This window comes from Mixophyes fleayi, chromosome 11 (genome assembly GCF_038048845.1).
Source record: "Mixophyes fleayi isolate aMixFle1 chromosome 11, aMixFle1.hap1, whole genome shotgun sequence".
Taxonomy (NCBI): Eukaryota; Metazoa; Chordata; class Amphibia; order Anura; family Limnodynastidae; genus Mixophyes; species Mixophyes fleayi.
In genome coordinates this window covers 8,387,344-8,459,432 of record NC_134412.1, presented here as the reverse complement: position 1 = coordinate 8,459,432, position 72,089 = coordinate 8,387,344, and the positions used below count along the sequence as shown (strand labels likewise).

The 72,089-nt window shown below is 35.8% G+C and overlaps 1 protein-coding gene across 1 annotated transcript; it reads right to left on the bottom strand.

Annotated features, from left to right (window-relative positions):
• Positions 1-31,538: 31,538 nt before the first annotated feature.
• LOC142107448 (uncharacterized) lies at positions 31,539-52,829 on the bottom strand. The gene is made up of 22 exons (XM_075190883.1): positions 52,773-52,829; positions 49,604-49,729; positions 48,990-49,149; positions 48,068-48,166; positions 47,017-47,141; positions 46,419-46,700; positions 46,163-46,288; positions 45,543-45,708; positions 44,971-45,069; positions 44,152-44,276; positions 43,295-43,420; positions 42,682-42,841; positions 42,108-42,206; positions 40,645-40,769; positions 40,054-40,335; positions 39,799-39,924; positions 39,187-39,346; positions 34,075-34,173; positions 33,226-33,350; positions 32,631-32,912; positions 32,389-32,514; positions 31,539-31,727 (listed from the first exon to the last, which is right to left on the bottom strand). The coding sequence occupies exons 1-22, from the start codon at positions 52,827-52,829 to the stop codon at positions 31,539-31,541; spliced, it is 3,264 nt and encodes a 1,087-aa protein (XP_075046984.1).
• Positions 52,830-72,089: the final 19,260 nt, after the last annotated feature.

Below are 72,089 nucleotides of genomic sequence, written 5' to 3'. Positions count from 1 at the left end.
AGTCTTTTGAATGTTCTTAGTGAAAATTGAAAACTTCTTATAGATCTTCTATTTCCATCACTCCATATCATCACCTATATACCTGGAAATATATTTTCTTTGTTTCCAAATATCAAAATATTTGTTTCAGTATTCTTGTCTTTTTAGGACGGAATGCGCTTACAAGAAAAATTATCTTTTAAAACAATCATATTATGACTACAGTTCTCTGCTGTGTGCCTCATATTAATAACTGTATTTAAGACTTCAAAATAGGAATCCATGATTGCTCTGAAACATAGTGCTAATCCTCAAAAGAATGGTATGCTCACCAGCGCATATGGTCCCAAATATACTGAGCTATTGCCATCCACACTCGGCCACTGAATGTCTTCATAATTTAATAAAACAAAAGTTAGATTTCCATCTGTGCACAGAACAGCCTGAAATGTGTTGACCTAAAAGTACACAACAGGATAGGTCATTTAGATGTCTGCATTTAAATGTAAGATAAGTTGCACCACACATTCATAAACACAAATGAACACAATATATGTTAGAAGATAGCCAGTGTAGCAGATTGCCCACCTTGTTGGTTGTGGATCCAAAATAAGCAACACTGTCCCATGTTGCCACAAACACCCACTGAGCTGTGAAGTTCAGATGATGGAAGTAAGCTCTGATATCAGATGTTGCCCGATACAGAAGTGCAGGATCTGTGCTCTGGCGGAAATATATGTCACCTGCTATCTGATTATTTATGTCTGCCCAAAAGAGAGCTAAGAATGGGTTTCCAAAAGCCACAGGCAGTTCTTGAGGTACAAATTGCCCGATTGGCAAACGGAATGACAGTAAACCATTATTGTTCACCTGTTAGGGACAAGATAAGGCAAAAGATTATGAACAAAAAATCTTAAGATAAAGCTTCATAAGTTAAATGTGTTCTCTAAATAAAGTTGGAACATTTTCTTAATAGGTACATAATTGTTAAACTCAAAATTGAATCTATGTCTGGGATGAAAACTGTTGTTTTATTTGTCTGGACAAAAAAAAAACAGATTCTCTGCATAGTATTAGGAATCAAGTTGGGTCATTGCATAATGCTGTAGCTTTCTTCTGTTTGTATGTCAATAAATTGGATATAAGTATGTTTGAAATCAGTGGGATACAGATACCTACATAGAGGGAAGAGTAGTTACTCCCAAAAAGTGGGATTGCTGTAGAAAGTCTTATTATTGACGAAGATCCATCATCAGATTTAGGATTGATAGTGTCAATTGCTGATCCATATGGGTAGAGCAGGTCTGAGGCAAACAAAAGCACTGTGTTATTATTACTTATAAATTCAACATCAAGAAAGATTTCTTAATAACACTGTTGATATTATAGCATATTCTACTACACATTACGTTGAGATACATTACATAGAGATGTTAGGTGTAGTAAAATCTACTCAACGTAGCATATATAAGACAAGCGAAACTTTGCAGCATTTATTGTTTCCATTTTTTAATTAGTCTATGAATACTTTCACATTGGTCATTAATCTCAGTATGGGAAACCTCATACTGTACAAGGTAAGTGATGATAGATTTTCTTTGACTTCCTAGCAGAAAAAGATGTGTCGGTTATTCTTATCCTAGACATACTCAGTTTGGGTATGGATTCCCTTACAGACTATTCATTTAAGAGACCTTTGGCATAGGAATCTTTTACAGATGTGTCCTAAAATCAGTGATAATAAGCTTCTGTAATGTTGACCTACTTTCTTGCTTATCACAATCACTGAGGGATAGGAAGTCACATTACTGAAAGTTGTAGATTTACATTAAATCAAAATATCTAATCAGCAATTAGCTTTTGCCTTTTTAGAGAATACAAGTTAATGAAAAACAATGTCTGACTGGTGGGTAAGTTTTTAATGCAGATTTGCACCTCTGATTACTCTAGTAAGTAATGCTCACTCCTTATAATAAGCTGTATACACAATAAACACATATGATCAATTTGGTTTCAGATTTTTTTACGTTTTCATGCAATACCAGAAGAAGAAATAAAATGAGGGGCAGTAGAATTGAAGCGACTTGTGTAGACTGGCACTTGTGTGGTTGTGGGTATCACAGGAATGTCTGTAGCATTATCTACAAATGACAGCATCAAATATCAACATTTCTCAGTTAGTTTTCTCTTTGTCAGGTTACTGTTGCTGGTTTATTTCAGCAGAGTTTTATTTGACTATGATTGTGGATGCAGTACGTTTAAATGACAAATGAAATACTCATAAAGTCAACTATACAAAATTAGAGTCTTATCGATCATGAACAAAATATGTATCTGTAAAAAGTTCCATTGATTTTCTGTATTTGAACCCGTCATCTATACTAGAAAGCTCTTTCACTAAACAAGTCCAATATGTGAAATATGTGCATGTGTCCTTCATACCTTATTACTACAAGCTGTAGAAAGTGTACTGAGAACACTGACTGAAGAAAACAGCATTCAACACTCTCTGATGATAAAAAAAAGTGTTTTGACAAACGAACAGATTTGATAAGTACTCTGTCCTATCTAAACAATATAATGTCTCGTATGGAAAACACATTGGGCCTGAGTCATTAAGGAGAGTAAGGCAAAAAAAGGAGTAAATGTTCTCCAGGACAAACCATGTTACAATGCAAGGGGTGCAAATAAGTTTATTATTTTGCAAATAACTTAAATACTGGCTGTTTTTTCATGTAGCACACTAATACTTGATAGCTTTAGTTTTACACTGAAATCTAAAGTTGATCTAGGACATGCCCTATCCCATCTATAAAGCTGTCCCCACATCTTAAATGTACCTCCCCCTCCAATGCAACAGGGTTTTGCCCAGTTGCAAAGTTACTCCTTTTTTATGTTTTGCTCTCCTTATTGACTCAGGCCCATTGTTAACAACTAGAGTGTATCAGCGCAATTTGCTTTTTTGCAAGCAGAATTTACAAAATAAATTAAACTGCAGATATTATTGTTTTAAGTCAAAAGTGCAGCTGAATTGCACATAACAGATTTTCTGGTGTCATAGATCCTAATTATAAGCCTATTACCTATCTATCAAGCTGCAATGATCTCTGTGTTTAACAGATTGGAGAACTAATTTATAAAAATGCATGAAATCATTGTCATGTGATATCACATGGAACGTCTTTGTGTATCCAATTTTTTCCAATGCACACAGCACAACTTATTGTTATTGTTTTTAACTTTTTGTATCACAGGGCAAGAAAAATATCTAAGTCTGTCTGGATATTATAAAAGGTTTGGGCGTCTATTTATGACCCAAGAACAGTAGCCATCAATAAGTATCGCTGCATATCTCAATGGTACATAAAGAAACAGATGCAATTTACCAGGGCTGCTCTTGGAACCCCAGCATTGACCCCCCTCCTCAAATTAGTTTTTTCCCTCTTCCCCGGCAACCAAGCACTACCGACAAATTGAGAATGCGAAAGTTTTGCTTTTCAAAGATTAATAAATTAACAAATGCTGCTGTCCAAATGGCGACAGCGTTAAGCTACGATAATTAGGTTAATGCCGCAGAAATCTGTAATATCTCTGACGTTAGCCCCTTGATAAATTACAAAGAGCTGTGAAAGAGCCTTTTTACTGGATGTACACCAGCATGTGCTGTCTTCAGCGCTTCTTAAATAGACCCCTTGTTGGGGAAAGCAGTAGGAATCCTGGAAATTAATTGTTTTTGGTAAAAGCTATACAAACCAGCACAATAAAGTTGTCTGAAATACCCTGTAATTGCTTTAATTATGGCTAAAAACATACATGTATTTTATGCAACAGTATTATAAAGTGATTTACCATTTCCCAATAGATAATGAGAACCTGTATTCAGTGGAGATGATAATCCAGTTGTCATAGAGGGAGAGGAATTTGTTGGTGAAACATTTGCAGGAATTTGAGCTACAATGTTTCCAATGCACACTAGAAAATGAAACAGAACTCATTAAATATTTGCTTGTTTTAATAATTATAGCAATATAATAATTATAGCAATATAATAATTATAGCAATACCTGTGAATTATACAATAGCAGATGGCAATTACTGATAACACTATTTCATCATTCGTTTACCTGATCTTAAAAGTAGCAGAATGAAACAATCCTGAAGTTATATTAAGTGTCAAATTAATATAAAATAAACATACTGCTTTCCCTTCATCTTTTCAACATGGAAAATGAAGGATACAGGTTTAAAATAAATTCTTATGTAAAACTTGGTTTTAAGTTATTGTTAATTGTTTTCAGACTTTCCCCCAAATTCCTGACACTGTCCTAAAATTCGGTACTTTAGCAAATAAGTAAATTTGTCATCCTCTGTCCATTTTTATTTATTTGTGATTTTCCTTTCAAAATAAAGGGGATTGATTGGTTTTATAGCAACAACAAGATTTTTTTTTTTATGTATCTAGTGTTTTTTTTTACTAATATTTGGATATATTAAGTGAATACCATTTCTATATTTACAGTGTCTACTGCCAGAAAATCTCATGTTTAATCTGAAATTTATTTAAACTTTTCTTCTAGGCAAGATATGTTTAATGATATTATAGTTTCACCATTTTTTCTGTAATATATTCTGGTAATTAATTTTGAATATGGTGATAGATTTTTTTATTACTTAAATTTGGGTACAAAAAGTATATAAAAGTACATGAATATAAGCTGCCAATTAATATGTACAAATATAATCAACACCAGTACAAATATTGTTGAAGAATTGGAGAAGGTAGATTAGTGATGGATGAAGCCGAAGTCAAGGGCTTGGAGAAGAAAGAATAGTGGGGGATGAATTTGAGGTCGGAGGATTGCAGAAAGTAGACCAGTAATGGACGAAGACAAAGTCAAGGGATTAGAAAAGATAGGATAGTGATGGATGAAGATAAAGTCATGTGATTGGAGAAAGTAGAAGAGTGAGAGACGAAGCTGACGTTGAAGGATTGGAAAAGGTATAATCTCAATATACAGTCAAACAAAACAAGTCTTCTTCAAAGCTCAAGCTGAGAAATCCAAAACAAAACTTTCTTCCTGCAAAGCTTTGGTAGAACTAAAGGACTTTATAGGTAAGCTGCTATCTGAATTTTTTATACATTACTATAACTTATTTATTTTTTAAGAAATTGTTGTCATGGAATACATATGATTTAGCTAGAACAAGACTTACCTAAAAAATAAGCCCAAAGTATGGTCTGGAGATCCATATCCAGATGAGCCTCCACCCGTTTGAAAAGGTATTATTTTACCTATTGAAGACAATATACGTATTACATCACATATAAATGCATATAAAGGACTTTTAACCTCACATTAAAATGCATTTTCCATTGAGCTTATGTCATTGACTTAGGAGGATGTTTAAAAATGGCAAAATAAATATCACAATTCTTAATAAAATATGCCGCTAGTCCACTAGAGAAGACATCCCAGAAAAGATTGACCCTGGAACAAACATCAGGGTATCAATAGAGTGAAATAAAGGTGCTTAGCAATTTAGAAAACAGAATTATACTCTGAAACCATTTGTTTATAGTGAATATGGTCTACATTGTTTAAAGCTGTTTTCCAGGTTTGTTTTGCTACACAATGGGTATATCTAGCTATCAGGTTGAATTAGTGAACCAGAGCTGGCATTTTAAATGTATGTTTGAATAGTAATGACAATGACAAAAATGCTAAGAATCATTCGTAGAATATTTTTGCTTCCCTTTACAGGTATTTCCTTTGACAGGAGGGGACAAAAGTAGAGAAAAGTCAACAAATTTTTAAAAAAGAATAACAGTGAAAGGTCAAAAAAGTGAAGTAGTCAAGTAGAATTCTTAGAAATACATGCTTTACTGTCCTTTAGTTTATAAATCTCTGAAACATTTAAATTATAATTCCTTTGCCTTAATATTAAATATAGTTTCTGATGAGTCACACCATACCATTTTACTAACGTAAACACTTCCTCATATAATAATAGCAGCCTGATGATGTCTGACTCTTGATTATTAATATATACTGTACACAATGACATTCTGACTTAGACTTCACACTTTGTTTTGTGCTACAGTACATAGTGACTAAACAAACTTGCAAGTATGTATGTGAAAGTTAAGATAAAACAAATAGCCTTGGAATTCAATGATCTAGTAGTTGACTGATCTGTAAGTGAAAGAATTTTTTAACTTAATCCTCTACCATGGAGGTTTAAATGAAGAAAATGCTGTTCAGTACAACTAGGGGAGGAACACTGCATTGCTGGGTAGTGGTCCAGTGATGTTGCTGTAGTCTTCTGGTCTCTCTCTCTCTCTGTTCTGAAAAGAACAAAGAGGGAGTATCTTCAAAGTATATGCAGTGCCCTGTGCCTTTGTATACTCAGGTGAAGCTCTCCTCTTCTAAGGGTAGAGAGGGAGCCTCAGGGAGTACTGTAGCATCTGGTTATGTCCAGAGACCATGGAGGGGGGGTGCCTACATCAATATACCCTCTCACCGCCATTCCCCATAGGTGGTTCACCTCTGGTTGTTTTGTCATTCTGTAGAGTAAAGCCCTACACAATGGCATTTTCATAAAAAGTTTACATTTTTACTAATATTGACTGCTTAAATCTATTAACAAGACCACTCAAACTTACTCATGTCAAAACTCAATTGGATTTTTATTTGTCTGTTTGAGCCAACCAAATTGCTCAATAAGATTGCTCTAGCTATAGTAGATATTTGCTGGTTGTTTCCAATTATTTTTTTTAATGAGAAATAGGCAAAATAGCAAGCAAACATTTTTCAAAATGTTGCATTTCAGAACATCGACAAAATTGTAACCGACATTTCTCCCACTCGCGACCAGCAAAGAAACAGAGCAAAGTCATAAAATGAAGAGAGTAGGATAACTTTCATATTGCCAGGGAGAAAACAGGCTGTGAAAAATAGCTATTGCTTGGGAGCAGTCTGGTCCATCCATAGTTTTTTCCCATATAGATTATTATTCATCACTTTGGACTACTTCGGACCATGAAAGGGAGAAAAATTATATATATGAGCTTAATATATATATAAATTATGCTCATAGCTGGGGCTGGTTGCCACTAATGCCCTGTCATATTGGGACACAGACCCAGCCTGTCCAGCATTTGGCTGAATTCTCTGAGGGGACCAGCCCTTCAAAAAAATGTGACCCAATTTGTAGGAAAAAACAGAGCCATACTGATAGCGCTGGGGCTCAACCAACAAATCTGCGTGGTTGTTTTTGAGGTAATATAGTGTAAAAGTAAAAAAAAAAAAATCACATTTATATATGTCTCAGTACTGTGACCATGGCAGCCATAAACTGCTTTTAGCAAAAATGTTTTAAGTAATCTTTAAACAAAAACATGTTTTTATTTTAAACAAAGAAAGAACCTAGAAATAGTCCAGACCTGACAAATTCCAAAGAATCCTGAAATGTTTGAATTATTTCTTATTTATAACATGTAAACCTTCTTAGCTTCAACGCTATCGTAATCCCAGCCTCACCAAACCTATAAATGTTTATAGTTGATCACAATGTCAATTTCTTTAAAGAAAACAATTATAATATCAGAAAAGTTTTATATAACCATAAGAATCCTTTTAATATAATTATTTTTGACCTCCAAGCTGACATCACTTTTCTTTGGTCATTCAATTTTCTCTCACTTTACTTCAGTAATTAAGGCAGAGGAGTCTTTCCTTCTGTCACCCTCATAGGGTTACCCTCCTATAGTTTTCCACTATATCACCAAATGTTGGCTAACAATTTTGTGAGTTTCAACAAATCTTTCAATATCCCACATTATGCTGTGAATTGAATTGTATCAGTGATTAAAAACTAATATGCACCACTCATCCTATCAGAATAGAGAGAAGTACTGTAAAATAGTAAGAATGCAATTAAACATTTCAAATATTCATTTTTAATGGATTGGATGTAATAAAATAAAATGTAACAAAACATAATTGTTTCCTTTTTTCTTTAAATATGACATCATAACTTATATGATATGAAATTCATTTCTGCAAGAATGAAAAACTGAACATGTCTTGAAAAAGAAATATATTTTCAGTCTGTAAAGAAAACACAGGTTTACTGTAATGAAGCGTACGATCTTACAAATCTGGCAATGCCAGATTTAAACTGCACGCAGCACAATTAGTTTTTTATTAGGGAACATTTAAAGTAGTTCTAAAGTAATGTATTACTGATAGTATTTAGTGGTTGTTTTACTGCTAAATTAGTCAGACTAGCTCCTTAATATAACATAACATATCTTTAAGTTTTCAGATAGCTTAAGCACTGAAATTTTTTTAAGAATTACTTACTCGTATTACTGGTATTGCTGTAGTCCTTTCACTCCACCTGCTTCAGGTCTGAATGTCAGAAATTTATAAACATCTTACAGTTTACTTTTTGCATTTCTGTTTCCTTGTTGGATAGTACATACAATAAATCACGTGAGATAATGTGAAGGTGTTGCACTTCTCTAAAAAAATAATTCTCAAAGTTTGCACAACTTGGAAACACCTTTATTAGTAGTTAGGTCAAACAGAGCTTTGGCTATTCAAAAATCATTATCATCATGATTTATATAGCTCCATCATAGCAAGTTTAGGCATGTTTACTTTAGAAAAAAGGCGTATAAAAGGAGATAAGATTACTATGTACAAATACATTAAGGGTAAATACAGAGAACTTTCATGGGACCTTTTAACACCAAGGCCTGAACACAGGAGACACGGTCACCCCCTAAGGTTAGAGGAGAGGAAATTTCACAAACAGAAAAGGAAAGAGTTCTTTTCAGTAAGGGCAGTCAAGATAAGGAATTAACTGCCAGGGAAAATTGTGATGGCAGATTCAATTCATTAGTTTATAAAGGGTTAGACAAATTTTTAGTGTTAAAGGGTATCCCGGTTTACGGCCTTTTAAACTCTTGAGGGTAAGTTTCAAAATAGAACTTTTTGGAGGATTTTGCCAGAACATCAGTTTCAGGTGAATTAACTTTGATCTTAAAATTTGTCTCTATTACTGAATTATACCAAAATGCACTGAGGCCTATGTAAATAATTTACCCACCATGGCTTCTGCATTTTAGACAAATTTACTGGTGACAACTGATCACCAAGTAGTGAGTTAGATACACACTGTCATAGTGCAGTAAAGGGCTGGCCCTATTCAAAGCTTGATAAAATATGGTCGCTAATATATTGCCTCATAAAGTATATGGATAATTTATTTAACTAATGTAACTGATAGGAATGTACTCAATATCTCCCCTTCATGGCCATCTATTGTACCAATCTGGCTTCATTTGGAATACATTGTGTTTGTAGCGGTCAGTAATTGAATTAGACCCTTAGGCTGGGTACACACTACAGTGTTTTCAGCTGATTATCGGGCCAATAAGACCGGTTGGTCAAATATCCCATTAGTGTGTACGCTACAATGATGAACAATTATCATGCCAAAGCCCATCGTATCGTTGAATGAGATTTTGTTCCAAATCTGCAGTGTGTATGCACCCATAACAGCAGTGTCCATAGATCTCTCTGGAGTGGGGAGAGTACTAAACTTTTTAACAATGGTTATGACAGATGAAGAGCACAGATCTGAAGGTAAATGGTCTAAAACGTGTATAGTGTGTACATATGGATCGACGTGCTGATCGGGACTTTTTTTCACCCTGTTGTTGGTAAAATCTTTCTAAGATGTTGTGACGTTAGAATTTTCCTGTAGTGTGTACCTATCCTTAGGCAATGTTAGACAAACAATACCATGTCATGTATGTCTCCTGTTTCCATGTTACCTATAAACAGTTATAGCATTCTCCTTAGGCAATACTAATGTAAACTGACCATCTAGTCAATTCTCTCTTTCACACCCTGATTAGTACTCAGTCACCCTGTAGTGAATGTAGCATCTGAGTCTTTGAAAATAAGTTCTTTCTGTTAGTTATGTCTGTTCTGCTTTATTTATCAGAACTCTCAGTGTCAGCAAGTCACATTTGTTATAATCAAAACCGTAGACCAAGTGGCTCCCTCTTTTTGCTATGAGACCTGGACTTAACACAGTGCATTCAAAATGGTGATATGAGGCAGAAATACATTGATACTAAGGTATTAAAAACTATACCTGGGAATGGACATTAGGTATTCTTGTGAAGGTCTCAACACTGATAAACCGCTGCTTGCAATTCCTTTGGTGGTGATTGTATCTTTGCTGTTATATTTAAGATTTGAACTTTATTTGTCCCTCTGGACATTGGAATTGTTTTAACATTATTTATTTATACTTTATTAACACATTTGCTTTTAGTTCACTTAGAGTTGAAATGGGTAGAATATCTTTGCTGCATCAGTAGGTATGAGCAAACTAATGGTATTTTCTGAAAATTCAAAGTCTTCTGAAAACCTCAAGGTATAATTTGTGAGCACTGCATTAATAAATACTGGTATTGATGTTGGAATGTGACCAGCCCCAAAAGTGCCAAAATAGGTTCATTAAAGTGGTGAAAATAGCCTCAGTGGTGAAGGGGTTAAGGGCGCTCTCATGACAAATTCATGAATAAAATAAGATATATTTCTGTTTTCTAAATTGCTAAGCAGCTTTATTTCACTCTATTGATACCCTGATGTTTGTTCCAGGGGGACTCTTCTTAGCTTTGACGCTATTGAAAGCCCAGCCTCACCCCACCTACGTATGTTTATAGATATTCACAATGTCAGATTCTTTATATAACAAAATTACAATATCAGGAAAGTTTTATATACACACAACTAACTTTTTAACATTATTATTTCTGACCTCCAGGCTGACACCATCCTCACTTTGCTTTGATCATTTCACTTCCTCCCACTTTACTGCAGTAACTAAAGCAGATGAGGCTTCCTTCTGTCACCCTCATGTGTTACAAGCAGCCAATTTCATCCCACTCTAACATCTTATCAATGACCATCTCTCACCTCTTTAAATTTCTCTTACTCACCTATGACATTTATCTCCACCCACCTACTCTTAAAAAGCCTTCGCTTAATCCAAATATTCATTCCAGAAACTGCCTCATCTCTAAACTCCTAATATTTTAAAAAAATATTCAAACACATATTCTATAACTATCTATTTTTCATTTACTTACCTCCCTATAGTTTGCCGCTATATTATGCTATATATTATATATTATATTTTACTAAACTGTTATGCGGCACTTATCTTATCAGAATAGGGAGAAACGCTGTAAAATAGTAAGAATGCTATAAAACATTTTTTTAAAAATAATATACATTTTAAAGGTAATGTATGGAGATGGAGATGAAGCAATAAAAATAAGTTAAACGAAGAAACAAATAATATAATTCATAAGACTACCCAAATATAGATCAAGGGGTCCACAATTTGTGCTTTTTACTTTTTTATGTGTTAAGCCATTCTTTTAAAATGTATTAAAATATGTTCTTTAAATTTGACATATAAAATTATAAAATATGAAATTAATTTCCATAAGAATAAAAAACTGAACATGTCTAGAAAAAGAAATATATTTTCATTCTGGACAGAAAAATAGGTTTACTGTAATGAAGTAGATCAAAAAGATAGAAAAGAAGTTTGTCCATAGGTGCACTGTAGCTTCTAATATGTATATGAGTGTTTAAGTAAAATATAACTTTTATTTTTGTATTAAAATAAGCGAAATATGTAAAACCAATTAAAAAACAATGCTGTCTGCGTATATAACCTTCAAAATGTGTGGACTTGCGCTTAGGTAGAAATGATGTCACCATCAACCTTAATCATATGTTGTTCGGTGACATTTATATCTCAAAGCACAGTGAAGCCTCCCTTCATTTGGTTTACTCTCAAATGGAATCAGCTGATTATTGCACAAATTTACACTGCGATAGAAACACTATCTCTTTAGCCCATATATTGGGGTTGTAGTGTATCCTGGTATAAAACGGGGAGTATACTATAATAAAGCCTCCCTTCATTAAGTTATTCCTCTAATAGATTCAGCTGAATATAACACACGGCTTCACTGCGATGAAAACACTATCTTATTAGCCCATAAATTAGGGTTATAGTGTCTCCTAGCAAAAACGGGGAGTGTATTGCTGTCTACCTACATAATATCTCCAAACTAATTGTGGTTTTATCAGAGTATTATACAAGCTGCCAATCTAGAAGCTAAATATCTTGCAGACAGCGAGGACGCCGACGCGCGTTTCGCTTGAGTCTGCTTTATCCAAGGCAAGTTTTGCCTTGGATAAAGCAGACTCAAGCACCTATCGACAAACTTCTTTTCTATCTTTTTGATCTATGTACAATAAGTTAAGGTGGCACCCCATATCGAGATAATTTTGATATATGGAATATTTTGAGTAGTAAGCTTCTACTAGTATGATTTAGTGCGACAGTACCCTTTGTTTCATTACTGTAATGAAGTGTAAGATCTTACAAATCTGTCTATGCCAGATTTAAGATGTCCGCATCACCCGGCAACACAATTATTTTAATTAGTTCATTATTAGGGAGCATTTTTAGTAGTTCTAAAGTAGTGTATTAATGATATAATCTAGTGTTTGTTTGACTGCTAAATTAGTCAGACAAGCTCTTTAAAATAACATAACATATCTTAAGTTTCCAAATAGCTTAAGCAATGAAAAAAAATATAAGACTTATACAACTTACTCGTAATACTTGTATTACTTCAATTCTTTCAACCCCACCTGCTTACGGTCTGAATGTTAGAAATGTACAAACATTTTACAGTTTAATGTTTGAATGTCTGTTTCCTTGTTGGATAGTACATGCAATATATCATGTAAGATAATGTGAAGGCGTTGTACTTTTCTTTACAATAATTCTCAAAGCTTTAGCAACTTGAAAACACATTTATTGGTAGGTAGATGCACCAAAACTTTGGTTAGTCTAAAATCATCATCATTATGATTTATTTAGCACCATTAATTCCACAGCACTGTACAGAGAATATATTTGTCATTCCCTGAATAATTGGAGATTCCAGTCTACATTCCCTACCACCCACACACAGGCAGGCTAGGGTTTATTTTGTCAGCAGCTAATTAACCTACTTGTATGTTATTTTGGAGTGTGGGAGAAAACCAGAGCACCAATGGGAAACCAATACCAATACATGAGCAAAGAAACTCCACATAGATAAGGCCCTGGTTGGGAATCAAAATCATGACCCCCAGTGCTGTGAGGTAGAAATGCTAACCACTGAGCCACCCTGCTGCCCAAAAATTCCTCATTAAATAAACCAGCTTACAGTATTGGTTTTTCCAAACTGATTTCATAGGTTACAGGTCCGGGAGAGGTATCTCAGGAACAATTTGTTAAACGTAATTTAAAGTATAAAATAAATTAAGATATCTTAGGATAAGATAAAATCCTAATTGGTCACAGTTGCTGATAAAATTAAAGACACTCAGGAACAACATGATAAAGTATCATTTTATAAAAACAATTGCAATATTACTCTTACAAAGATATTCACAGCAGTGGATATCAGATATAAGTCGGATTAGACGTTTTGTAGTTGAGGATAATTAGTCGGCAATGGTATTATGATGTTGATACTATATTACAGCTGAAAACTGGGGCTGTGCAACTTTTGGTGCAGGATGTGAGCGGGAAGACTAAGGGATCAGACCCTTAGGCTGGGTACACACTACAGTGTTTTCAGCTGATTATCGGGCCAATCATACGATTAACAACCGGTTGGCCTGATATCACATTAGTGTGTACGATTATCGTTCCAAAGCCCATCATATCGTTGAACGAGATTTTTAAACTGAACTAAAAACCTTGATCAACAATGGAACAATGTTGTTCTAAATCTGCTGTGTGTATGCACTCATCACAGCAGTGTCCGTAGATCTCTCTGGAGTGTGGAGAGTCCCAAACTTTTCAGATGATGGCTATGACAGATGAAGAGCACAGACCTGAAAGTAAATCATGTAAAATGTGTATAGTGTGCACACATGCCTTGGCATGCTGATAGGGACTTTTTTTTTCCTGTAGTTGGTAACCTTATTTGACCATCTATACATTGGAATTATTTTAACATTCTTTATTTTTACTTTATTAACACATTTGCTTTTAGTTCACTTATAATTTCAAATGGGTAGATTAACTTTGCTGTGTCAGTAGGTATAAGCAAACTAATGGTATTTTCTGAAAATTCAAAGTCTTCTGAAAAAAAAAACCCCAGGATTTAACTTGTGAGCTCTGCATAAATAAGTATTGATGTTGGAATGTGACCAGCTGCAAAAATACTAAAATAGGCTCATTACAGTGGTGAGAATAGCCTCAGTGGCGAATGGGTTAAGGGCGCTCACATTACCACTGTGGCAGCAGCTTTAAATTAATTAATGAAATATGATTTACAAGATACTCAATTAAAATAGTTTGTGTTTCTTCACTCATGTAGGTCTGTCGATCTCCATTAATCAGTTACCTATTGTTTTTGATTACACCTGTTTTTGTGAACCTAGGTTTGATGTTCATAGCTAATGCTGTTTTAATTAGTCATGCAGTTTATATATAAACTGACCTGATCAGTTCATAAGGGTGTAAAGGATTTTTTATTTATAAACTTTATAAATAATTTATATCACTTTTACTCACATTTAATTGACTGTTACCGATACATTTGGTACCAGTACAGTTAGTGCAGAAGGAACATGATTCTGGTAAGACGCTGCTACCAGATGATACCTTGCAAGACAAGGAACTGTATCCACAACATAGTTAGTATATTTGGGAGTATTGCTGTTAACAGAGAATTTTCCGCAAGTTTATACTGTTATGCAGTGTTTCTCTCAATATTCTCTAAAAGTCGAACATGTTAAATGTTATGGCCTATTGGCCTTTGTAATCTGTGAGGCTTCTTTATAATTAACTGGGACAGACTGTTCATTGTTGGATTTCTTACACCAGCTGAAGTTGCATGGGGTCAATACCTATACTGAGCTAGACGTATAAAATCATGGCACTAGTCCAAAGTCTGCTAATACTATCAACATTGAATTTGCAGACTTTTCGTTTCTTATATGTTAATCTATGCAAGTTACTAGTAATATTAGTAACAGTTAATGATCTCACACTTGCATATTGATTGACTTGACTTATTTAATAATACTGCCAACTATTAGATTGTTGAATGTATTCCAGCATTTACTTTTGACTTCAAATTGGCCCTATATTCGCTCAGCCTTAGAAAATATGTTTTATTGATTTATATTTTTATTGTTTATAATACATTTTTTATTTTTTTATAGCAATTCACAGACACAGTTTGTCATTTTTATTTTTCATTTTCTATTTTTTCTCAAGGTAACAGCAGGATCATTAACCCTGTCTGTACTTTTCCCTGCTGGACAGGTCCTATTGTAGTTACCTTTTCCACAATCTGTAGTGGCTTCTAAATAATCAATGATGATGATCATCATCATCCCTTGGCTGACAACTGTACGTTGTCTAGTGCATTGATTATCATTCTGAAGTTATTTCAGTAATGTGTAGAGGAAGTAACTCTATTTTCTGGAAAATAGATTTAAATAGCATTGGAATGTGGGTGACAAAACAATAACTGTTATGCAAATTTAATACATGGTGTGGAAGATTTAACTTATATTAGCATTGCTATTATCTTCATATGTTGAGCAATAAATTGATGCATAGAACATAATGTTACTCCTCATAAAACACACATTTTTGATATAGCAGGTCTGGGATTGTCCATATATATATATATATATATATATATATATATATATATATATATATATATATATTATATACGTGGACAATATATTACATATATTCAAAATACTGGAAAAATACAACTTGTACTAGATAAACCGAAAAAACTGAACCCCATTGTGGACCTCTTGGGGTTGATACATGAAATAAATGACAAAGCTTCTGAACCTTTGTATTCTTTATCATGAAGACAATAGCCTCAAACTGGAAACTGCCAGCAGTGTCCACAAACCAGAATTGGAAACCGCTCGTCCCCCCACTTCAGATTATGGTACTTTCATAGGTCTGGCCAGAAGAGCATATTTATCACAGTTAAGGAATATACATACACATTTACAATCACACCCTTGATGGATACTGTTCCTACTGGTTTAATGTATGGATCAGAAGGAATAACTTGAGATGTTACATGAGAAGCAGTAGAGTACTGAGTGCAGGTAGTGGGTGTGGAATTGTTGAGTAATACTTAGTGTTCCAAAGGTTCTGTCCCTATGTGACCAGGTTATGAAAATCATTGCCTGATTGTTAAAAAAAAAATTAAACATGGATTGAAATGTTCTTGAGTACTCCAAGAGCAATAGCCTAAATTCACTTTATTTCAAAACTAAAATATGGTTCTTTAAGCCGCTCCATGGCCTGGAGATGTACAAAAAGAATTCCACTGTTGCTTTGTTCAGCATAGATACTTTGTTCCAGTAGAATGATCTATTAAGAATAGTTTACAATATATTAGTAACCAAATTTTTGTTTTGTTGTTAAATGTAAGCCTCATTCTACCTTTATGGAAAGTACAGTGATGTGTGTGGCCAGTCAATAATTTATACCATAGTGCACACGACTCTGTGTATCTGCAGAAAAGCCTGAGCTCTATACATAAAATACTCGGTAATGTGGAGTAATCCGCAGTCTCATTCACAAGTCCTGAGAATATTTTCACTACATCTATGGATTTTGAGTGTTTTTTTCATTGCACCTGTTTTCAACTTAGAAACACTTTCTCTTTTAATCCATTTTTTTTACTGTGATTGGCTTAGGGACTGTTGGGGAATATAACTTTAAGCTTGTTAAGTATGTTGCTCATTCAAGTTCTCTTTGTGCATAAAATAGTTTCACATACCTCACTTATGTACTTTACTTCATATACTGCAAAAAAGGAAGGGCTGGATGCCAATTAGGCGAGTGATCCACTGCAAATGCCAAAAATGCAGAATTAAGATTAAGTGATACTGACCTGACAGTCAGCCAATAAGGCCTATTAAAGTGTGCCTCTAAAATAATAAATCAAGCAGAACTCTGAGTTACATACATTTATGATAAATGTGTAGGTGCTTCTGCTAACTTTAATCATATGTCTAGATGTAGGCTCATACACATCAGAGGCCTCCCCAAGCACTGCAACCAAATAAAAATGGCAAGTTCCTCAATAAATATATATCTGTCAAAAGTTTAAATAAAGGTTGGGCTCACTGTGGGCATTAAGGAGAGAAAAGAATGAAAGTGGAGTAACTTTGCACCTGGGCAAAACCATGTTGCATTGGAGGGGGAATTACATTTAAAACGTGGGGATAGATTTATATTTGGGTTAGGGCATGTCCTAGATCAACTTTAAATGTCAGTGCAAAAATAAAGCTAACAAGTATTTGTGTGCTAGATGAACAAACTGCCAGTATTTAACTTATGTGCAAAATAATAAACTAATTTGCACTCCTTGCAATGTATCATGGTATGTCACATTGAACATTTACTCCTTTTTTTGCCTTACTTTCCTTAATGACTCAGTCCCTACAAGTGCATGTTTCCTTCATGTTTTATGACTCTTGAAAATCTGTCACACAAGTTTATATGGTACTTATTTACATCAAAAAAATCAATTAAGAACTCTTTTGTTTTAGATACACCTGGAAGATTGTATTATGGGAAAGACAAAGAATATAGAAAATAAATCATGGGAAAAGTTTCAGTGATGTAGGGGGGTAGCAGGGGGGAGCTATGATGTATAAATACAATTTAAGTAAGGAAAGTAAGTAAGCAAAAGCACATAAAGTAAGTGAAGTACAGGAGGAGATGAGAGTCAGTTGGAGTTGGAACAGAATGAAGGATCCTATGACATCTAAAGGATAAAGTATAGATACTGTAGATAGATAGATAGATATTTACACTCATATATTCTTTGCAAGGATACAATATGTGTATTAATGTTAAGTGTTTTGTTACATGGTCTTATTTTGTTATGTAGTTAAGGAAGCATAAGTAATTAGAAGACTTATTATCATTGTGCTTTATGATTTTGTAATTTGTATAACCGTAAATAAATATTAGTAAAATAGAGCTGAGTTTCAATGTCAAATTACTTTTAGAATCATTACAACTATAACTATATATCAAAACTGCAATCAAATATATTTATGTCAGATTGCAGAGGTTTAGACAAATAAAATTCTGCATAGTCAATGAGAAAAGGCAATATATCATCATCACCATCAACATATAGCGCCAGCAAATTTCGTAGCGCTTTACAATTGGGAACAAACATTAAAAAAACAATACTGGGTAATACATACAGACAGAGATATAAGAGAACCCTACTCGCAAGCTTACAATCTATGGGATATCTGTGCATATATTATATTTCTTATCGCGTAGATATATTTTTTGGACCACAGTGATATAGAGCATTTTCTCTTTTAAAAATATGTGAGCCATTCATATGCACATATGTGATAAATGTGTTTACATAATGTATGATTAGACTAGAAGTAATTTTGCCTTTTAAGATTATGAGCCAACCAATTACAGGCCTGATATAATATATTTGCAGATATATAGGTCAGACATATAATATAATATATATATATATATATATATATATATATACATATATTAATACTTATATGTTAAATAGAATAAATATAAATATAAATATATAATGATTCCGCAACAATGGCGACCACAAAGGAACATTGACATATTCAGTATCTGTTTTACTAATTGTAATTTTTATTTGGATTAGCGCAAAGGCTGTAAGCCTGCTGGCAAATTACAGGATCATAGTGTAATAAGTTTAATCATTTATGAGAGAAATTTAAAAAAGCCGAGAATAGAAAACGTGAATATTGGTATTAGAGTTTAACCTATAAAGTGCTAATGTCCATAAAGGAGAAGGATACCCAACATAAAATATAGAAATTGAATATTTTAAAATAAATGAATTTATGTATCATATAATAGAGTAACCTTAAGATGTCAGTAAATCTTATAGGGTTGATATATGAGTAATACGAAAGGAATAAACAAATACATAACATTGTATAATGGATGTAATGTCGAAAATGCACAAAATTATAGCAATTAGAAAAATGCACAAAATGGCAAAGTCAGCCCAAGGGTCTGAACAGAAATTGGAGAAGAAACCAGGCTCATGTCTTTACAAAGCATGCCTGACAATTAATGCAAAAATGCATTCACTATTAAAATTCCTTATAGGGAAAAAACAAAAGAATATTCCTGAAATGAGTTCACCCACATACAGGTTTACCGAACTGTCCCATAAGATACATTTAGGAATGCAGACAATACCTTTTTACACAGAGCATTCCAACACATCTGTATATCCCACATTCGGAGCCATCTAGTGGTGGAACAAATATTTGCAGTCTCTCAGAGAGATCACATGCGGAGTGTCATTCTGAAAACTACACTCTGCAGTACAATGACTAAATGGAAAAGAATAGGTTTGTCAATAGGCCATAACATGTAATACGTTCAACTTTCAGAGATTATTGAGAGAGACACTGCGCAACAGTATAAACACTTTCTTCTTAGAACTACACATCATCAAAGGGAAATCTTTACGCAGGAGATGACTTTAATAGAGTTATCTCACAAAACACAGAAGGATCATGCCGCACATTTACATCACCTGTGATTTCTGGTTCCAAATAATTCAACAGATCCATGGGTGAGACTGACCTGTCAATTACTAAATTACTAAATTCCAAAGGTTTATTGGTGTTGCTTATTGTCAGGCGCCGCTCGGCGGCCGCCCGCCCGTCTGCATAGCACGTCTGGTTGCCTAGCAACCAGACGCGTCACTTCCCCTTCCACCCGGCCAGCTACAGACTTGAAAGCGTTCCCGTTGCTAGGCAACGGGACGCTGCATGAAGATAGCGCTACGGCGCTAAAGGATGACTAGCGCTATGGCGCTGGAGTATGACAGCACTACTAGTGCTGAGGGCATTGGCTAGCAGCACTATTTAAGCCTCTCTGACCCCACCTCCTGTGCCAGAGTTTCAGGTCCTTTCCTTTCCTCCAGCGTTCCAGTGTTCCTGTGATTATCTGTTTCTTGACCTTTTCCTTCCTCCAGTTCATTGCCGTTTGCCTGTGACCATTGTGACCCGGATTGCCTTAACTACCCTTTTGGATCTCCCTTTTGTACCTCGCTGTCAGAACGTTATCGACCCGGCTTGACTCACTACCCCTTTGGATTCTCCTTGTGTACCTGCATTGCCCGCACCGTTGCCGACCCGGCCTGTCTGACATTCCTCTCGTACTTTGCTATCTGACTCGTGGAAGGACCGCAACCTGCGTGTTTCCTGCAGCTAAGCCCATACCTCCTTGCGGGGGTCCCTGGTGAACACCAGGAGCACGTTAGACTCCGCACCTTCCTCTGAGTAGTGCAAACGATAGCAGGTACGCTATACTAGTCGTGACAGTAAACTCTGGCGATGTCTACCGAAGGAACTGGTGAACCCTCAGCCGGGACCTTCTCATCCATTTGGCTCAGCGAGTAGAACAGCAAGAAGCAGCCCAAGCACATCTCCTACAATGTGTCCAAGGTATCGCTACACGCTTCGATGCTTTACAATGCTCTCTGCCTGCTACTCCAGCCATTACCACCTCCTCAGTGGCGTCCTCTAGTGTGGTTACTGTATCCACTGCAACTTCTGGCATGCATATCCCCACACCTGAAAAATACGATGGAGAGCCCAAGAAATGCAGGGGTTTCTTGAACCAGTGCTCCATCCAGTTCAAGTGCAATGCAGGAGCATTTCCTTCAGAGCGTACGAAGGTGGCGTTCATGATCTCCCTCCTGAGTGGTCAAGCACTAGCCTGGGCTTCACCTTTGTGGGAGAATGGAGACGCTCTTCTTAATAACACCGGCTCCTTTATTGAAGCTTTCAGGAGAGTCTTCGATGACCCTGGGAGAGTAGCCTCTGCTGCCACCAGCTTGCTGAACCTGCATCAAGGCAACTTATCTGTCGGGCAATATGCCATCCAGTTCCGGACCTTAGCGTCAGAGCTGAAATGGAACAACGAGGCGCTGGTCGCAACTTTTTGGCAAGGTCTAATCGACCGTATTAAGGATGAACTAATTTCTCGGGATCTTCCCTCTGATCTTGATACCCTAATTGCGCTATGTATTAAAGTAGACCTACGTTATCAAGAACGCACCCAGGAACGTCCTGTCTCTAAGCGGGTGGTTTCTCGTCTGGCTCCTCAATTTCAAAACCCAGTTTTGCCTATGGATGAAGCCATGCAAGTAGGACGTTCCCGTTTATCCCCAGAAGAAAGAGAGAGGCGCTTCAGGCAGCGTCTCTGCCTTTACTGTGGCGATTCCGGACATGTTCTCAAGGTCTGCCCTAAGAGACCGGGAAACCCGTCCTCCTAAACGGTAGCAGGGAGGCCGGTTTAGGAGTATCCACAGTTGCTCCCTACTCAAAAAACACCCCTGAGCTTCTTATGGCAGTCATCCTGAGCACCCCTAGAGGTCCCTTCTCCACCACGGCCTTTGTGGATTCCGGCTCCTCCGGGAACTTCATTTCGGCCACTCTCGTTGCTGGGCTTCAAATTCCAACTCTCCCCTTTCCTCAATCATTATCATTAACGGCAGTGGATGGGAACCGTGTCAGCAGTGGCTCCATCTCCTTCATCACCTCACCTATTCGGTTAATGGTAGGAGCCCTCCATAGCGAGATGATTCAGTTATTGGTGTTGCCAAAATCCATCAATCCCATTATCTTGGGGCTTCCATGGCTACGAAGACACTCTCCGCAGATGGATTGGGATCGAGCTCAGGTTACCCGTTGGGGTACAGAATGTCATCATAGATGTCTACCTAGAGTTCTGCCTCCCAGTTCCCAAGTTGTTGCTCAGTCCACGGTTACGGAACCAAGCCTTCCAGCTGCATACGCCGACTTTCAAGCTGTATTCAGTAAAACTGAGGCCGAGTTATTACCTCCCCATCGGCCCTGTGATTGCTCCATCACCTTACTTCCCGATCAACCTATACCCAAGGGGCGAACTTATCCCCTTTCTCGCCCAGAGACCTTGGCAATGTCTCAATATATCAAGGAGAATCTGGAACGTGGTTTTATTCGCAAGTCTACCTCTCCTGCTGGGGCTGGATTCTTCTTTGTCAAGAAAAAAGATGGGTCTCTGCACCCATGCATTGACTATAGACCCCTGAATCGTATTACCATCAAGAATCGGTACCCGTTACCTCTTATCTCTGATCTATTTGACAGGATCAGCGGGGCTCAAGTGTTTACTAAATTAGACCTACGAGGGGCCTACAACCTCATTCGTATAAAGAAGGGTGACGAGTGGAAGACCGCCTTCAATACGAGGGATGGTCATTTTGAATACCTGGTAATGCCCTTCGGTCTTTGCAATGCCCCTGCCATCTTCCAGAGTTTCGTTAATGACATCTTTCAAGACCTGTTGTATACCTCCGTAGTCGTTTATCTAGACGACATTCTAGTGTTTTCTAAAGACTTGAGTTCTCATCAAGAACAAGTGAGGGAGGTCTTACGAAGACTGCGCAAATATCATCTCTATTGCAAATTGGAAAAATGTGTTTTTGAAGTTCTCCAAGTGTCCTTCCTTGGGTTTATTGTGTCTGGCTCTGGGTTACAGATGGATCCCACCAAGGTGTCGTCCATCTTGAATTGGCCTCAACCGCAGGGTCTTAAAAGTATCCAAAGATTCATTGGATTCGCCAATTATTATCAACAGTTCATCCAAGACTTCTCTTCCATTATTGCTCCAATTACAGCATTAATTAGGAGATCTGCCAATCCTAAAATATGGTCTCCAGAAGCTGTTTCTGCCTTTACTACTCTGAAGAAAGCCTTTTCCTCGGCCTCTGTTCTCTCTCAGCCGGATCAACAGCGACCTTTCTTTGTGGAAGTAGACGCCTCTTCAATAGGCATTGGAGCCGTGTTATTCAAAAAGACACCTTCGGGTACCCATTTTCCATGCCGGTTCTTCTCCAGACGATTTCTTCCCAACGAGATTAATTATGGAATCGGAGACAAGGAGCTTCTCGCTATTAAAGCAGCTTTGGAGGAATGGCGACACTTATTAGAGGGAGCCTTATTTCCGGTTACCATCTTTACAGATCACCGAAATTTGACATTCATTCGTGAAGCTCGCTGTTTGAATCCTCGGCAGGCCCGCTGGGCATCATTCTTTGCCCGCTTCAATATGATTCTTACCTTCTGTCCAGGTGCTAAAAATGGCCGGGCAGACGCTCTATCTCGTTCGTTTGATGATACAGACCGCCTGAATCCATCGATTCCTCATTGCATTATTGACCCTTCTAACATCGTTGCTTTTACCAATACGGTGAAGGATGCTCCGCTCACAGGACGATCATTTGTGGAACCACAATTACGTCTCAAGGTATTGCGTTGGGCCCATTCGTCCTGTATCGCGGGTCACGCTGGCATAAAGAAGACCACATTCCTTCTCTGTCGTCGTTTCTGGTGGCCTACCATACGTGTTGATATACGGGACTTTATTGCAGCATGTACCATTTGTGCCCAACACAAAACTTCCAGGAAGGTTCCTGCTGGTTTGCTCCAACCCCTGCCTATGCCTGATGCTCCCTGGGAGAGTATAGCCATGGATTTTATTACTGACCTTCCCTGCAGTTCTGGATTTAATACCATCTGGGTTGTCATTGACCGATTTTCTAAAATGGTGCACTTCATTCCTCTTTCAGGTCTACCTTCGGCCAGTCACTTAGCCGACACATTTATCAAGGAGATCTTCAGACTTCATGGTTGCCCTAAGGAAATTATCTCTGACAGGGGAGTGCAATTCATCTCCTGATTCTGGAGGGCCTTCTGTAAAAAACTGGGTACAGAGTTAAAATTCTCATCGGGATATCACCCCCAGACCAATGGTCAGACCGAGCGGATCAACCAGGATTTAGATACTTTTCTTTGTTGCTTTACCGCTGATAATCAAAGCAGATGGTCACAATTCCTTCCCTGGACAGAACTCTCACACAATCACCATGTCCATGAATCTACCGGGTTTTCTCCATTCTTTATTGTGAATGGAATGCATCCTATTATCCCAGATCCGTTTCCAAATTCTTCCTCCTCAGTTCCGGCGGTGGACTCACTCTATCGAGAATTCTCTCTCATTTGGGCCACAACCAAAGCAGCTCTGCAAAAAGCATCACAGCACCATAAGACCTTTGCAGATCGCCACCGAAGAGCTACTCCTCTATTGAAGGTAGGGGATCAAGTATGGCTTTCCACTAAAGATTTAAAACTCAAAGTACCATCTATGAAAATGGCTCCACGTTTTATTGGTCCTTACATCATCTCACAAGTTATTAATCCTGTGTGTGTAAAGCTAAAGCTACCTGCTTCTTTACGATGCCATAATACTTTTCATGTTTCACTACTCCGGCCATTGGTGATTAACAGGTTCTTTGTACCTCCATCTCGACCTCCTCCAGTTCAAACCTCCTCTGGAACAGAGTTTGAGATAAGCCAGATTCTGGATGTCCGTATTCGCTATGGGCGACAACAGTTCCTTGTGCACTGGAAGGGATTTGGTCCGGAAGAAAGATCTTGGGTGGATAAACCGGACCTTCATGCTCCTCAGTTACTCAAGAGATTCCTTCAAACAAGGGGAGAAGGAGGAGGGCATACTGTCAGGCGCCGCTCGGCGGCCGCCCGCCCGTCTGCATAGCACGTCTGGTTGCCTAGCAACCAGACGCGTCACTTTCCCTTCCGCCTGGCCGGCCAGCTACAGACTTGAAAGCGTTCCCGTTGCTAGGCAACAGGACGCTGCATGAAGATAGCGCTACGGCGCTGGAGTATGACAGCACTACTAGTGCTGAGGGCATTGGCTAGCAGCACTATTTAAGCCTCTCTGACCCCACCTCCTGTGCCAGAGTTTCAGGTCCTTTCCTGTCCTCCAGCGTTCCAGTGTTCCTGTGATTATCTGTTTCTTGATCTTTTCCTTCCTCCAGTTTATTGCCGTTTGCCTGTGACCATTGTGACCCGGATTGCCTTAACTACCCTTTTGGATCTCCCTTTTGTACCTCGCTGTCAGAACGTTATCGACCCGGCTTGACTCACTACCCCTTCGGATTCTCCTTGTGTACCTGCATTGCCCGCACCGTTGCCGACCCGGCCTGTCTGACATTCCTCTCGTACTTCGCTATCTGACTCGTGGAAGGACCGCGACCTGCGTGTTTCCTGCAGCTAAGCCCATACCTCCTTGCGGGGGTCCCTGGTGAACACCAGGTGCACGTTAGACTCCGTACCTTCCTCCGAGTAGTGCCAACGATAGCAGGTACGCTATACTAGTCGTGACACTTATAAACCTAATCTTATTTCACTATGAAGATGCAGGGTAAGTAAGCATTTAACTGTGCTTAAGACTTTTCTGGTAGCTTAATGTGAGGTTAGGGACTCACCAGAATTATTGGGAATCTTTGCTAGGTAGGTGAGCTGTCATGCATTAGCCAGCTAAAATTTGGTACTGATACAAAGTTATCAATAAGATAAATGTATATTTATAAAGACCACTAAAGGTGCCTTTTCCCCATTGTTGTCTCTGTATTTTAATAAAGAATGTAGTGGTCTTGACAAAAAACCTCATAATGGGTTGTTAGATGGGGTGGGTACAAATTACCTAAGACAAAAATGCGGACACCAATAACAGTGACACAAAGATGCTGACACATAAAACAATGACAAGTTAGAAATGTAGAAAATAGGGGTAATTTGATGAATTAAATACATATTTCAAAACACCTCCAATGACCCCTTGCAGGACATATCTATATACTATAACTGTAATTTTACATTGTATCTAAAAAAGTATGTCCTCCATTAAAGGTAAATAGGTATCTAGACCAAATAATTGACAATTGAGTCAATTTTTTCTATTTTTTTATTTTATTTTTGTAAGGTCAAACAATAGTACAAACCATGCATAAAAAAGACAAAAAAAAGTAAACAGGGGTTTACAACAAGAGAGAACATGAGATACGTCCAGCGTCCCATCGTGTATAAACAGTGCAAAGGTATCAAGTTTAATGAGTTTGAGATTGACCAGAAAAAGTTTTTTGTTTTTTTTTAAAGAGGAAGTGAAAGAGAAAAAAAAAATGTTGTGAAAGAAAGAAAAACGGAGCAGTGAGTAAGGAAAAGAGACTAGCATTTAGTAGGGAGGGGGAGTGAAGAAGGAGAGAGGAAAAAGTAGTAGAAAGAGGACGGGCTAAAGAGGTATGAGGTCACATGAAAGGGGGATAAGCCTGAAAATGCGAGAGCCATGGGTCCCATACCTTAGTGAACGATCTAGAGGACCTGTTAATGATGCTGGTCATATACTCCAACCGTTGAACCTGCCAAACTCTATTAATAATAGCCTGGAGCGATGGTGGAGAATGCTGCCACCAGTCTGCTGCGATTTGGCAGGTAGCTGCCGACATGATGTATCTAATCAGCTTATTCTGGTGTTGAGTCGCCGTGGGCGCCCCCAAGGGCAGGAGGAAAAATTTAGGTTCTAATGGTACAGCTATTTGAAGTACCGATAGGATCATCTGTTTAATCTCTGCCCAAAAGTTTGTCAGTTGACAATTTAGTCAATTTAATAATTTATATCCATTACAAAATCTTATTTAAGATCAAATCTCTATAAACTATTAACTGTTGAAGAGGAGCGGTATCACACTAAGACATATTAACCTTATATTTAGCTTTTCATAATAAAAAATCCCTAGGATTTCATATAATCTGGTTGAACAAAATTAATAAAATATTGTTTTAATAATAGATTCTGAAAAAATGCATGTATAAGATTATATCTAAATAGCTATGGTCATGTCACAAATTTTGAGTGCTTGGATTGCATTTAAAAACCTGGTTGCTTGCATGTGCTCATACTGCTGTTTTTTTGCTTTACAAGAGGCTAAGAGGGACAGAAATGTTGCAAATATTGTAATAAATGTCTAGTCATCTTTAATTCAATGGATACTAATTTATTCAGTGCGTAATTTAATTTGTATTAGATCACATTGTAGAGCATGTTCTTCTCTCCAAATGTTAGTACCAGTTTCCATATGCACCATAATGAATGTCATTGACTGTCTAGGTTTTCAATTATAGCTGGTTAAACCCAATACAATCACATTATATTTGCACTTTGCATGAACAGTAGACACATATCACACTGATTGGACAATATGATTCAATATGAGGTTGACCTTTCTAAACTTTTGTGTGCACAGCTTAAGGTAATAGCTTCATTTGTTCAATATGTATTTATACAGTATCTATCTATCTATCTATCTATCTATCTATCTTTATATTGTTGTTGTAAGAGACAGAGTGTTGTTTGTGTGCCACCGTTTCATTTTTGCAAATTCAAGGAGAGCAAAGATCCCAATGACATCAGCCCACACGGCAACCCCCACTTCTAATAATACACAATAGAGCTCAGTTCTCTGTTATATTCTATCCCAATTGAATTTCCATGCAAAGAACATTATTTGAATACACAAAATGAAAAAGAGAGATTCATGATAATGCTGGATCTCAAGAAAACAGTTTGCTAGACAGGCCAAGTAAACACACGTTCGCCAAGACTATGAAAACAAAACCCCAGGAAGTCTAAAAAATTAAACAAGCAAAAGCAGAGTTTAATGCATGTGATTTATTCATTATATCATAATAGCTGCTCTTGAATATTTGATTCATTTTTAAATTACATTTCTAAGATATATATATATATATATATATATATATAGAAGGAAGGACATTTTATAAATAAATGAAGAGACCAAAAAGTAGGTTACACTGAAATCAAGTAAAAGAAAAGTATTCTAATATATGTGATCATAAAATATAATTTTTATTTGGAAGCAGCATGACATGGTTTCAAGATTGTACTTCCCACTAAATAATAATGTGTAAAGCAAACATAAATATTTTATTTAAGTTGAAATCCATTCTTGTGTACCTTTAAAAATATAAAATGTGGTATATTTCAGTGGATCTACATGTCCACACACTCATTGTCATTGTGTCTTTATTTTAGGCTGATATTAGATTTCAGCATTAACTGTTATCTCCTCATGTTATAAATGATGCTGTTCCTAAGTGAAATAATTACTTACTCAAATATATTTTTTTGCGTCTGAATTTTTTTTAAGAAAAGATATTAATGGTTGCATGAAGGGCATGCGGGTTTCGAGATTGGTGAAATCTGTCATCTAGGATTTTCAATTATCCTGTTTCTAAAAATTGAGATCTACATGCGGCTTCCTTGTGTTTGTGCTGAGTTCCTGAAAAGTTGATTTTTAGCAAAAGCTGCTCTTACATACCTACACACAGCCTGAAAGTCTGCTATTGCGTAAAGCTTTACCCTAGGTTAGCAATATATAATTATTATTCACCATTCTAAACTGTACCCTGAAAAGAGTGTGAGCTGCAAGCGGCAACACCCTCCTCCAACGCATTACACAGTCCTGTTTTTTTCTCCTGGGGTTTGAGACAAACAACGGAGCATTGTGAAACATGGGGAATGGTGGCTGGGGTGATTTTCTTCCCCCTAATCGGAAATGAAGCTTTAATGCAGAGTATATGTTGTTAATGCTCTTCTTCTGTTCATGTATTTTTAAACACCATTATTAGAATGACAAATAGATGGAAAGAGCCAAAATAATAATTACTGAGACTCCAATTGTTGGTAGATTTGGAGCAGAAGAAGCAGTAGAATGAATAGTTGAGGCAGTAGAAGCAGTAGAAGGAATAGTTGAGTCAGTAGAAGCAGTAGAAGGAATAGTTGAGGCAGTAGAAGCAGTAGAAGGAATAGTTGAGGCAGTAGAAGGAATAGTTGAGGCAGTAGAAGCAGTAGAAGGAATAGTTGAGGCAGTAGAAGCAGTATAAGGAATAGTTGAGGCAGTAGAAGCAGTAGAAGGAATGGTTGAGACAGAAGAAGCAGTGGGATGAATAGTTGAGGCAGAAGAAGCAGTAGGATGAATAGTTGAGAAAGAAGAAGCAGTAGGATGAATAGTTGAGGCAGAAGAAGCAGTAGGATGAATAGTTGAGACAGAAGAAGCAGTAGGATGAATAGTTGAGGCAGAAGAAGCAGTAGGATAAATAGTTGAGGCAGTAGAAGAATTAGTGTAGTCTTTAATTGAGTAACTTGTATTATTGATGCTCAAGGTACTCTTTGAGTCTTTAGTCACAGACATTGAAGTTACAGACAATAGACCTGGAAGAAAAGAAAATCAATTTAGGTTCATAATAATTATCTTTAAATTTGTACTGTATAAAAAAACACAGTTCCTACTATGCTTGAATAGTTTCAATACCGTCAACATTTACTTTACGATTCATATAATTAGTGTACAAAGTATACAAATCACGCTATTTAACTTTTTTTTTCAAATTGAGACTCATTTAATTTTAATAGAAAACTTATTTACCGGTAATTGAAAAAACAAATCTGTCCTTTTCTATGCTCTTTCCATGCTACAAGTTATTAAAGGATGAATCTGATCATAAAAAAAATCATAACAACAGTTTATGGATGAGCAAAAACTGCAGTCAACTAACAGAGGTTATAAGCTGGAAACATAAGCTGGAAATGGATTTGTTTGAATGATTCTACTCACAAATCCTCAGGGCAGGCTATTTATCCTGTATATCTTATTCTGTGAGGAAATGTCTGTCTTTTACCTTTAATGTACCATGGATAGTTCAATACAGTTAAGTGGCTTCTATTGTATTACATCTCACCTGTTCCTATTTAAAAAGCCTGTGCATAATATTCACAGCAAATTAAGCTGTTTTAGACCTAATGAGCCACAAATTGCAGCACAAATTGGCATAAATATGCCAATATACTAATATACCAATCTTCATGATCAATATCTGATGAGGAACCATAAGATGCTGGTCAAGACATATAGCAAATGCAAATAAACAAAGATAAAGGAGGATGCAATACATTAAAAAGGTGCTATAACCTATCCTCTTGGGGCCACCTTCAGAAGGGTCTGTTAGTGACCCAAAATGACAGTTTGCTACAAGAAGCTATACTGAATAAAAGGCAACAAACTAAACATAAGCTTCTCTGTTATTACTCTGTGGTACCTGTCACTTCTTTTTTGTCAGATACAAAATGCAGCTATAATACCTAAATTACTGGTGTATAGTAAAAGTAATATAATTTGTATTTTGTTACGTTACATCACATACACACACCAACACAAATCTACATGAACCCAAAATGACTATGGAATGCTATATCTATCTATGCTGCCTGGATTTAGAAATAAGATTGACAAGATAAAGGTGATGCTGACTGTAGAGTGATAGGCAACTGGCTAATGATGCCAGTAGAAATATCACACAATGTGTAGGGTGCTCTGTAATTTGATCTTTAATCCCCCAGTACGGCAAATTGAGATTAAGCATGTCATGCCCGGTATCTTTTTCTGCACAAGCGAAAATTATACTGTGGTTTCTTTTTATATGTCATATGGCTTTTATTTTTTTTACAAGCACCTTGAAGAAACATGCTTTATTTTTTGGATAAGCTAAACAATAATCGAGAAAAATTAAATTAGGAAAAAACATATATTTTAATGATTCTTAACACATCATCTACACTAGACTGCTATTTTAATTATCAACTAAAAAATATCTGGAATATTTTCATATTTTCTCTATACCTTACGACTGCAGCATTTAGAAAATAAAAGTTCTCATTGGTTTGGTATGTTTTTAGCATAGATATGTACCTTTGCATAAAGCTTGTAAGTAACCTTTACTGCGTATGATAAGTTGTATGCACATTAAAATCCATATATTTAATATGATTTCAGTATATTTCATATGTACATGTATTACCTGAACAAAAAACAAAAGGAGGAACAGTAGTGGGCATGGGGGTTGTGTAAAGTGGCTCATGTCTTGTTGTGGGTTCCACTGTACTGTCTGTACTGTCTGTAGAATCATCTAAAAATGAAAACATATATCAGCTATTATACATTTGTTTTCTACTTGTCTTTGAGCTGTTCCTGAGTTCTCTTCCCTAAATATTCTTACCTGTGTTCAAGATTGTGGATACAGAATATTTGTGTGACCAATCAGAATACTTCATAGCTTCAATTAGTAAATAATTAAGTAAAAATGTTGGTTTTCTGTATTTGAACCCATCATCTACACAAGACAGCTATTTTAAATATCAACCAAAAAATATCTGAAATATTTGCATATTTCCTCTGTACCTTGTGACTACAGTGTTGATAAAATTAATATAAACATTTACTTCAGAGGTCAGCATTCAAAACTTTCTGATGATATTAATTGTTATAACATTTTAATTACCTGGTAACGCCTCTGCCTTGTCCAAATGACAAATAAATATGTATTTATATGGAAAACACATTAAAATAGTTAACTATGTTTTCATCAATGAAGAGAAGGTAGTTTCATCTTACCTAAAATCCCGTTGACATCTTCAGGATGTAGTTGGTCGACTTTGAATACCCAGCGTCCAGTTACATTGACATTACTTGTGTGTGATATATTGACAACAGCTGGTGAGAGGGAACCTGGGATTGTGTAGTATCCTGTGTAGTATCCACTGTTGAGTCCAGCCTTTGAGACATAAGTAGAGTTTGGAGAAAACAGAGTAATGTTCGCACTAGGGAGGAAGCCTGCCTCCATAATATATCAAATGATTATTATATGGTATCACGAGTAGGGAGGGGTGCACCAACAACTCAAGTAATGAGTCCAAAAAAGGAAGGGGAGCAGAGAAAGTTGTAGCTCAAAGAGCTATAACTTTCTCTGCTCCCCTTCCTTTTTTGAATAAGTAGAGTTTGACAGACTATATTAAAGAATGAATGAATCTCACCCCACTCACAGACACATAATGTGCATTTCCTACTAATGTAGAAACCAACCTCTCAGTCATGCTATTGGGTGCCAAGATTTACAACCACTACTCTGTTGAATGCTCACAGTGAAAAATTTAATTTTGTACTCTATAACTCTTTTCTTAAGCCACACCCAAAAATCATTTGTTCCAGTTAACATATGTTGTTTGGGGTTCTTTCATTGCAAATATTTGCTTGATAAGTCTGCTCTTTTTAAGTAACAATAGTCTTCCAAGATAAACTATCCATTTAAATGAATGACATTGTGGCTGCTGTTTCCTACTGGTGCACAGTCATTATAGCAATATTTAAGACTTGATAAAAGGAATCCAATATTGCGCTAAACATATTGTTGATCCACAAGTAAATTGCATGCTCACCAGTGCCAGTGGTCCTCCATATACTAAACTGTTGCTTTCCAAACTCGGCCACTGAATGTCTTCATAATTGAATAAGACAAATGTCAGACTTCCATCTGTGCTCAGAACAGCCTGGAATGTGTTCACCTAAAGGAATAATGCAGGATAGGTCACATAGTGGAATTTAAATGTGCTGTAAATGTAAGTTTAGTTATATCAGGCATTCATAAACAACCGCAATACAAGTGTAATAGTTTGTCTACCTTGTTGGTTGAAGATCGAAAATAAGCCACTCTGTGCCATGTTGCCACAAACACCCACTGAGCTATGAAGTTCAGGTGATAGAAGTAAGCTCTGATATCAGATGTTGCCCTGGCCAGAAGTACAGGATCTGTGCTTTGACGGAAATATATATCACCTGCTATGCGATTATCGATGTCTGCCCAAAAGAGAGCTAGGAATGGGTTTCCAAAAGCCAAGGGGAGCGCCTGTGGTGTCCATTGTCCAATTGGCAAATGAAATGACAGTAAACCATTATTGTTCACCTGTGAGGGAAAAGATAAGGCATAAAAACGAAGGATAAAAATATCACAAGCTAAATTTCATATATTAGATATGTATTCTAAGTACATTTGGAACATTTGATTAACAGGTATATGGACGTGAAACCCAATATTTTATGTCTCTCATATTTTAATCCAGTTATTTTATTGGATTGGACAAGTAAAACAAGTCCTTAACATATTGTTAGGTATTATGTGGATGCAATCGGCTCGTACCTGTATCTGTTACTTGTTTGTATGCAATTAAATCAGATATATATCGTATATGGGGAAAAAGTAGCTTTCAGATACTTACATAAAGAGAAGAGAAGTTATTCCCAAAAAATGGAATTGAAGTAGAAAGTCCTAATAATGGGGATGATCCATCATCTGACTTAAGATTGATTGTGTCAATTGCTGATCCATATGGGTAGAGCAGGTCTGAGGCAAACAAAAGCCCTGTGTTATTACTACTAAAGTATTATAAATAAGGAATTCTTCACAACAGTAAATGCGCTATAACAGAACCTACAATATACTTTTCTTATATACAGTAACTGGAGACTGTAGATGGAGCAAACACGTACTGAGTGTAGTAAACATAATGTAAGAAAATCTTTATAGCATGCATGCATTCACTTTTCTTAGTCTAGAGATATTGCAATATTTATTACAATTGTTTTTATACTCGGGTATCCGAAACCTTATAGTACACAGGAAAACTGATGATAGATTTTCCTTGACATTACAGGAATAAAGATGTTCAAACTCATTTTGCATCTAAATTGGCTTTCAGAAAATTAATTTAAGAGTCATTTTGTATCAGAATTCTTTACATAAGTATGCTAAGATAATTAATTTAAGCTTTTACAACACTGACCTACTTGCTTGACCTTCTGGATCACTGAGGGTTATGCAATAACTTTCTTGAAAATATGCTGATGTGCAGAAAACAATAGTATGCAATCAGCATTTAGATTATACATGGCTAGAGCATGTTAGACAATATAATAAAACGTCTCATTGATTTAGTATGTCGTTAGTACAGATATGTACATTTGATGAAAGCTAGAAAGTAACTCTTCCTGCTTATGATAAGCTAAATGCACGTTTAAAAACATACATTTAATATGGTTTCAGAATATTTCATATGTCCAAGTATTACCTGAAGAAGAAACAAAAGGAGGGACAGTAGTGGACATGGTGGTTGTGTAAACTGGCTCATGTGTGGTTGTGGGTTCCACTGTACTGTCTGTAGAATCATCTAAAAATGAAAACAAATATCAATATATCTCCATTAGTTTTTGCTTTGTCATTCAGCTGTTGTACATTTTTCTTACCTACATTTCCTTCGCTTTGTACAGGTTTGTGGGTCAGAGTATTTTGTGTTACCAATCAGAATACTCCATAGTTTCAATTAGTAAATAATTACAAGGAAACAGTTATAATGTAGTTTTTCTATATTTGAACCCATCATCTACACTAGAGAGCTATTTTACTTAACATGCCACAAATTTCTAACACATGTGCATGTTTCCTGTATAACTTATGTCTACAGCATGTAGAAAATTAAAATAAAATAGTTCCTGTAGAGGTCATCATTTAACGCTCTCTGATGATAACAATTGATATATAATCTTAAATAACTTCTCTGCCGTGTCCAAACAAAATAATGTGTTAAAAAGGAGAGCCTATTGTCGTAGTTAAAAATGTTTTCATAAATGAAGAGAAGGTAGAATAATCTTACCTACAATCCCATTGACATCTTCAGGATGTAGTTGGTCCACCTTAAATACCCAGCGCCCAGTTACATTGACATTACTTGTGTGTGATATGTTGCCGATGGCTGGAGAGAGGGATCCTGGGATTGTGTAGTATCCTGTGTAGTATCCACTGTTGAGTCCAGCCTTCACAACATAAGAACAGGTTGACAGACACTATTATAGGCTGAACCAATCACACCCCAGTCAAGCTTATTTGCATTTCCTGCTAATGTAGAATCTAAACTATCAGTTATGCCACTAGGTGCCTAGATTTGCATCTTCTAGTCTGTGGAATGTTCTTAGTGAAAAAGGTAAACTCCTACTCTGTAGCTCTTCTTCTTCCAACACACCAAGAAATCAGGTGTGCAGGCGCGGGCTGGCACAGTTAAGCCTGGGGGGCACACAGGCGGCCGAATCACATGACACGAGACATTATGACGCGGCAGAATCGCGTGTCATGTGATGCGGTAGCCTGTGCGTTGACGCGGCGCGATGCGGCCGCCGGTAATATTAAGAAATATATTGCATCCACGGAGGGGGATGGGGGGAGGCGGCCGGCCCGAACAGCCGTTAGACTGAGTGGCCCGGGTGCCCGCTGCCCCCCTGCCCCTCGGTCCAGCACGCCCCTGCAGGTGTGCTAGTGAAACTATGTTGTTTGTGTTTTTAAACAGTAAATATGTATTCTATACAACTGCTCTTTTTAGTATTGAATACCCTTCCAAGATAAACTATCCATTTAAATAAATAAAATTATGACTGCTGTTTACTGCTGTGTGAACCGGCATTATTATAAAATTCAAGGCTTGGAAAAAGGAATCCACTATTGCTCTAAAACATATTGCTAATCTACAAATATATTGCATGTAACAAATAATCTACAACCCTTACAGCGCTTCACAATTCCCTGCTGCAGATAGACAAATTCTAAACCATACACTAAGGTTTTAATTCACATAAATATACAAAATATGAATAAGTCTTTTCTGCGCTGAGATCCCCCCAAAAAACTGGTATAACAACACGATGACACAAGTAAAATGAATATTTATATTAAATGATGTTATGATATGCCGTTTTTCTTCTCTATTCTCCCTTCCAACCACGATACACATATGAAAGAGAAGAAATAACAATAGTGTAAAAATTCTATGACCATCTGTTGAGATGTTTGATTAAAAGATCACCAATTTTGAAGTGCCAATTTTCAAGAATCCGTGGTGTAAGTAGTACCCCCTGCGGGAGATTTCCCACGATACTTGAGGATACAGAATTTCACTTGGTGGAATGTTCTTTTATGAAACACTATTGTCGGTGAAGGCTAATTTTGGTTTTACTAGCTATACATTTGACACTTGTTAAATTTTATAGAATATTTTATACTATTCATTATTATACAGTATTACACTATTGTTATTTCTTCTTTTTCCATTCATATGTGTATCGTGGTTGGAAGGGAGAATAGAGAAGAAAAACGGCATATCATAACATCATTTATTATAAGTATTCATTTTACTTATGTCATCGTGTTGTTATACCAGTTTTTTGGGGGGATCTCAGCGCAGAAAAGACTTATTCATATTTTGTATAAATATATTGCATGCTCACCAGTGCCAGGGATCCAATATATACTGAACTGTGGTCATCCACACTTGGCCACTGAATGTCTTCATAATTGAATAAAACAAATGTCAGATTTCCATCTGTAATTAGAACTGCCTGGAAAGTGTTCACCTAAAGGTTCAAAATAGGAGAGGTCATATAGATTTTGGGATTTAAATGGGCTGTAAATGTTTGTTAAGTTACATCAGACATTTATGGACATCAGTCACCTAAATGTAAGGTAAAAGATAACAAGTGTAGTAGTGTAAACACCTTATTGGTTGAAGATGAATAATGTGGAACACTGTCCCATGTTGCCACAAACACCCACTGAGCTGTGAAGTTCAGATGATGGAAGTAAGCTCGGATATCAGATGTTGCCCGGACCAGAAGTTCATGATCTGTGCTCTGGCGGAAATATATATCACCTGCTACCTGGTTATTTATGTCTGCCCAAAAGAGAGCTAGGAATGGGTTTCCAAAAGCCATGGGGAGCGCTTGAGGTATATATTGTGAAATTGGCAAATTGAATGACAGCAAACCGTTATTATTTACCTGTGAGGGAAAAGATATAGTTAAAAAGTGAAGGTTAAAAAAAATCATAAGGTAACTTTCACATGTTAAATGTATGTTGGACTATCCCGGGGTCCTTGTGGAACTAATCTACATAGTTCGTTTGATCCTCACTTGTTGCAGTAGGATTGATTGCACACATTATTTTTATGTACTTTTAAATTGTGGATAATGTGAGTGTAAATTTTTGTGAATAAAAAGATTTTCTTATTAAAGAAAACCCGATAATACGCTATATATCCCTTCCTTTCCTTGTATTTCCATATACGCTATATGGTAGAGAATAATCCATGATGAATTTGATCCATTGGAGGAAAATTTAAGGAGAAAAAAAGTTTGACATTGAAGTGCCCATTTCATTAAGATTCTAGTGAGTAGCCTAACACTAGGGGACAGGATGCTGGGAGAATACACGTCTATCGTGGAGGAAACTTATGGTTCAAATTGTGAAAAGAGCACCTAGGATGAAAGAACTTTGATTGGAAACGTATTATTGTTTATGAACTTGCTGTTTAGATTTTATTCCATATAAACAATACAATACTGTTGCAATTTTTTTCTTTCTATGTGAATTCGATTCGAGGGAACATCCTAAGGGAGAGTTAACAAATCCAGAGAACTTTGTTGAGTAAAAATTAGTATATTTTTATTATCTTTTTTCTATTATGAAATCTGTTATGAATTAATAACAGCATTTAAACGGTTTCTATTTGCTATTATTATATGTCTATGTACTAAATCAGTGTGGCGTCTAACTGAAACCTATTGGGCAGCAATTAAAAATAGAGCGCCGTAGGAGTTTTTTAAATTTATTTTTAACACAGGACTTATTTCTAGTACTAGGCTCCAAGTGCTTGCACTCAGATCTTTACAGAATGCTGCAGCATTCTTTTGTTTCTATTCAAATAAATAACATATAATATATCTGACAGATGTATCATTCAGATACTTACATAAAGAGAATAATAGTTGTTTCCAAAAAGAGGGACTGCAATCCAAAGCCATATTAATGGCGACCATCCACCAAATGCCTTTGGACTGATAGTGTCAATTGCTGTTCCATATGGGTAGAGCAGGTCTGATAAAAACAGAAACAGTAGATTATTTTTACTTGCAAAATCATTATCAATGAGGAATTCACCACATCAGTGGCAAAATTATAGCAGATTTTACCATATACTAATTTGATATACAGGATTTAGAATATTTTGTTAGAGCAAACATTTACTGAATGTGACATGCACAAACCCAAACTATGTGGCATTTCATGTCTTGTTTTATCTTTACTAGTTTACAAACTTATTAAACTTTGTAAATGATGATAGAGTTTCCTTGACTTTCCGGGAGAAAAGATATGACTGATACTCTTTTTACAACATACTCTTTTTGGTCCTGAACTGGCTTTCAGATTATTCATTTAGGAGTTCTTTTGTATCAGAATACTGAACACAAGTATTCTAAGATAAGTGATACTAAGCTTTGCAAAATTGATCTACCTACATGTAAACTTAATCACTTAGGGTTATCTAATAACTTTGCTGAAATATTCTTATGTGCAGAAAAACTAAGAATCCAATCAGCATTTAGCTTTTACATGACTAAAGCATTTCTCATTGGTTGGTATGTTTATAGTACAGATATGTACATTTCAATAAGACTAGTAAATAACCCTTACTGCTTACAATAAGATGCCTGCACAAAAAAAACATATATTTAATATGATTTCAGAATATTTCGTGTGTACATGTATTACCTGAAGAAGAAACAAAAAGGGGAACAGTAGTGGGCATGGTGGTTGTGTAGACTGGCTCATCTGTGGTTATGGGTTCCACTGTACTGTCTGTAGAATCATCTAAAAATAAAAACAAATATCAATATTTGTCCATTAGTCTCCTCCTTGTCATTCAGTTGATTCTGTGTTTTCTTACCTACATTTTATTAGCTGTATGGGAGTTTGTAGGGTTGAATGTTTGTATGACCAATCAGAATATATTATAGATTAAATTAGTAAATAATTTCAAGGAAAATGTCATAATGTTGGTTTTCTGTTTTTGAACCTATCATCTGCACTCGACAACTATTTTAATTATAAACTACAAATCTCTCTGAAATATTTGCATTTATCCTCTCTACCTTATGACTACAACAATTTGAAAGTAAATATAGAACATTTCCTAAAGAGGTCAGCATTGAACACCCTCTGATGATAACAATTGTTTAAACATTTTAAATACCTGACAACTCCTCTGCTTTGTCCACATGGCATAATATTTTTATATGGAAAACACATTTAAATGGTTAAATACATTTTCATCTATGAAGAAAGAAATATTTTCTGTTACCTAGAATCCCATTGACATCTTCAGGATGTAGATTGTCCACCTTGAATACCCAGCGCCCAGTTACATTGACATTACTTGTGTGAGATATATTGACGATGGCTGGTGAGAGAGATCCTGGGATTGTGTAGTATCCTGTATTGTATCCACTATTAAGTCCAGCCTTCAGGACATAAGAAGACATTTACAGACTATATTAAAGGATGAACGAATCTCAAACCAGGCAAAGACATTTAATGTGCATGTTCTACTAATGTAGAAGCCAAACTATCGGTCATACTACTGGATGCCTAGATTTGCAACCTCTACTCCGTTGAAAGCTCACAGTGAAAAATGAAAACTCTTCCTCTATAACTCTTCTTATTCCACATACAAAAATCATCTGTAACAGTGAACATTTGTTGTTTGTGGTTCTTAAATTTTAATACATTTTGTCATAAGTCTGCACTTTTAAAGTTGGAATACTCTTCCAAAAAAAACTATACATTTAAATTAATGACATTGCAACTGCTGTTTACTGCTGTGTGCACCGTCATTATATCAATATCTAATCCTTGATAATGTGAATCCACTATTGCTCTAAACATATTACAAATCTACAAATTACATGCTCACCAGTGCTATTGGTCCTCCATATACTGAACTGCTGCTTTCCACACTTGGCCACTGAATGTCTTCATAGTTCAATAAAACAAAAGTCATATTTCCATCTGTACTTAGAACAGCCTGGAATGTGTTCACCTAAAGGTACAACATACATAGGTCATATAGATTTTGGGATGTAAATGTTTGTTAAGTTACATCAGACATTTATGGACATCAATCACCTCTATGTAAAGTAAAAGATAACAAGTGTACTAGTTTAAACACCTTGTTCGTTGAAGATGAATAATAAGCGACTCTGTCCCATGTGGCCACAAACACCCACTGAGCTATGAAGTTCAGGTGATGGAAGTAAGATCTGATATCAGATGTTGTCCGGGCCAGAAGTTCATGATCTGTGCTCTGACGGAAATATATATCACCTGCTATGCGATTATCGATGTCTGCCCAAAAGAGAGCTAGGAATGGGTTTCCAAAAGCCACGGGGAGCGCTTGAGGTGTCCATTGTCGAATTGGCAAACTGAATGACAGTAAACCATTATTATTCACCTGTGAGGGAAAAGATAAGGCTAAAATATGAAGGATAGAATATCACAAGGTAAATTTCTACTATTAAATATGTATTCTAAATACATTTGGAACATTTTAATAACAGGTATATGGACGTTAAACCCAATAATTAATGTCTCTCACATTTGAATCTAGTTATTTTATTGGATTAGACAAGTAAAACAAATCCTTAGCATAGTGTTAGGTATGATGTGGATGCAATCGGCTCTTTGCATAACGCTGTATCTGTTATTTGTTTATATGCAACTAAATCAGGCACAAGTATATTGGAAGCATTCAGATACTTACATAAAGAGAAGAGAAGTAATTCCCAAAAAGAGGAATTGAAGTAGAAAGTCCTATTAATGGGGATGATCCATCATCTGACTTTAGATTGATAGTGTCAATTGCTGATCCATATGGGTAGAGCAGGTCTGAGGCAATCAAAAGCCCTGTGTTATTATTATTAAAGCATCATCAATAAGGAATTTTTCACAACAGTAATTTCACTGTAACATCATACTATATACTATTTTTATATACAGTACATGGATACTTTAGATGGAGCAAACACGTACTGAATGTGGTATACATAATCTAAGTAAAATTTGCAGCATTTGTGGTTTGATTCATTTTTCTTAGTCTAGAGATATTTTTATATTTGCCTTTTAACTCAGGTATGGGAAATTTTTTAAAGCAAATGAAGAGTGATGATAGATTTTCTTGACTTTCCATTAGAAATAATGTTCCTGAAACTCTGTATCAAGACTTAGGGCTGGATTTACTAAGAATCGAGCTTGGTGGTGGTTTGAAACTGCCACACATCGCCGGCGGTTTAGTGGTCCAAACCGCCACATTTTTCTAATGGCGATTTGAAACTGCGATTGGAAACGGCTGGCGATGTATGTCGGTATGGTTATAATCGGCATCAGAACCCGCATCCAAAAGACAAGTTTTTAATACTTGTTTCTGATTGGCAAAATGATTGCTTTTTGAGTTACATAGTGTCAGAATAATATAATAATTCAAGAATTTTGGCAACTTAAATTAATTTTTTTTTCCACAAAAGTAAATTATAAATTAATTTTGTACCTTTATAAATAAATAATGATTGCCTCAATAATTTATTTATTAATGGTGCTTTCTCTTATGTTCTGAATGGCAAAATAGCTCAAACAGCATGCAGTTTGAGCAATCTCGCCACTCACAGCCAACCCTTTCATTTTAGCTGTTTTGTGGTGGTTTTGAAAACCCCAGCTTAGTAAATCTGGGGGTTTGCATATTCATCATTGTTAAAATCGGGATGGCGATTTGTAAAGTGGTGGTTTTGAAAAATGTCAATTCTGGCCGTTTTAATGGCGGTGTGGGTTTTAGTAAATCCGGCAGTTTCAAAACTGCCAAAAAAAGGCTAAAAAAATGGTGGTTTGACCAAACTGCCCTTAGTTTTGGTCTAGACTGACTTTCAGAATATTTATTGAAGAGCAATCTTTCATCAGAATCCTTTACGTAACTATTCTAAGATAAGCAATTTTAAGTTTTTACAAAATTGACTGAATTGCTTGTCCATCTGGATCACTGAGGGTTATGCAATAACTTTACTGAAATATGCTAATGTGCAGTAAGCCAGAGTATCCAATCAGCATTTAGAATTTGCATAGCTAGAACATTGTTAGAAAATGAAACAAAAGGTCTCATTTGTTGGTAGTAGATCTGTAACTCTGAACAAAGCAAATAAATATGATTTCAGAATATTTCATATGTACAAGTATTACCTGAAGAAGAAACAAAAGGAGGGACAGAAGTGGACATAGTGGTTGTGTAAACTGGCTCATATGTGGTTGTGGGTTCCACTGTACTGTCTGTAGAATCATCTAAAAATGAAAACAAATATCAGTATTTCTCCATTAGTTTTCGCTTTGTCATTCAGCTATTGTTTGATTTTCTTACCTAAATTTTCTTTGCTTTTTCATGTTTTGGGGCAAGAGTATTTTTGTTACCAATCAGAATACTCCATAGTTTCAGTTAGATAATAATTACAAGGAAACAGTCATATTGTTACTTTTCTATATTTGAGCTAATAATCTACACTAGAGAGCTATTTTGCTTAACATATCCTAAATCTCTGAGACTTGTGCTTGTTTCCTGTATAATTTATGTCTACAGCAAGTAGAAAGTGAAAATAGAATAGTTCCTGGACAGGTCATCATTCGACACTCTCTGAAAATAACAATCTTAAATAAAAGAACACTCCTCTGCCGTGTCCAAACAAAATAATGTGTTAAAATGGATAGAACATTAAAGTAGTTAAATGTTTTCATCAATGAAAAGGAGGTAGAATCAACTTACCTAGAATCCCATTGACATCTTCAGGATGTAGTTGGTCCACTTTGAATGCCCAGCGTCCAGGTATGTTGATATTACTTGTGTGTGATATATTGCCGATGGCTAGTGAGAGGGATCCTGGGATTGTGTAGTATCCTGTGTAGTATCCACTGTTGAGTCCAGCCTTCACAACATAAGAACATGTTGACAGACACTATTAATGGCTGATCAAATCACACCACAGTCAAACTTATTTGAATTTCCTGCTAATGTAGAAACCAAACTATCAGTTATGCCACTGGGTGACTAGATTTATATCTTCTGGTTTGTGGAATGTTCCTAGTGAAAAATGAAAACTCCTGCTCTATAGCTCTTCTTCTTCCTACACACCAAGAAATCAGGTGTGCTAGTGAAACTATATTATTTGTTTTTTAAGCTGTAAATATGTAATTTATACACCTGCTGTTTTTAGGACTGAAAACCCTTCCAAGATAAACTATCCATTTAAATAAATAAAATTATGACTGCTGTTTTCTGCTGTGTGAACTGCGATTATAATAATATTTAAAGTTTGGAAATAGGAATCTACTATTGCTCTAAAACATATTGCTAATCCACAAATAAGTTGCATGCTCACCAGTGCCAGGGCACCAATATATACTGAACTGTGGTCTTCCACACTCGGCCACTGAATGTCTTCATAATTGAATAAAAGAAATGTCAGATTTCCATCTGTAATTAAAACAGCCTGGAAAGTGTTCACCTAAAGGTACAAAATACAATAGGTTATATAGATTGTGGGATGTAAATGTGCTGTAAATGTTTGTTAAGTTACATCAGACATCGATAGACATCAATCACCTCAATGTAGTGTAAAAGATAACAAGAGCAGTAGTTTAAACACCTTGTTGGTTATAGATGAAAAATGGGTAACTCTGTCCCATGTTGCCACAAACACCCACTGAGCTGTGAAGTTCAGTTGATGGAAGTAAGTTCCGATATCAGATGTTGCCCGTGCTAGGAGTTCAGGATCTGTGCTCTGACGGAAATATATATCACCTGCTACGCGATTATCTATATCTGCCCAAAAGAGAGCAAAGAATGGGTTTCCAAAACCCACGGGGAGCGCTTGAGGTATATATTGTGAAATTGGCAAACTGAATGACAGCAATCCATTATTGTTCACCTGTGAGGGAAAAGATATAGTTAAAAATTGAAGGATACAAATTACAAGGTAAGTTTCACATGTTAACTGTGGTTACAAATGAAATGGGGCATTTGATTAAATGTGACATGGGTGTAAAACACAAGAATGAATGTCTCTCTAATTTTAAACCTGTTGCTTTATATGTTTTAGAAGCAACACAAGACTTATTTGCAGTACTAGGTTCCAAGTGGTTGCAGTTGGATCTTTGCAGAATGCTGCAGCCTTTTTTTTCTATTCAAATAAATGAGATACAATATATCTGACAGAATTATGATACAGATACTTACATAAAGAGAATAATAGTTGTTCCCAAAAAGAGGAACTGCAATTGAAAGTCCTATTAATGGCGACCATCCATCGAGTGCCTTTGGATTAATAGTGTCAACTGCTGATCCATATGGGTAGAGCAGGTCTGATGCAAACGGAAACACTGGATTATTTTTACTTGCAAAAACATTATCAGTGAGGAATTCATCACATCAATAATGACTTTATAGCAGATTCCACCATATAATACTTTGATAGACCGGACTTAGAATATTTAGTTACAGCATACATGTAATGAATGTAACATGCACAAATCCAAACTATGTGGCATTTCATGTTTGATTTTATATTTACTAGTTTGCATATATATTAAACTTTGCAAATGATGATAGAGTTTCCTTGACTTTCCAGGTGAAAATATATGACTGATATTCCTGTTCACAACATACTCATTTTGGCTATAAACTGGCTTTCAGAATATTCAGGTCGGAGTTCTTATGTGTCAGAACATTGAACACAAGTATTCTAAGATAAGTGATACTAAGCTTTTTCAACATTGATCTACATAATTAACTTAATCACTTAGGACTACCTAATAACTTTGCTGAAATATGCTGATGTGTAGTAAACCAGAGAATTCAATCCGCATTTAGCTTTTACATGGCTAGAGCATGTTAGACAATGAAATATAAGTGCTCAGTGGTTGGTAGGTTTTTATTACAGATATGTACCTTTCAATAAAGCTAGTAAATAACCCTTTCTGCTTATGATAAATTGAATGCACAGACAAAACATATATTTAATATGATTTCAGAAAATTTCATGTGTACATGTATTACCTGAAGAAGAAACAAAAGAAGGAACAGTAGTGGGCATGGTGGTTGAGTAAACTGGCAAACGTGTGGTTGTAGGTTCCGTTGTACTGTCTGTAGAGTCATCTAAAAATGAAAAGAAATTTCAACATTCGTCCATTAATTTCCTCCTTGTCTTCCATCTGCTCCTGGGTATTCTTAACTGAATTTCTTAGATTTGTTTAAATTTATGGGTACAGAATTTATGTGTGACCAATCAGAATACTTCATAGTTTCAATTAGTAAATAATTATAAGGAAAAAGTCATAATGTTGGTTTTCTGTTCTTGAACCCATCATCTGCACTAGACAGCTATTTTAATTATTAACTAGAAATATCTCTGAAATATTCGCATGTTTCCCGGGTACAACATTTATAAAGTGAAAATTGAACATTTCCTGGAGAGGTCAGCATTGAACACCATCTGATGATAAAAATTGATATAATATTTTAAATACCTAATAACTCCTCTGCCTTGTCCACAGGACATAATATTTGTATATGGGAGACACATTTAAATAGTTAAATACATTTTCATCACTGAAGAAAGAAATATTTACCACTTTCTATACTCCCATTGACATCTTCAGGATGTAGTTTGTCCACTTTGAATACCCAGCGTCCAGGTACGTTGACATTACTTGTGTGCGATATGTTGCCGATGGCTAGTGAGAGAGATCCTGGGATTGTGTAGTATCCTGTGTTGTATCCACTATTGAGTCCAGCCTTTAGAGCATAAGAAGAGATATACAGACTATATTAATGTATGAATGAATCTCACCCAAGGCAAAGACATTTATTGTGCATTTCCTATTACTGTAGAAGCCAAACTATCAGTCATGCTACTGGTCACCTAGATTTGAAACCTCTACTCCATTGAATGCTAACAGTGAAATCTGAAACTCCTATAACGCTTCTTCTTATTCCACACCCAAAATATCATCTGCAAGAGTGAACATTTGTTGTTTGTGGTTCTTAAATTGAAATAAATTTATTGATAAGTCTGCTCTTTTAAAGTTGGGATACTCTTCCAAGATAAACTACGGATTTAAATTAATGACATTGATACTGCTGTTTACTGCTGTGTGCACCGTCATATATCAATATTTAAGCCTTGATAATAGGAATCCACTATTGCTCTAAAACATATTGCTAATCCACGAATAAATTACATGCTCACCAGTGCCAATCGTCCTTCATATACTGAACTGTTGCCTTCCAAACTTGGCCACTGAATGTCTTCATAATTTAATAAAACAAATGTCATATTTCCATCTGTACTTAGAACAGCCTGCAATGTGTTCACCTAAATGTACAAAATACAATAGGTCATATAGAGTTTGGGATGTAATTGTTTGTTACGTTTCATCAGGTATTGATAGACATCAATCACCTCAATGTAAGGTAAAAGATAACAAGTGAAGTAGTTTAAACACCTTGTTGTTTGAAGATCCAAAATAAGCCACTCTGTGCCATGTTGCCACAAACACCCACTGAGCTGTGAAGTTCAGCTGATGGAAGTAAGCTCTGATATCAGATGTCGTTCGGTCCAGAAGTTCATGATCTGTTGTCTGGCGGAAATATATGTCACCTGCTACGCGATTATCTATGTCTGCCCAAAAGAGAGCTAGGAACGGGTTCCCAAAAGCCACAGGGAGCTCTTGAGGTACATATTGCCAAATTGGCAAACTGAATGACAGTAGTCCATTATTGTTCACCTGTGAGGGAAAAGAGAAGGCTAGAAAATTAAGGATAAAAATCACAAGGTAAATTTCTTATATTAAAAGTGTATTCTAACTACATTTAGAACATTTTCTTAATGGGTATATGGGCCCAAAACTCAATATTTAATGTCTATTGTATTAGAATATATTTGTTTTATTGGATTGGACAAGTAAAACAAGTCCTTAGCATAGTATTAGCTATTATGTGGATGCAATAAGCTCTTTGCATAATGCTGTTTCTGTTATTTGTTTGTATGCAATGTAATCAGATACAAGATTATCGGAAATAAAGTAGCATTCAGATACTTACATAAAGAGAAGAGAAGTAATTCCCAAAAAGTGGAATTGAAGTAGAAAGTCCAATTAATGGGGATGAACCATCATCTGACTTTGGATTGATAGTGTCAATTGCTGATCCATATGGATAGAGCAGGTCTGAGACAAACAAAAACACTGGTATATTATTACTAAAGCATTATCAATAAGGAATTCTTCACAATACTAATTTCCTTTTATCAGATCCTACTATATACTACTTTTATATACAGTACTTGGAGACTTTAGATGGAGCAAACATGTACTGAATGTGGTAAGCACAATTCAAGCAAAATTTGCAGAATTTTATTGCTAGATTCATTTTGCTTAGTCTAGAGATATTTTTACATTTGCCTTTAAACTCAGGTATGAGAAACCATTTTAAAGTACATGAAGAGTGATGATAGATTTTCTTGACTTTCCATTAGAAATAATGTTCCTTATTTCCAGTTTCAAGACTTAGGGCTAGATTTAGTAAGAATCGAGTTTGGTGGCAGTTTGAAAACTCCCAGATTAGTAAATCTGGGGGTTTGTATGTTCATCAATGTTAAAATCGGGATGGCGATTTGCAAAGTGGTGGTTTTGAAAAATTTAAATTCTGGCTGTTTTATCGGCGGTTTTGGGCTTTAGTAAATTCGGCGGATTCAAAACTGCCGAAAAAAATGGCTAAAATCCGGCAGTTTGACCAAACCGCCCTTTAGTAAATCTAGCCCTTAGTTTTGGTCTAGACTGACTTTCAGACTATTTATTAAAGAGTCATTTTTCATCAGAACCCTTTACGCAACTATTCTAAGATAAGTCATTTTAAGTTTTTACAACATTGACCTACTTGCTTGTCCATCTGGATCACTGAGGGTTATGCAATAACTTTACTGAAATATGCTGATATCCAGTAAACCAGAGTATCCAATCAGCATTTAGAATTTACATAGCTAGAGCATTGTTAGAAAATGAAACAAAAGGTCTCATTGGTTGGTAATAGATCTGTAACTCTGAACAAAGCAAGTAAATATGATTTCAGAATATTTCATATGTACAAGTATTACCTGAAGAAGAAACAAAAGGAGGGACAGTAGTGGAGATGGTGGTTATGTCGACTGGCTCATGTGTGGTTGTGGGTTCCACTGTACTGTCTGTAGAATCATCTAAAAGTGAAAACAAATATCAATATATCTCCATTAGTTTTTGCTTTGTCATTCAGCTGTTGCTGATTTTGTAACCTAAATTTCCTTTGCTTTGTTCATGTTTTTGAGCCAGAGTATTTTGTGTTATCAATGGGCAGCATGGTGGCCTAGTGGTAAGCACTTCTGCCTCACAGCACTGGGGTCATGAGTTCAATTCCCGACCATGGCCTTATCTGTGTGGAGTTTGTATGTTCTCCCCGTTTTTGCGTGGGTTTCCTCCGGGTGCTCCGGTTTCCTCCCACACTCCAAAAAAACATACTAGTAGGTTAATTGGCTGCTATCAAAATTTACCCTAGTCTGTCTCTCTGTTTGTCTGTGTGTGTGATAGGGAATTTAGACTGTAAGCTCCAATGGGGCAGGGACTGATGTGAATGAGTTCTCTGTACAGCGCTGCGGAATCAGAGGCGCTATATAAATAAATGGTGATGATGATGATGATCATCAATCAGAATACTTCATAGTTTCAATTAGATAATAATTACAAGGAAACAGTCATAATGTTAGTTTTCTATAATCGAGCTAATAATCTACACTAGAGTTCTATTTTGCTTAACATATCATAAATCTCTGAGACTTGTGCTTGTTTCCTGTATAACTTATGTCTACAGCAAGTAGAAAGTGAAAATAGAATAGTTCCTGGACAGGTCATCATTCGAAGCTCTCTGATGATAACAATCTTAAATAACTGATCTGCCGTATCCAAACAAAATAATGTGTTAAAATGGATAGAACATTAAAGTAGTTAAATGTTTTCATCAATGAAGAGAAGGTAGAATCAACTTACCTAGAATCCCATTGACATCTTCAGGATGTAGTTGGTCCACTTTGAATACCCAGCGCCCAGTTACATTGATATTACTTGTGTGTGATATATTGCCGATGGCTGGTGAGAGGGATCCTGGGATTGTGTAATATCCTGTCGTGTATCCACTATTAAGTCCAACCTTCACAACACAAAAACAGGTTGACAAACACTATTAAAGGCTGAACGAATCACACCCCAGTCAAACTTATTTGCATTTCCTGCTAATATATAATCCATACTTTCAGTTATGCCACTGGGTGCCTAGTTTTACAACCTCTAATCTGTGGAATGTTCTTAGTGAAAAATGAAAACTCCTGCTCTATAGCTCTTCTTCTTCCAACACACCAAGGAATCAGGTGTGCTAGTGAAACTATGTTGTTTGTGTTTTTAAACAGTAAATATGTATTGTATACGCTTGCTCTTTTTAGTATTGAATACCCTTCCAAGATAAACTATCCATTTAAATAAATAAAATTATGGCTGCTGTTTACTGCTGTGTGAACCAGCATTATAATAAAATTCAAGGCTTTGAAAAAGGAATCCACTATTGCTCTAAAACATATTGCTAATCTACAAATAAATTGCATGCTCACCAGTGCCAGGGATCCAATATATACTGAACTGTGGTCATCCACACTTGGCCACTGTATGTCTTCATAATTGAATAAAAGAAATGTCAGATTTCCATCTGTGATTAGAACTGCCTGGAAAGTGTTCACCTAAAGGTTCAAAACAGGAGAGGTCATATAGATTTTGGGATTTAAATGTGCTATAAATGTTTGTTAAGTTACATCAGACATTTATGAACATCAGTCACCTCAATGTAGTGTAAAAGATAACTAGTGTAGTAGTTTAAACACCTTATTGGTTGAAGATGAATAATATGCAACTCTGTTCCATGTTGCTACGAACACCCACTGTGCTGTGAAGCTCAGATGATGGAAGTAAGCTCTGATATCAGATGTTGCACGTGCCAGAAGTTCAGGATCTGTGCTCTGGCGGAAATATATATCACCTGCTAATTGATTATTTATGTCTGCCCAAAAGAGAGCTAGGAATGGGTTTCCTAAAGCCACGGGGAGCACTTGAGGTATATATTGTGAAATTGGCAAACTGAATGACAGCAATCCATTATTGTTTACCTGTGTTGGAAAAAAACATTTAAAAAATGTAAGATAAGAAAGTACAACGTAAGTTTCACATGTTAAATGTGTTTTCAAATAAAATGGGACATTTGGTTAATTGTTACATGGGCATAAAGTACAAAAACTAATGTCTCTCCGATTTTAAACCAGTTGTTTTATTTGATTTAGAAGCATCACAAGACTTATTTTTAGTATTAGGATTTCAATGATTGCAGTCGGATCTTTGCAGAATGCTGCAGCCTTTTTTTGTTTCTAGTGAAATAAATAAGATACAATATATCTGACAGATGTATGACCCAGATACTTGCATAAAGAGAATAGTAGTTGCTCCCAAAAAGAGGGACTGCAATCGAAAGTCCTATTAATGGCGAATATCCATCGAGTGCCTTTGGATTGATAGTGTCAATTGCTGATCCATATGGGTAGAGCAGGTCTGATGCAAACAGAAACACTGGATTATTTTTACTTGCAAAATCATTATCAGTGAGTAATTCATCACATCAGTAACAACATTATAACAGATTCTACCATATAATACTTTGATAGACAGCACTTAGAATATTTAGTTAGACCACATAGGTACTGAATGTGAAATGCACAAGCTAAAACTATGTAGCATTTCATGTTTGGTTTTATTTTTTCTATTTTACAGAAATATATAACTTTTGTAAATGATCAGAGTTTTCTTGACTTTCCGGGATTAAAGATATGACTGATATTTCTTTTTACAACATTCTCTTTTTAGCTCTGAACTGGTTTTCAGAATATTCTTTTTCTAGTTCTTTTGTCTCAGAATACTGAACACAAGTATTCTAAGATAGGTGATACTAAGATTTTTGCAACATTGATCTACTTACTTGTAAAACTGAATCACTTAGGGTTATCTAATAACTTTGCTGATCTATGGTCATTTGCAATAAACCAGAGTATCCAATCAGCATTTAGCATTTACATGGCTAGAGCATGTTAGACAATGAAATAAAAGGTCTCATTGGTTGGCATGTTTTTTAGTACTGATATATACCTTTGAATACATATGGTAAATAACCATTTCTACTTACGATAAGATGTATGCACAAAAAAAACATGTGTATATATATATATATATATATATATATATATATATATAATATTTATTTCCCGTGTATCTGTATTACCTGAAGAACAAACAAAAGGAGGAACAGTAGTGGGTATGGTGGTTGTGTAAACTGGTACATGTGTGGTTGTGGGTTCCACAGGACTGTCTGTAGAATCATCTAAAAATGAAAACAAATAGCAACATTTGTCCATTACTTTTCTCATTGTCTTTCAGCTGTTCCTGAGCTTTCTTACCTAAATTTGCTTAGCTTTGGTCAACTTTGTGGATACAGAATATGTGTTTGAGCAATCAGAATACTTCATAGATTCAATTAGTAAAAAATTACAAGGAAACTGTCATAATGTTGGTTTTCTGTTGAACCCATCATGTGCACTAGACAGCTATTTTAGTTATCAACTACAGTACACTGGCTAAGAATCTTGTAAATGAGAGAAAGTATTAAAGTTGGATAGACTTGAAAGTTGTTTCCAATGTAGCTGCACTAGTAGTCCCGAGAACAGTAGAATATATTTAATGAAGTACCATGGATGAAGGTATAAAATGGAACTGTTATTATCTTGAATAAAATGGATTAAAAGAAAAATAAAATAGTGAAATAAGTGTTTGTGAATTAAAGTGAAGTGATAATAAAATATGCTGAAAGCATTATCTATTAAGATCTTAGATAATCACATAGCTCAAGGTAGGTAATCTATGAAAAGTGAATGATATTGAGCTCCTATATGATAATAGGTCATTAAGGCAAATGTATATTCCTGTATAGTCAACTAACTATGTATCTCACTGAGGAACAAATATGTCTATATAAATGCTAACTATAGAGCATATTACAAAATGAGTAGCTGACTATATCTCGGTTGCTACCCACTAGCACCAATCTAAGGGGAGGCCGACATTCACAACACAATGTTTCCTTAATGACCATAAATCTGGACACAGGGAGCCATCTTCCTGAGCGTGCACAGGTAGAATAGCCCACACTATTGTTGCCCCATTAGTTACGGGGAGTTGCTGACTGACTGCCGTGTGCTCTGTACTAACTCTGCATTTAGGGAGCCTATAGATGGTAACATAGAAATCCTACTAAATATACTCTGGATCAGAAGCGATAACTCCAACGCATGTTTTGCTATGCTGTGCCTTGACAAAGCATAGCGAAATGTATCAACAAATCACACACCAGCATTGAAAGGGTTAACTTGGTCGAGCTATATTCTTCTTAACAGGCTAATGGATTTGTTAGAGTATCAAGGACACAACTTACTAAATTTATAGATTTAATATACAAAAGTACAGGGCAATCATGTATAAAAAACAATAACAATTGACATAACATACACAAGCAAAACAGTTTAAAATAATAAGGAATAGATTCAGAGAATAACTTACATCGAAGTAGTATATTCTGAGCCAAGGGAAATTGGCTTGAAGATGGACAGCTTATCAATGAATGATTGATTTCCCAAAGACTGACAATTTGTTGTAACTTGCATCAGCTTTTTCAAGCCACCTTTATACCTTACCCCCTCCTGGGGGCTGTGGTCTGTAATTCTCTTTTTCAATCACCATTTGCATGTTGTCTGATTTACTACCCAATTCTACTATTTGACCTAACTTTTCTGTGGAGCGTCACACAGACCCAATTTTATTATTAATAAATCCCCTATGAATTTGTCCATCTTTTGATACCAAAGATGTCTAAATACAGTGTACTTATAGAGCTTACACTCATTTCCTTAACTTCTTTGTGGGGCAGAATTCTTAATTTGACATATGAGCTGCCCTTAATCATGCTATTGGAAAATATGTGGTTGATCACTACATTTTATTGATTTTAAATGGCATATTTTAAAACTTAATTATTTGTGTCTATATCACATATAGCCAAGTAAGCATATGAGCTCTTTGAGCCAGACACCATGCTTAGCGTTTCCTGAAAGTCTATTCAGGTGTCAAAACTCCATCCCAGGCCAGGATATATCTTACAACATGGCCTCTTTGAAGCTTCTAGTTGTGACACTCCTATCTTCTCACATAGGAATGTGCAGAGCCTTCAAATAGAAATACAACAGACCTTCTGTCTTCACATTTTACATTGCAACTTATCAATGGATTCAATTAAATACCATATTTACACTGCAATTATGATTTATCCCCACAATTATGTGATGGGTTAACCTTTATAAATAACTGTAAGTTCTCTATGTTACGACAATAGAAATAATAATAATGATATAACATGATTTTAAAGTGATTTACCATTTCCGAGTAGATATCGAGCATCTGTACTCCGTGAAGGTGATAATCCAGATTCAAGAGAAGGAGATGAAGTTATTGGAAAAATAATTGCAGACATGCCACTACCCACTAGAAAATTAAACAGGACACATATTAAACTGTGGTGTGCTTTAGTCCATAATGATTACAATACATTTGAATTATAAATGAACTACTAATGGTAACTCTACAAACAGTGGTATTATATAATTCCTGAGACTGCATTAAGTTTTAGGTTGATAATATCTGCATAAACAGGTTTCCTTTCAAAACTTTTTCAACAAGTTTAGTAATAATATTTAAGACATTGTTAATTGTAATGAGACCGTTCACCAAATTTGATGACTGACTGTAAGTTAACTGGATTTAAAAAAGGGTTTTATGCCTTTCCTACAAAAAAGTGTACATGTGTATTTTTCCATGTGGGGTTTGAATTGATATCTTTGGGATTTTTTGGGATTGGTTTTAATTCCTTATTTTTATTTTACATTCCTCTGTTTCATCACAGGTAGAGTTTTAGAAAAGGCTAAAACTAAGAGATCCTTTCATAACCTTGCTCAATATGGAACTGTGTAGGATAACAACATATGCACTTGTAGCATTCAAAATCACAATCCACCATTCTATGTTAGTGCAAGGTGGATGTATGAACTTTATTTTATAGAGAAGAGTGTTTGACACCACAAAAACCCTCCACCAGATTGACAGGAAGTTCTCATGTCTTGTCTATGCTGTTGGGGGTCCCTGCTATTTTAACTATTTAACTTTCAGTCATTCACTTTCACATCATGTCACTGCTCCTGACCAGACGAATGGACATTTGCCTGCCTATGTCTATATCAGCCAGGGGCGGGCTGGGCAGGGGGCAGGTGGGCATCGCTCAGTTTAACCTCTGTTTGGGCCACCGCCCCAACCCCCCCCCATGGCTGCAATATTACCAGCGGCGCACAGGCGGCCGCATCGCGTGTCATGTGATGTGGCCACTTGCGCGCCCCCCGGGCTGAAATTTGCCAGTCCTACCCTGATATCAGCACATCTATTGAAAGACTCGGTGCTCCTGTGAATATTCTAGTTATGTCATTGGCTACTGGTTGTTTTATCTCCATTATTATAAAACTAATGACAAACAGAAGTTGAAGATATGGTGCTCAGACCAAAGTTCAACAAAGCTTAGAAACTGCAGATAGTTTAACCGTTTGTTGGCCTCCTATAGATCTGAAAAAATATTGTAAACAGTTTTTTCCTAAACAGCAGCTGAAAACTGTATTCCCAAGAATACTTTCTTGTGGAAAATCTAACCCTGCTCACCTGAACCCAAAGCTAAAATGAAAGTTTGTATACATGTATTATTTTCATGGCTGTTTTAATATATAAATGTAAGTAATAACTTAAGCAATACTGTTTTATAGGTAAGCTTCTATCTATAAGTTTATTTATACTATGTCAGGAAAGCTAAATCAATCATTGAAAGGTTGGTTGAAGAACACAATCATATTTAGTGAAATATTAAGTCATTAGCGCTATCTAATTATTTTTTGATGAAACAGTGGCCATTAAAAACAACTTTTAGCTGGAACTAGACTTACCTAAAAAATAAGTCCAAAGTATGGTCTGGAGATCCATGTTCAGGGGAGATGTCAACTCCCCTAAACAGTCTTATTTTACCTATTGAAGACAAGATATATACACAACAATAAATTTAAACTAGAGAAACCCAGCGGTAACCACCTTAAACTAAATTGAAATCTAATGAATAAATTACTTTAACAGAATTCAATAACTGTTTTATGCACTACATTATATGTAGATTTTTTAACAATGGAGTATAATGAATAAATAACTATATTATCAATCACCAAATTAAAGGAACTAAGAATTTCTTTATACACTACAAAATATGTATACGTTCTTCCATCAAAGTTACATTGCTGGGCATGGTCCTTGCAAGATGCGCTGTATATATGTGGCTGCAAATAACTATCACAGTTTCCAAACCACCCAGCAGGTCATGTGTTTCAGATCACCCAGCAGGGCTGCAAATAACTGTCACAGTTTCCAGACCACCCAGTAGGTCACATGTTCCAGGACCCAGCAGGTGCACAGGGAGATTTCACTATCTATCACATTTTGCAGAGGACAATGGTAATGCAGTTGTAAATGGCGGGAGGACGTTTTTTGCGAAATAACTCCAATGTAACTGATTACAACGCAAATATTTTTCTGCAAATCTAGAGACCAAGACCTTTAATTTGGCATATGATGTGCCCAGACAATGGCATCATAGAAATAAGTCACTCATAAAAGTCGCACTTATGCTATTAATATATAAATGTTAAAGTGCTTTTAAACTCACATTATATAATGGTCTCCAATGAACTTATGTCACTGATTGTGTTATATGCGTTTAACAAGTATTGTGTTTAGAAATGGCAAATTAAACATGATAATTTAAATTTTGGTATAAGCTTAACAAAATGCATAGTGGTACAACAATTGTGTTAAGTGGCCCTGTCAAGGACTTCACAAATTTTAGTAAAATATGACAGTAGTCCACAGAAAAGGTTTACTTATCACATAAACATAAAGTGAGGTAAATAGCAACTACATATGATCCAAACAACTTAGGACTTTTGGGAACTTGGCAGATCTCAGTCAATGCAAGGATCTTAAATCAATTTGTGAATATATATATATATAATTTAATTTAATTTAATTTAGTTTAATTTAAACTACTGCTTAAGACATAAAGTGTTGTGAGATGCAGTTTTTGAATTAGAAATTAAATAAGATCAACACATGGCAACAATGAAGAAAAATTGTTGTGACTGAAATGAACTTTTTACCAAAGGTAAATATTCATTCCACAAACCTTTATTAGCAGCAGAATATGTATTAATGTGCATAATCTGAATCCCACCATCCTTTATCTGGTAAATTGAAATGACTGAATGAAAAACAAAAACTATTATCAATCAACACAAATTTATGTACACACAAACACAAATGACCCTTTTAGTATTGCGTTTAAACTTGTATACCCCCTAATTATTGCTTTCATTATTTTATGCAATGAACATTAAAACGTGGTACTAACTGTTATCTCATTTTAACTAATTATACCTCTGATTTAGTATACTAAGCAGGGATGGTCATATATTTTATCCTGATGGTAGTTGCCAGCAGTATGGTTAAGGTTTTGCTGAGCCTTCTGTTATTTTCAGGGGCAAACAGCATATTCTGCTGCATGGAAATTGGTAAGTAGACAATTATAGGCAAGATAAACAAAAAAGGCAGAACAAAATTGTCAGGTATGTGTAGAAAGATAATAAAATATTCAAAAATATGTGACGCACTAAAATAGATAAATCAAACAAATAATATTTTTTTTTCTAATGCTCTAGAAATTATTGAATATACTGAATGAATATATATATATATATATATATATATATATATATATATATATAATGTATATATACAGGGTGATTCAAAAGTCGCAGTACACCCTTTTATTTCAAAAACTCTACAGGAAATTGGGAAACCTGAATACTCCAGTAAGGTATGAGTGATGTGGTCTATCTTTTACGGTATGTACTAAACATGGGCGCCATCTTGAAATCGGCCAATCGGCCCAATTCCTGTAGAGTTTTTGAAATAAAAGGGTGTACTGCGACTTTTGAATCACCCTATATATATATATATATATATATATATATATATATATATATATATATATAAAATAATCAGAAGTCACCCACAGGACCTTTTGAAAGAAAAAAAAAGTCTTATTCCATTGAAAAGAGGGTTGACTTTTCGTACTTGTGTCTGTTTGTCAGACACAATTTAAAATGCTAAAACCTCTGAAGGGTAGTACTCGCGCCAAGAGTACTTCAAGTGTATCTGTTTATATATGTATGATGGAAATGCAGGATACGCAAATGTTAGGCTTATTTTTTGGTAATGGGATTACCCTATCTGTATACAACTTAATAAATTAATAAAAAACATTTTCTAATACTTTATTATGCTGTGTACGAATAGGGTAATGCAGTAACATAAACAAAAGAAAATAATGTTTTATTGATAAAAAACGAAGGTCGCATTTTCTATATTTACAAAATAAAAATAAAACACCTCCACATTAGTTGTTTATCCGTTTAAAAATTAAATGGAAATCATCTTTCCTAAACTAGCCCGTATGGTAATGACAATTAGGTAACACGAATATACACCCGCTTATATAAAAACATAGGTGAAAATTGTTTCCGAATATACTGCATTTTACTTAGTTTACAGAGCCGCAGGTGCCTACAGATTCATAGTGCATAAAATATTGTATATCTATGTTTTCTGGTACATCCAAATTAATTAAAACAATTGTTATTTGACATTGGCATCTATTACAAAATAAAAAAATAAACCAATATTGAGGGAGTGGCAGATTCTCCATGATTTTGCTATAAGAGGGGCAACAATTTTAAAAAAAATTCTCTATTTTATTCAGAGATTAGATCTAACCCTACAAATCTAACTAAACAGCTGCTTGGTTAGATAATAAACCTTTAAACATTTACAGACATGGAAAATGTTCATAGTTGACCAATGTCAAACATCAAAAATATTTAGCTGATCCCAGGAAAGGAATTCATAAAAAGATTTGGCATTTTATTGTGGTTCATCCTAAGTCATATCTCTATTTACCCTTATATGTTCATCTTTTTATGCAGGTTGTACTATTCAGCATCTCAATCTGAAAACTGGTGAATGCAGAAGTAAGATCCTTAATACATCATAATACAGTGGCATTTTAAATGTCACCTTCACTCCAATCCTACAGGAATAATGTGAATAGGGATAGATATTCCAGTGAGCAGCTGGGGGACGAAAAGGCACAAAAAACAGAGAGATACTTTTGGACTGGTAATTTTCAGGCTCTTAATTCACCAATTTTAAAGGATATGGATTATACAGTTCTTATTTTCTGTTAGATATTTAATTGCTTGAGATATTTAATTGCTTTAGATATATAATTGCTTGAGATATATGCATGTATTAGTATCTTAGTAATATTCCCTCCATCTTACCACTAGAGCAAGCGACAACACATTTTTAGGTGGTTTTACATTGACATTTATTATTGACGGATCCATTAATGTAATGCATTTATTGTGCAATATTTTCTAAACATTCAATACTTAATCTTTGTTATTTATTTCTTTATGGCAGGTCATGTTTATATTCTACAAGTTAACCCGTGCATGATACTCATGCATTCTAATCAAATCAAGCTACTTAAGGTGTTAAAAAGGTTCTTGTCATGCATTTGGGCCATAGCCCAGGGCTCCTCAGGGGAAGAGCGTTACTTCCCGACGTAAGCGCCCTTTTTTAACGTGGTTTTGGCCACATGTCACCACCTCATCATTTTTCTCCATCACCTCATCCTTCATCTTTATCGCCACATCTAATTAATTGTCTATCCAGACACAGGGATCTCTCTCAGCGGTCCTGAGTAACACACTCCTCTCGCTCTGTCACCCCCGGCAACCACCAACCACTCCCCACTGTCACTTCTCCTTCAAGAAATATATATATATATATATTTTTTAAATCTTTATAAACACTTTTAACAAATAAATTAAATTAACAAATTAAAAACATCTTAGTATACCAAATTTCAGCCCTTTCTGAGTTTTTTTTCCCACACACACTAAGAATTTAGTAGGTCGGTGTATAACTTTGCCCAGCAGGTGGCGCTGCAGCTTGTTTTTTTTTTCCACACACACAGACACACGCCACTAGGCTTTTATATAGTAGATTTGTTCTAAGCATCCAATTCATCTACATCAACTTGTCCAAAAACAAAGTTTATCATCTTCCCTCCTACCAGAGTCACCATCTCCCCTCAAATCTCCCTCACCATTAGCAACATCACAATTTCCTCATTATACTCAATCCTCTGCCTTGTTATCATTCTTTACTATGGCCTCTGATTTACTCCTCACATCCAGTCTAACTCTCAGTCCTGCCACCTCCATCTTCATAATACTGGTACAATACACTGTTACCTAAGAAGCAACCACAACTTTGATTTATTGCGTCATCATCAGCTCAACTGCTGCAACCTCCTGCTCAACTACTGGCATTCTCCTCACCAATCTATACTAACTCCAATCCATTGTAAAAGCTGCAGCTCACCGCTTCACATCCACTGCACACTACTCCCCATATCTTTCGGAATCCGAGTCAAATTCATCATCCTCATTCCTAACCAACCCCACCCATTCATGTAGCTCATCTTGAAACATTGTCCTACACATCCTCTTAGATCTGCACCTGACCTTCTCTCTAATAACCATGTCTCATTCTCCCATCAAGGACCCTCCCTACTCTTTGTTTTTCATGTCTGCACTTACATTGTCTACCTTGCATGTCTCTGTTTTATGTATGTACTCTTTTACCTACTTTTCTGCTGCAAAACACTAAGATGCACATGCAATAATCTTCCAAATAAAATGTATTTTTTAGACATAAGAGTTTACAGTTAGCAATCATAACTGGATAACTGCTTAGATAGACAATTATTTTAGCATAAGATTTTTGTAGAAAATGTTATGAGTTCAAACTTCAGTTTACTTATATGAAGGTTTCATACTGCTTAAACTGCCTGATATATTCTGTTTTGCTATGCCTTGGAAAGCAATAAAGCTTCATGAAAGATCTTATCAGAGTTAAATACAATTCCAGTTTCCAACAGGAAGGGTGAATGTTGTGTGTGGTAACAGGGGATTCAGTAAGGTACAGTGGTGTGAAATAATTAAAATCTTGTTCAGTAAATTACACCTTAAAATGTGGATGTTCTTTACTGTACTATCATACTTAAAAAACAATGGTTTATTTCAATCACTGAATCTTCTAACAAGTAGTAACAATTTAGCATAAACATATATACTCACATGCAATCGGTATAATATATGTCTATTTCATATGTTTACAAAATCTGCCCCTTTAATTTCAGTTACTAAACCTCTATACATTTATATGTTAAGCTCAATTCAATGCCACTCTACTTGTTACACAGCTCTGAGATAAGTACTTACTTAAAAACTACTTAAGCTCTCTGTTTGTTAAAAGTTTAGCTTAGTCTCTTTTTATGGTTAAACTCAGGCCAAATGTCTTAAATGATTCACTTGGCCAGGACTTTGAGATTTTGAAGGATGTATTCATGTTAGTTGATGCTATCACAGACTTCTCAAGATATATCTTAGTTGTGGTCCTCCTGGTTGCTCTGGTATAGTTATGCAATGTGGGGTAGCTGTTCATTGTGATGTCTTCAGTAGACTCTGGACTTGAAGCTGATGTCTCTCTTTTCATATTGATATTTCTGATTCTCCTTCTCTATTGTTTTGCTGCCTGTCACTTCATTATCTAGGGCTCTGTTCTGAGTAAAACCTGTCTTTAATGTAGCCAGAAGTCCCGTCACTAACCTTCTAGCTTAATGCCTTCCCTACAGGAAATTGTTATATCACTTTTTTCCTGTTGTTGTCTCTTTTCACCATGTTCTGTATCTATAAAATGTATCTCTCTCCCTCTTTTAATCCCTCAACCTATAGATTATATATTATTTATCTGCACAATTTCTTTGTTTACAGTTTCCTTTCTCTTAATCGACCTGTCAGTATATATTTTCCAATTTCTTTTTTTAACCACAGATATAATTTATTTCTCTTGTATAGTCTCTGTTTCTTTTCTAGATTGACTTCCTAACTGAATGAATGACTTTGTAACCAGTTAACTAAATATATTTTTCTTTTATCCTAAAATGGCTTTTTATTCTCCATTTTAACAACTTTTCACTGTTACCTCGTCTTGTGTCGGATTCTCACCCCCTGCTTTTCACTTCCCCTTTCGCTATGACTGTTTCTCCTTGTATCTTTTCCTTCTGCTATCCTTCCCTCCTGTTAAATGTCTCCCATTTTTCTGTTACAGCTCTTCTCCTCTGTCTGCCCATTCCTCACTCTTCTGCTACCTATTCTTTCCTCTCTCCTTTCTGCCTTACTCTCATCACCTCTTCACAGTTATATATACATTCCTCTCTCTTCTTTGTCTTTCCCTCGACTGCTCAAAAATGCATCTAATCACTCATCTTGAGCCATCCGTAGTTTGAATTGTTGGTTCCCATTGGTCATGGAGTGGGAGGCCCTCACTGGCCACCAGGAGGGGGGTAGGCGCATCCAATGACACATTCTGCCTGCCCAGCTCACTCTAACTCCATTTCATTAGCTCACTGCTCATTTGCAATCTTTAATGATACATTAACCCTTTCTAGGCTTTCAGTATTATATACAGTGCAACACATTGCTATAAAAATTTCACTTAATATCCTATATCTATGCATATGTTTACTCATCCTACCATCCTACCATCCTTATGTCAATTATATAAAAAAAAGTATTCTCTTTTTATTTTGTCAAAATTGGTTATTTATCTAATTTTTAGGCACTACCATAATAGAAGTAATTCATTTTACTGGGACTACCTGTATACTGTATGGTTTATTTTCAAATTGATATTACTTTTGAGCTTTTTATCTAATATATTTCCTGCATTGAACATAAGATTTAAGAACATAAATTTGTTATTGTTTTTCTTCAAAACATAAGACAAGATATGATATTAAGTTCAGGTAAGATAATAATAATATAAAGTAAATCAAACCATAAATACATTTTAATTATATAGAGAGAAACATGTTTACAGAATTGATGCTTAAGATGATGCACCGACATTTTGAAACTTTGAATACCGGAAGCCAAAGTATTTTAATTTGCTTATTGTTATAACACACTTTAAGTAGTGTGTTACTAATATTATAATGTGGTTCATTTGATTTATCCCTCTCCCTCTTTTAATTTGCTGATAGATTAAAAGAATAGTTTATTAATCTAACATAAGATATCTTTAAGTTTTGCAGGTGGCTTAAGCAGTGAAAAATACATAAGACTTACACCTTACCCGTATTGCTGTACTGCTTGTAAACAATCCTTTCACACCAACTGCTTCAAGAATGAATGTCATAAATGAACAATCATTTTATAGTTTCATTTTTATGTCACTGTTTCCTTATTGGGTGTAATATAGTTATTGAATAATGTGAGGTAATGAAAATGTACTGTGCATTTTTAATTATGTAAGTAACAAAACACGTATGCAGATTCCTCTTCACAAAAATGAAAAGCAGCAAAAGTGGCACCTCTTAAAATACCTTTTTTGGTAGATAGATACAGTGCATTGGTTAACCTAAAATATTGCTTATATTTTTGCCTTACTTTCCTTAATTACTCAGGCCCTAAATGCGCTACGATCTATCTAGAAAGAGTTTGGATCATTTCAAATGGACACATGCGTTTCTTTTTTTATCTTCGGAAATGGTAAACTGGAAGTACAGGGTATACAGAAATCATCTAAATGTAAGTGAGAGGCAGAGGAAAGACAGTGAGTGTGCTCTAAGTAACGCTGTTGTGTTATTTACATAATGTTTATTTATTTCAGGGGATCCAACAGCTATTTGTATTACTGTAGCTATTTCAGTTAAAGGACCTTCTACTTGCCAATCATATATAGGTAACGCTAATTGCTACTATGGTACTATGATTGCCTTATAATTGTTATAGTCATTGCTCCATAAATTATGTTTGTTGTTTGATATGTTATTTCTGCAGCTAAATGATTGGACACACTGACTAACCAGCACAACGAGGATCGACAAAGATTAATATTTATGAGGATTCAAAGTGTAGAAATTGGTGGGGAGGTGATCTTTTAATGTTCATCTCCAAATTAGAAGGTAAGTGTATTTACTTACAACTTTAGTACCATCAGGATTAAATCTAGACTTTAATTTGGGATGTATTATAACCAACATAATATGCATATAATGAAATATTTTTAAAGGGTTAAATATGTAAAGTCATTAAATATAACAGCTTACTGAGAAAGATTTAATTTATAAACTTTGAATCTATAAGCTATGTATTGTCATATATAGAAAGTATTTGTTCTAGATGAAAAAAACTACACTGATTATGGTGCATAAACATATATACACCATAGAACCAACTTATTGTGAATATGGGAAAAAAAATGATATGTCCTAGAGGTCAGTCCATGCTTATTTTTTTTATATTTACACCATTTGAAATGTTTCTTTATTCACTATAAATGTGCTCTCACAATATTTTTAGCTTTACTTGTTTTTGCGTTATATTGTTACTATCTACACTATTAATAATAACCAATCACATTAAGGGAGATTCTATTGGTGTAGACTGTTCCAGAGTCACATCGAGCTGAATTGAATCTCCCCCTAAGAGGGGGAAATTTTTCAAAAGTCGGTTCCACAAAATTGCACATTTTTATGAGCTTTCATGTGCAGTTTATAAACCGTGCAATGTATCAGATGCAAAACCAGACATAAAACAGCATGTTCAACAAACTGCATAGTTTGAAACCGCCATCCTGACACTTGATCATGGGAAGTATACAAACAGAGCAATGTATGAATGTGCAGTTTGTAAAACTGAACAACAGGCCGCATGACGTGCCCATTGGATTTCTTAGACTTGTTTCTGACAACGAGTTAACCACATGTGATTTGAGAACATAAGAACATAAAATAAGTTACATTAAACAGATTAATGATGATTGCATCATCCATTATTTAATAAAGGTAAAACAAGTTTAGTTAAAAATATTTTGGGGGCTTCCACATATCGGGAAAAGTTTTTATGACGGGGACAACAATTATTATATATTGATGGGGGCAACATGTATATTAATTATCATCAGGTGATGGGGATAATACACACAGGGCAGGCAGGCCAGCTAAGCCCGGTTAAAAAAAAGTTGCAAAAGTAATTCTTGGGGGAAAACATATTTTTATTTTTAACATTGCAGATAAGTTTGCAATAGGTACAATTTGGTGAAACCATACAAATTTTGTTTGTTGTTTTATGGGTTTTTTTGGTAGTTGTTGTTCATTGCTGTCCCCCCTTATGATTTTGAAATACACTATCTTGAAAAGGACACATATCTCATCTCCTCTGCTATCACGGTTGGTGAAACGCGTTGATGGATACAGTAGAGCCACCTTACACAGGAAGTGGATTGCATTTCACTTAGAAGGACGTGACATTAAAAGTACCTTTGAAGAAGGTCTGCTGGTACAAGCTAAGAAGGGAACAAGGAAGTCTGGTTCTACAGTCCTAAACCCCACAGGTAGAGAATATAGTATAAAACAAACTATTTTTACATGACATGGAGCAGGTATCTACTTGATAGATTCACTAAATGAGCTATAATAACATTCTACTATGTATAAATCTGTTTACAGTGTGATTTATGGTATCATATTATATTAATTCTTCCTACTGTGTGAACACATTCTACACATTAACTAAACAAACTAGGAACACATATCCATATATGATGAACGGCTCAAAGAACTATTGTTTATTTCTTGTATAATAAACAATTATAGTTTCAACAGCTGCCGAAGTCCTTACAAGTAGTACAAACCTCTTAATTATATATAAATATCTGGAATTTTTATTCATTTAACACATGAAATGTCTGGCAGAACACCTAGTAAAAAAATTGCAAAAATAATTTTTGTAAAAAAAACCAAAACATTTTTTATTTTTAAGTTTGTAAAAGACATGATTTGTGTGAGAACACCGGGATTGGAACCAAATCTTACTAGATACCCGGTCCTCCAGGTTCACAGGTCACACAGGTAAGGAGACAGGAAAGAAATAATAATCCCTTTTATTAAACAAAGTGCACACACTTAGTAAAATACAACAGTGGTCCCCAAGGAAAAACTCGTTCCCCCCCCCACCAAATATATCAAGTGTCATAAAATTACCAATGCAACTAAAAACTCCCCAACAAAGTCCCCAGCAGGTTACATCCAAGCACAGAGTCCTGGCAGGCCCAAACTCCTGGTAATAAAATCCACTGTTGACAATCCAAGTGAGCAAGGGTTTCTGATCCGTAAGGTGGGTCGGTGTATCTTGCTGATCCCAGCCACTAGGCCAACTCTCCACCAGCTTGGTGGGACCCTGGGTATTAGTCTCCCTACCGATGTAGACTCACCAATTCCCCAGAATCTGTGAGTGTCTCCCAATGGAGTGATAACAGAATCAGTCCTAGAGGTACACTGTCCGAACTGTGTCAAGAAGCTCCTGCTTCAAGCATTCCTTTCTGACCCTGAGAGAATACGGTTACTCTGAATCAGTCCAAGTCCTTGCTCTCTCAAGATTGTCAGAGAGACTACAACCCAGAGATTATAGAGCAGGCTTATACCACCATTAGAGACACAGATAGGAATACCCTTCTCCAAAAGAAGGACAAAGCTACCAAACCTATACAGATCCCTTTTATTAATAGGTTTATTCATGCCTCCAAAATAATTGAACAAATTATCAGAAAGCATTGGAAAGTCCTTTTAGGAGATGGCAAGCTAAAAAACATCCTACCAGATAAACCCAGATTCATATATACTAAAGCAAACAATCTAAAAAAACAATTGGTGAATAGCACAATCCCCCCCAACATCACCCAACCTATAAGCACTTGGTTAAAAGAAGGGGACAAAGGCTTCTATCACTGTAATAGGTATACAGCGTGCAAAGTGGGTCACATTAGACATAAAAAACAATCCTCTAGCTTTACATCTCATACCACTGCGGAAGAATTCACCCTTGACAACAAAATTACATGTGATACCACAGGGGTGATCTACTTACAACAGTGCCCCTGTGGTCTTCAATACCTCGGTAGAACCATAAGGAAATTGCATGTTAGGGTGTCTGAACACCACAGAACAATCCGTAAGGGCTTTGTGAAACATAGTGTATCTGAACATTTCGCGACCCATCACTCCCATGATCCATCGTTGCTCAAGCTTATGGGCATCAGTAAGGTTGTAAAACCCTGGAGGGGAGGGGACTATGTGAAGCTGATCTCAAGGGAAGAATCCAAGTGGATTTTTAAACAGAAAACCCTTACACCAGAGGGTCTCAATATCGAATTTGAATGGGGGAAAATCCTTTAATCGTGGATGCATAAATATACTGCATTCCAGCATCCAATAGATACACTTCAAGGTGTATTTATACCCTAGCAATTAATTACATCATTTTCTTTACATTATCTAATCTGTATCAATTAATATGATATCTTGTTTAACATACTTTATGCCATGTAGTCTCTCATTGGATATACTATCTGTCTATCATATCCTGGACCTATGGCAGACTGAGCAAGAACTAACAAATTACGAACGACTACTAGGAATGGTGCGTATTTAAATCTCCTTTCAAGCATAGGAGATTACACATATCCCTGAGGAAGCCTAAAAGCGAAACGTGTCGTTTATACATAGAGCTAACCTATACCACAACTCCTCGTCTATCTGCCTCTATACCACTGTGATTCAGCGGGAGATTTGTTACACTCAACCGCCACATGCGCATGTGCAGCCTGGATTCAACCGTGGCCACGACTATTCTGGCTCAGGGGCTACCACCCTGGTATCTTCATACACGCTGCTTACAGAAAGGACTGAAGGGATTGTAGAGCACAAACAAATCACCAGCACCACACAGGGGTAAATCTCTGGCACTCCTTATTCCTTATTTTGATCCACCAAGTTCTCTTACCCTTTGGCATGTGGACACTGTGGTAGTTGTTGAACACTATTTCATGTTGGCACGTCATTAACTTGATATCTACAGCGCCCACATACCAGCCCCCTGGCTTTTGGACACAAACGCTGTTAACCAGCCATACAAACGCTGTATTCCAAAGAGTCTGGACAATAGCCTTACTCAATTTGGGGCCACCAGGTTCTGGACCTTCGAGACTTTATGTTCATGAACTGAGACTATATAACAACCGGTCCTCTGTAAATAACGGTGTCTACTATATTGAAAACCTGATACTAATTTGAAGTGACAGTTGTATTTTTGCATCTTGACTTTATATATGTGTCACCATACAGTTCAAAATCTTTGACTGTTTTGCCATGCTAAATTGTCTCTTTATGTATAATGCACAAGAGTTGCAACTCTGGTTTTATTTACTACTTCAATACACGATTATTTGTATGTAATAAACAGCATGACCACAGTGTTGAATTGCATATAAACATACAGAGCTGTAATTTTCACCTCAATTCTGAACTTATATTGAGCTCTACGCCACCACATGTATGCCCAATACTTCTGCGCCTAGGGAAATCTACCTCCATACTATGATTCACATAATATATTATGAAAGGCAAAACTGAATAGAACTTTAGATTTTTCTTTTCCCATTGCATGTGTCTGATGTGAATATGGATGAATGACTAAATAAAAATATTGTTGTGATAGAACTTTACCTTTTTTCTTCTCTCTTCCTCGTAATATCTTTGTCTCCTCGCAGATACATCCTGTCAGTCTTATTGGTTTACAACCCACTCACAATAAAATATATTGGAATTGTGGTGATAGTATTTGTTTTATATATGACATAATTCAGTGTATGTTTGCTCATTGCACAGAAGGTTAACAAAACTATGTCTAGCAAATACATTTCCCTGTGTTAGGCTCAATTAAGCAAAGCAATGCATGCAATCAATTTATATCAATGAAATCTGTGTATTAACTATTGTAGGAAAACATTATATTTTCCTGACGTTCCCCTAAAATGTTTCATTCACTCCCCTAAGAGGAATTAAGACTTCAAAAATATTTAGATGATTAACTTCTTTGAAGAAAGTGTAACTGAGAAATAATTAGAAATAGGATAGATTTATATTTGCATATTAAATTCCACAAATATAGAGTTATCCTTTAAGGAGTCAGAGAAATATATTTCACATAATTGAACAATTATTATTTGAGAAAATTGTAATAAAATGTCAATGCCACCAAGAATTATTTAGCACGTTTAATATAGAATAAAGGCCCATCAATATACACATGCCAAGCAAATCAGGTTGAAGAGGAGTTATCAGATAGCTAAGAAAATAAAATGAGCAAAATGTGACACTGAATGTAAAGCATTTGCACTTTGCACTGAATGATATGTGCCTACAAAATGAAATAAGTGTGACTGTCACACAACTGGAGGACAAGCTTTACATCTAAGCGATTTAAATAGTAAACTTTAAAACACATTTTATTACAGAACTTTCCCTGTTGTTTATGTTTCATCGACATGCCTTCTTCTATAACAAGGCTATCATTTCAGGGTCAATAAAGAAATGTAGTTTATTGGAATGCTATAAGGAAGCTACTGCATACATAGATGCATAGGGCATAAAAAAAAAAAACAATATTAAAAAAGGACTAAAAAGTAATCACAAGACTGCAAAATATAATAATCTACAATCTATAAACATGTACAGTACACTTTCCATAGTAAAAATCTATGTAACAGCATATTTTCTGTGTATGAGAAACAGGAAACATAAACTTTATTAACTCCTTTTCCTCCAGCACAAAAAAGCATAATGGTTGCAAGATGTTCACATATAAATGCCAGTCTCCTCCTGCACATGTCATAAGTAGATTGTAATACTTTCTTCTTCATCTCCTCTCCTACTGTACAGTACTTATAAACTGCCGCTGCTACTAGGAACAGTAGGTCCACAGGCACAGACCACAGGCGCATCACACAGGCTTTGCAAATTATACAAGTCACATGTTCGCAGGCATGTCGATGAACAATTCAGATACTCAAGTCCTCCATCCCACTCTCCAGCCATTCAGTCTCCAAACTTCATACCAGCCCCACTTTCCAATTAGCTACGCTGTCCCATGCAATGACCTTCTCTCATGGCAGCCCTCATGGCATGGAGGTATTTACAAGGGGGTTCCTACATGGGGTGCCTGATAGTAGGAGCTCTCAGACTCTCACTGCCTCTTTTCCTTGTAGCGCCAACCTGCATCTGCACTGGTGGTGTTGTTTCTGGGGTACCCCTAAAGGTGGGGATCCTCCTACTGGTATTTTGCTGTGTGCCATGAACTACTGGAGGTCTTACCCTTTCTCTTTATACCCTGGCCCTCGTGCCACTTGTTGGGGCATTGGAGGTGTCACATCTAAGGACGAGGAAAATGGACAACTCTGTCTGATGATATAAGAACAAGCCTACAAGCCACAGAAGAAAGACAGATCGATAAAGCACTGTTATCTAATAAAACTGACACACACACTAACTAAATAAAGTTGCCAGATGCTGGAAACCTTATTGACAGACCTTTTATTTAATTACTGAAACCCTTAAGTAAGAATTTTGGCAGCAATGGCTCTATGATCCACGATCTAATGAAATCACAGTGTTTGTGAAGAAACGCGTAAGATGTCTGCCATTAGGACCAGTGTGCACCTTAGATTGTGGATCATATGAAGGAAGACGCCAACATCTTAAGGAGTGGATCCGATACTATGTATCTTTTTTCTACTCAGGCACAGAAACTTGCTGTGAGTAAATATACTGTTGTACTTTGGAGACTGTGTGCGAGCTATCAAGAGTGAACGGAGGTGTCTGAGTCGACGGGGAGCAAAACCGTTTACACAGCTTTGCCAAGTTCTATGCCCATACTCCTTTCCAAGGAAAGGAACAGCTGAGTTCGGCTTCATTCATTTTTAGTTCCTGTATCAAGTGGAATTGTTTAGTGGATCCCAGTGTTAACGTCAATAGTTTGGAAAACTTCTCTAATCTTTTTGATCACTATTTTGATCCTATTAACTTATAAGATAACTATGTTTCCTACTAGTGCACTGTAGGTTAAAGGAATACTATCGAGTAGCACATTGGGTTCTTTATTGAAATCAATTGGACTATTTTATTCATTTTTAAATATTTTTTATTTTTGATTATTGTGTTTATATATTTTGTATATGTATATGTCCTGGGTGGAGGGCTTTCTGGTGAAGGGTGGGGTGGGGGGGGGAATAACTGCTCTATATCACGTACCCTTAATCCGGCCTTGATAAAGAAATAAAATAATTTTGTCTATTGAGTTTACACTTAGAAATCAAATGTACTTACCATACACTTTAACAAAATATCATAGTGATTTGTATTGTGAATTTTATTTTTATTTCGAAATGTGCACTTTCGGTAATATTCACTTTCATCAGTGAAAAATAAAAATAACATGAAATATATGTGTATGGTCACTAGGAGAATTTAAAATAAATCAACTGATTGATTTTTGTTGTACCAAATAATGTTTGTTTTGGAGTTGATTTTCAACTTGTGAAATGTTTTAGAGAAGAAATATAATATATTGGCTTAGCTTTGGCCTGGGCTACATTTAGCTATTACAGCATATAATATATTTTTTTATTAAGAGATGATGGGCAATCAAAGTACTTCGGTATCTCTTGTATCATTGGCTGAGTTTCTCCTTAATCTGATCCATTTATCTGATTGGAGTTCCCCATAAACACTTGTGTTATGACTTTAATTACATCACTATGGATGTGAAATTCCCTGCTCTATTATTGTTATTAACTCATTCACTGCCCTTTAAACAGATGGTCAAGTGAAAAAATCCAATATCAGATAACTGTATTCACATCTGTATGGATATCACTTTAACACTAATATATATTGTATTATAGATGGAATGATTCACTTTCTACTGTAAATTATAGGTGTATTAGAGGTTACTAAGGAGTTATGTGACCATAAAAAACCACAAGGCTGTAGGTCAAGAGCTTTTATACAAGTCACAGAAATCTGAGGTGACTTACAATGATTTTGAGTACTTTATCCCATGCTGAGCTTCTTACAATACACATGTTTTCCTAATGAGCACTGAAATGATGACATCAGAACTGAGTGAGAGTTTATACATATATTAATGACACTTGTATATTATACTATTATAAATAAGCATTTATGGAGCAAATTTAATCCCAGTGATAACTGCTCCAACAGATCCATCAGTATTCTAAGATTTTATCTTTTAGAAGCTGTGTCAATTTTTGCACTGGAATTTCTCCTTCATTGAAGTGTTTGTTTCATTTTCAGATATATGAAAAAGCCACTTCACATCCCATAGGTTATACATTTACCATATAAACAATGCAATAAAACATATTATAAAGCTACCAGCTGCATATTATATGTAACAGTTCAAGGCTTTAGAGCATCTTATCTTTTCATTCTTTTAGAAGATTTGAAATCAATGTACTAAAGTGGAGTAGTCACAAAACTCAGTGACATCATACAAACAGGGGCGGGCTGGGCCGGGGGGCAGGGGGGCATCGGCCCCCGGGCCGCTCAGACTCACCGCTAATAGGGCCGTCAGCGCACAGGCGGCCGCATCCCATGACACGGGATGCGGCCGCCTGTGTGCCCCCCGTCTCAAATCTCCCAGCCCACCCCTGCATACAAATATAACAATTTAACAGAAAATGAGAGGTATTTGTTAGTTTAATAACCATATCTATGATGATGTACACCATGTGTAGCTCCAATTTGTATGGAACTTTATG

Coding starts and splice junctions, on each gene's coding strand:
- LOC142107448 (XM_075190883.1), bottom strand. CDS start 52,829: ATGCAAATGGTGATTGAAAAAGAGAATTACAGACCACAGCCCCCAGGA. Junction 49,730..52,772: donor AGCCCCCAGGAGGGGGTAAG/GTATAAAGGTGG, acceptor TTGAACCTTTAG/GTGAACACTTTCCAGGCAGT. Junction 44,277..44,970: donor TTCTTTTGTTTCTTCTTCAG/GTAATACATGTA, acceptor CGTTTGCATCAG/ACCTGCTCTACCCATATGGA.